Source organism: Rhinoderma darwinii, chromosome 4 (genome assembly GCF_050947455.1).
Source record: "Rhinoderma darwinii isolate aRhiDar2 chromosome 4, aRhiDar2.hap1, whole genome shotgun sequence".
NCBI classification, from domain to species: domain Eukaryota; kingdom Metazoa; phylum Chordata; class Amphibia; order Anura; family Rhinodermatidae; genus Rhinoderma; species Rhinoderma darwinii.
This window is the reverse complement of record NC_134690.1, coordinates 270,580,042-270,652,130: the sequence shown is the minus strand read 5'-3', so window position 1 is coordinate 270,652,130 and position 72,089 is coordinate 270,580,042. Positions and strand designations below refer to the sequence as shown.

The window sequence follows — 72,089 nt, the reverse complement described above, 5'->3', positions numbered from 1 at the left end:
TGTCACGGCTGTGGGGACCCACTAGGCCGCTCCGCCGTAGCGGAATTGCAGCTGGCCAAACAAGAGTCAATGAAAGTCTTTAAGACAAGAGTACCTGGATAGAAGATTTGGCAGACACTTGGCATAGCAAACACTTGGCGTGACAAACACTTGGCATGGCAGGCACTTAGCGTGGAAAACACTTGGCATGGCAGATACTTCGCACAGAGGATGATATCCAGATTTTTAAGAGTCTGAAGAATTGCCTTCATAGTTGGAGTCTCCAACAAGGGGCCATAACATTCGCCCTCTCCATGCGCACACTCTGACTCCTACCCTGCCATAATACAATGTTCTTCCAGAATACACTGTTTCCCTCTAGAAGTCACAGGGGCAGGGAAGGATAGGAACTTATATATCCTAGAAGGTGCAGCTTTGCCTCCAGAGCCCCCACTGTATCTTTTGCTTGCTGGAACATTATTCTTGTCATGTTTCTTTGGCGGCATATCCGTACCAAATCAAATAAACAGATCGAACAGACCACTTTCTAATGAGTACTAAGCACAGACAACAAAAAAAAGTCCAGTTTGAGGAGAGATAATCAGCAGTACTAGCAACTGTAAAATAAAAAAATACAAAAAGAAAACAGCAGAAAGCAAGAAGCAGACAGGCAGTCAACCGTTTCTAAATCAACTATAGCATATATCAGCTCTTAAAAATATAATGCACAGATAAACTCTGATATGATCTCACCCCTCCTGGTCCTAAGCACTGTATTAACCTGCACAATAAATGTAAATAAAAAAACGAGTAAATAAATAAAAACTGCAGCAGAAATGAACTTTTTGCAAAGTAAATATTAATATAAATTAAACGCTAAAGTAGTGCTGAACAGCATTTTTCCTTATAAAAAAAGGAAATCAATATTTAAAAAAAGTATTTTGTGTTTACTTGGGTTATCTTTGTCTAATATTAACCCCTTCCCTCTTTGGCCGCTTTTGACCTTCCTGACAGAGCCTCATTTTTCAAATCCGACATGTTTCACTTTATGTGGTAATAACTCCGGAATGCTTTTACCTATCCAAGTGATTCTGAGATTGTTTTCTCGTGACACATTGGACTTTATGTTACTGGCAAAATTTGCCCGATACATTCAGTATTTAATTGTGAAAAACACCAAAATTTAGCGAAAAATTGCAAAAATTTGCATTTTTCTCAATTTAAATGTATCTGCTTGTAAGACAGGCAGTTATACCACACAAAAATGTTGCTAACTAACATCCCCCATATGTATACTTTAGATTCGCATCGTTTTTTGAACATCATTTTATTTTTCTAGGACGTTACAAGTCTTAGAACTTTAGCAGCAATTTCTCCCATTTTCAAGAAAATTTCAAAATGCTATTTTTACAGGGGCCAGTTCAGTTGTGAAGTGGCTTTGAGGTCCTTAGATATTAGAAACCACCAATAAGTCACCCCATTTTAAAAACTGCACCCCTCAAAGTATTCAAAACAGCATTTAGAAAGTTTCTTAACCCTTTAGACATTGCGCAGGAATTAAGGCAAAGTAGAGGTGAAATTTACAAAGTTCATTATTTTTTTCCAGAAATTCATTTTGAATCCATTTTTTTTGTACCACAGAATGTTTTACCCAAGAAATGCAACTCAATATTTATTGCCCAGGTTCTGCAGTTTTAGGAAATATCCCACATGTGGCTCTAGTGTGCTACTGGACCGGCCTCAGAAGCAAAGGAGCACCTGGTGGATTTTGGGTCTCCTTTTTATTAGAATATATTTTAGGCACCATGTCAGCTTTGAACAGGTTTTGTGGAACTAAAACAGTGGAAACCCCCCAAAAGTGACCCCATTTGGGAAACTACACCCCACGAGGAATTTATCTAGGGGTGTAGCAAGCATTTTGACCGGCCAGTTTTTTTGCAAAAATTTTTGGAACTAGGCCATGAAAATGAAAATCTACATTTTTTCAAATAAAATGTAGGTTTAGCTAGTTTTTTTTCATTTCCAAAAGAGCTAAAGTAGAAAAAGCACCACAACATTTGTAGAGCAATTTCTCCCGAGTAAAACAATACCCCACATGTGGTAATAAACGGTTATTTGGACGCACAGCAGGGCTTAGAATGGAAAGAGCGCCATTTGGCTCTTGGAGCTCAAATTTAGCAGGAATGGTTTGCGGAGGCCATGTCGCATTTGCAAAGCCCCCTAGGGAACAAAACAGTGGAAACCCCCAACAAGTGACCCCATTTTGGAAAGTATACCCCTCGAGGAATTTATCTAGGTGTGTAGCAAGCATTTTGACCAGCCAGTTTTTTTGCAAAAATTTTTGGAACTAGGCCATGAAAATGAAAATCTACATTTTTTCAAATAAAATGTAGGTTTAGCTAATTTTTTTTCATTTCCACAAGGACTAAAGGAGAAAAAGCACCATAAAATTTGTAAAGAAATTTCTTCCGAGTAAAACAATACCCCACATGTGGTAATAAACGGTTGTTTGGACACACGGCAGGGCTTAGAAGGGAAAGAGCGCCATTTGGCTCTTGGAGCTCAAATTTAGCAGGAATGGTTTGCGGAGGCCATGTCACATTTGCAAAGCTCCTAAGGGGACAAAACAGTGGAAACCCCCAACAAGTGACCCCATTTTGGAAACTATACCCCCTGAGGAAATTATCTAGGGGTATAGTGAGCATTTTGACCCCAGAGGTTTTTTGCAGAAATTTTTGGAATTAGGCTGTGAAAATGAAAATCTACATTTTTTTCAAATAAAATGTAGGTTTAGCTAATTTTTTTTCATTTCCACAAGGAGTAAATTAGAAAAAGCACCATAAAATTTGTAAAGAAATTTCTCCCGAGTAAAACAATACCCCACATGTAGTAATAAACGGCTGTTTGGAGACACGGCGAGGCTGAGAAGGGAAAGAGCGCCATTTGGCTTTTGGAACTCAAATTTAGCAGGAAAGGTTTGCGGAGGCCATGTCGCATTTGCAAAGCTCCTGAGGGGACAAAACAGTGGAAACCCCCAACAAGTGACCCCATTTTGGAAACTACACCCCATTAAGAAATTATCTAGGAGTACAGTGAGCAGTCTGACCCCACAGGTGTTTTACAGAACTTATTGGAAGTAGGCCGTAAAAATGAAAATCTACATTTTTTCAAATAAAATGTAGGTTTAGGTATTTTTTTATCATTTCCACAAGGACTGAAGGAGAAAAAGCACCATAAAATTAGTAAAGCAACTTCTCCCGAGTAAAACAATACCCCACATGTGGTCATAAACGGCTGTTTGGACACACGGTAGGGCTCAGAATGGAACTAGCACCATTTGGATTTTGGATAGTGTCTGGGCGCCATGTCACATTTGCTGAGCCCCTGTAGTACTAGTACAGTGGAAACACACCAAAATTGACTACATTTGTAAAACTGCACCCCCTGAGGAATCATCTAGGGGTATAGTGAAAATTTTGATCCCAAAGGTTTTTTGCTGAATTAATTAGAATTAAGCTATGAAAATGAAAAATAATTTTTTTTTCCAACAAGATGTAGTTTTAGATCAACATTTTTCATTTTTACAAGGAATAGAGAAGAAAAAGCACCCCAACATTTGTAAAGTAATTTCTCCCGAGTACGGTAACACCCCATATGTGGTTATAATAGGCTGTTTACGTATATGGGAGCATTCAGAAGAAAAGGAGCGGTATTTATCTTTTGGAGCGTAGATTTTTCTGGAATGGTTTGCGGACGCCATGTTGCATTTGCAAAACCCCTGATGTACCAAACAAAAGTGACCCCGTTTTAGAAACTACACCCCTAAAGGCATTTATCAAGGGGTGTAGTGAGAATTTAGACTCCACAGGTGTTTTTCAGAAATGAATACGCAGTGGATGGTGCAAAGTGAAAATTGCAATTTTTCCACTGATCTGCCCATTCACCGCACAAGATGTTGTGCCCCTAGAGAATCTTACCCCATAAATTGTTAAGCGGGTTCTACCTGGTATGGTAATGCCTTACTTGTGGCCATAAATTGCTGTTTGGGCACGCTGTAGGGCTAAGAAGGAATAGACCTCCATTTTGAGCATGGATTTTGCTTGGTAGTTTTGTTTGAGTTTTGCTGGTATTTCCGTTTATAATGTGGTGGCATATGTAATCTGTGCGGAGTATATCAGGGGTATATGTAATCTGTGCGGAGTATATCAGGGCATAATAAGAGGGTATAATAATTGGGTAAATAATACAATTCTCCATAGATGTGTGTTACGATATGAAGCAATCCGTTATGCACAGGCCGGTGTCACACTGATAAACGGTTTTCTTTCTTATCCCCCTTCTGTAACGCTCTGCACCTTTTGGGGACATTTTCTCCTTCGTAGTTTGGGAAATATTGCTGGGAAAGTTTTGCGCTGGTATAATACGGGCGCCCTCGCTTCCAGGGGTTGTGATATGTCCCTTCCATTTCCTAGTTCCTAAATACTAGGGCCCTGAAACTGAAGGAATGTTCCCCTCCGGCCTGCGCATTGACATGTTTTTCATCACCGCATTACTAGTGCCATAACTTTTTTGTTTTTCAGTTGATTGAGCGGTGTGCGGGCTTGTTTTTTGCGAGACGGGCTGTAGATTTTATTGGTACCATTTTAGAACACATACGACTTTTTGATCGCTTTTTATTTCATTTTTTGGTAAAGGAAATTACCAAAAACAAGCAATTCTGGAATCGTTTTTTATTGGTTTTTTTATCGGCATCCACAGTGCGCCCTAAATTACATGTTAGCTTTATTCTGCGGGTCGATACGATTACGGCGATACCAAATTTATATAGTTTTTTTTATGTATTGCGGCTTTTGCACAATAAAATCACTTTTTTTATAAAATCATTTGTTTTCTGTGTCGCCATATTCTAAGGCCCATAACTTTTTTATTTTTGCGTGCACAAAGCGGTGTCAGGGATTATTTTTTGCGGGACGGATTGTCGTTTTTATTAGTACTATTTTGGAGTAAATGTGACTTTTTGATCACTTTTTATAGCATTTTTTGGAAGGAAATGTGACCTAAAAACAAAGATTCTGGCGTTGTTTTTCATGTTTTTTTTTTACGGCGTTCACCGTGCGGGATAAATGACATAATAGTTTTGTAGTTTGGGTCGTTACGGACGCGGCGATACCAATTATGTATAGTTTTTTTAATTTTTACGGTTTTTCCCATAATAAAAGACTTACTATGGGAAAAAAGTCAGTTTAGCTTTATTTTAATTTGAAATGTGTGTGTTTTTATTGTTTTACCACATTTTTATTATCTTTTTTTTACTTTTCTGACTTGTCCCACTAGGGGACATGAGGGCCTGATGCCCCGATCGCTACTCTAATACACTGCACTACATACGTAGTGCAGTGTATTAGCGCTGTCAGTTATTCACTGACAGCAAGCCTATGAGGACACGCCGCAGGCGGGTCCTCATCGGCTCCCGTACAAGGCAGGCAGACTACAAGGCAGACTCGGACGCCATTTTCTGGCATCATTGGGTTGCCATATTGAGCGCAGCATCTGAGGGGTTAATCTGCCGGATCGGAGAATAGCTCCGGTCCTGGCAGTTACAGGAGGGTGCCAGCTGTATGGAGGGTGTATGGAGGGTATGGAGGGTGCCAGCTGTTACAGGAGGGTGCCAGCTCTGCTTCTGAGCCCGCACAATCACTGCGCCGTACATGTACGGCGCTTTGCGGGAAGCACCTCCCGACAGCGCCGTACATGTACGGCGCATGTCGGGAAGGGGTTAAAAATTGTTTAACCCCTTCAAGATAGTTGCAGTTGTCGCGTATATAAACGTTGGCAGCCTGGAATAGGGTTTAATGAATGCAGTGCTGCTTCATTGCAAGCAGTGCTGTACTCTCATGTCTGCCGGGGCTTTAAGAACCCTGGAATACTCCCCCCCTATAGAGAGCGCCACACACAACCCCCCTGTAGATAGCACAAAACCACCTGTAGATAGCGCCACCTAAGCTCCCTCGAGAAGCAGAATCCCCGGCCAGAGCGCTCTGGCCGGGTATTCCCCTTCTAGAGGGAGCCCCCTGATGTCTGTACACACCCCCTGTAGATAGCACAAAACCCCCTGTAGATAGCGCCACCTAAGCTCCCTTTTGAAGCAGAATCCTCGGCCAGAGCGCTCTGGCCGGGTATTCCCCTTCTAGAGGGAGCCCCCGATATCTGTACACACCCCCTGTAGATAGCACCATCCCCCCTGTAGATAGTGCCACTTCCTGCATATAGCGTCACCCCCTGTAGATAGCTTCACCCATCCGTAGATAGCACCCCTCTGTAGATAGCATCAGCCCTCCCCTCCTGTAGCATCAGCCCTCCCCTCCTAAGCTCTCTCTAAGAGCAGAAACCCCAGATCGATCTGGCCAGGGATTCCGCTCCTAGAGAGCGGGTGCGGTATACAGAAGGTGTGGCACTATCTACATGGGCACTGTTACACTATATGGGCACTACCTACAGAAGACACTGGCGCTATCTACATGGGCACTGTGCGTGGCACTATGTGAGCACTGTCTACAGTGGGATCTGTGGCACTATGTGGGCACTGTAGTACTATCTATAGTGGGCACTATCTATGTGGGCACTGGCACTATCTACAGTGGGAAATGTATCACTATCTACAGGGGTATTGCAGCACTATCTACATGGGCACTGTGGTGTTTTCAGGTAGCTGGCACACAAAAAAAAACTAACAAATAAAATTCATCCATTTTTTTAACGCCCAAGAAAAACGAATGGCAAATGGCAGTTAAAAATGGTCAGACGGCCAGGAAATGGATTCAAATTTTGAGACACACTGATGCAAAACAGCCATGAAAATCTGACAGTTGATCCGCAGTAAATTGCCCTTTTTTCATGTCGTGTGAATTTAGCCTTATAGCCCTCTTCACTCTCTTTTCACAGCGATCCAGGCTGACGAAGAGAGAAAAGAAGACTAATTGTTACAGAGCTGCAACAATGTGTGTATACATATATATATATACTGTATATATATATATATATATATATATATATATATATATATATATATATATATACTGTATATGCCAAAATATGCCATATTTTTTGGACTATAAGACACAGTTTATATCTTAGAATCTGTGCTGTAATCTTCTACTGCGTCTTATCTCCTGAAGGCAAACAGATGCCAGGAGCAGGAGACTGAGCAGTGCAGTGTAATGGGAGCTGCATGTCCTGTGCTGTGTGTAATCTCTGTGTTATCTGCTCACTGAACAGTCACATCTTAGGGTATGTTCACACAGAGTGTTTTCGGCCATTTTTCGGGCCGTAAACACCCGAAAAACGACCGAAAAATCGGAAGCAGAACGCCTCCAAACATCTGCTCATTGATCTCAATGGGAAAAACGGCGTTCTTTTTCGATGGGCCGTTTTTTTACGCGGCCGTTTTGAAAAACAACCACGTAAAAAAACAGCCGCGAAAAAGAAGTGCAGGACACTTCTTGGGACGATTTTGGAGTTGTTTTTCATTGACTCTATTGAAAAAAGCTCCAAAAACGGCCGTAAAAAACGCTGCGAAAAACGCTGCGAAAATCTCGAGTGGCTTCAAAAATGTCTGAAAATCAGGAGCTGTTGTCCCTTGAAAACAGCTCCGTATTTTCAGAAGTTTTTGGGTTTGTGTGTGAACATACCCTTACACACAGAATTCTGTCATCTCATTGTTCAGTGAGCAGATAACACAGAAATTAAGGCCTTATTTACACGAACGTGTACATTTTGCGCGCGTAAAAAACGCAGCGTTTTTTGCACGTTGCAGTTCCGTGTGCCATGAGTGTTTGGTGCGTGGCTGCGTGATTCTCGCGCATATGCCATCCTTATGACACACGGTTTTGAGGTTTAGAAAAAGAAATGAAGGAGGTGGTTTTATTTTCCCCTTCATTTCTTGATCTACTGTTGTGCTAATCACGCGCAGCACACGGAAGTGCGTCTGTGTGCTGCGCGTGATTTTCACGCACCCATTGACTTCATTGGGTGCGTGATGCGCAAAAAAACGCTCATGTATAGGACATGTCGTGAGTTTCATGCAGCAGACACACACTGCGTGAAAAACACGGAATGTCTGAATGTCCCCATTGCCTTACGTTCGTGTAAATAAGGCCTAATACACACAGCACAGTAAATCTGTGCAGGTACTGATCTGCAAGGACCTTCTAGCCCCGCCCCCTCCTATGTACAGAGCAAGAGGAGATTCAACACCATTAACCCATGCCTCTCCACACCTCTGATGTCTGCTGAGTTCAGGGAAGGGTGAGAGCACTATAGCTGCCAATATCTTGTATTTCTGTGTCTGACATTGTTATGGGGCACTGTGGCTGGCATTGTATTGGGGCACTGTGGTACCCTATTGTCTCAATATTACCCAGGAAATGTACAGTTGAAGGCAAAACCTTTTTTTCTCCTCTTTTATGCTACAATTATACAATACATCGGTGCATCTTATGGTCCAGTGCGTCCTATAGTCCGTAAAATATAAAATACAATAAAAAGTGGTTTTTTCACATTTTTAGTGATTTGTCTGCTCATAATAAAAATTTTAAACATGGAATTCATTAAACTAATCTAGAGAATGAAACCTCATAAGTCTTGTAAAAAAAACAAAGTAAAAACAGTTGTGATATTCAAAGCGGTTGCAAGTAGTGCGTATCAGAAATTAAAAATTTGATCTGGACACAGGGGCATCAATGACCCTTGTTCATGAAAGGGTTAATGATCTAAAACATTCAAGTGTGACAAATATGCAAAAATAGAAAAAATTAGGAAGGGGGCAAAAACTTATTCACAGCACTGTATATACATACATACATACATACATACATACATACATACATACATACATACATACATACCCACATAAAGATTTGTACCAGATTTAGAAAAGCAGAAAAGAAACTAAACCCCATAATTATATACCGATCAGCCATAACTTTAAAAACCACTGACAGGTAAAGTAACTAACATACATTTTCTTGTTAGAATGGCACCTGTTAAGGGGTTGGATATATCAGGCAGCAAGTGAACAGTCAGTTCTTGAAGGTGATGTATTAGAAGCAGGAAAAATGGGCAAATGTAAGAATCTGAGCAACTTTGACAAATTGTGACGGCTAGACGACAGGGGTCAGAGCATCTCTAAAATGGCAAGTCTTGTGGCATGTTCCCAGTATGCAGTGGTTAGTATCTTCCAAAAGTGATTCAAGAAGGGAAAACTGGTTAATCTCTTAAAAGGTCATGGATGCCCGAGGCTCATTCATGTGCGTGGGGAATAAAGGCTAGCCTGTCTGGTTCAATCCCACAGAAGAGCTACTGCAGCACAGATTGCTGAAAGGTTTACTGCTGGCCATTATAGAAAGGTGTCAGAGTGCCCATGTTGACTTCTGTCCATTGCCGAAAGTGTCTACAATTGACATGTGAGCATCATAACTGGACAATGGCGCAATGGAAGGAGCAGGCCTGGTGTGATAAATCACATTGAAGCATGTCATATGGACGGTTGGTTGCGTGTGCGTTGCTTACCTAGGGAAGAGATGACACTTTGACACGCACCAACTACCTAACCGTGTTGTGACCAAGTACACCTGCTCATGGCAACAGCATTTCTAATAACAGTAGTCTCTTAGCTGGATGATCTGCCCTCGGACATTGCAAAAATTGTTCAGGAATGATTTAAGGAACATGACAAAGAATTCAATGTCTTAAATTCCCCAGATCTCAATCCGATCAAGTATCTGTAAGATGTGATGTAAAAACAAGTACGATCCATGAAGATCCCACCTCGCAACTTACAGGACTTAAAGGGAACCTGTCAGTAGGTTTGGAGCTACTAAACAACCAGCATGGATTTAGTATTCCAAACCTGCCTACCTCAGAAACGGATGGTTTACTAGTAAAAGTAAATTACAACTTACTGAAAGAAGTCCGGGTAAGGATTTAGGCGGCAAGGATTTCTGCACACCTCGCTTTACTGCGCATGCGCATTGTACCATCGCTGGCTTCATGTGCACAATGCCATGTGCCAAATGCCACACCCGGTCTTTATTTCGGTAAGTTGTAATTTGCTTTTACTAACTATTCCCTAATCATCAGTTTTTGAGTTAGGCAGGTTTGGAACACTAAGGCTGGGTTCACACGACCTATTTTCAGACGTAAACGAGGCGTATTATGCCTCGTTTTACGTCTGAAAATAGGGCTACAATACGTCGGCAAACATCTGCCCATTCATTTGAATGGGTTTGCCGACGTACTGTGCAGACGACCTGTAATTTACGCGTCGTCGTTTGACAGCTGTCAAACGACGACGCGTAAATGGACTGCCTCGGCAAGGAAGTGCAGGACACTTCTTTGCCACGTAATTTGAGCTGTTCTTCATTGAACTCAATGAAGCACAGCTCAAGATTTACGAGCGTCTCAGACGGCTCGGAGGAGCATTTACTTGTGAAACGAGGCAGCTGTTAACAGTCTGTCTTTTCACACGTAAATGCCTCTCATCGTGTGAACATACCCTCAGCCCCAGCTGCATTAGGGCATGCTAATGGTTTAGTGACTCCAAACCTACTAACAGGTTCCCTTTAAAGGATGTGCTGCTAAAGTCTTGGTTCCAGATACCACAGGACACCTACAGAGGTCTTGTGAAGTCCATGTCTTGAGGGGTCAGAGCTGTTTTGGTGGCACTAGGGGGACCTACACAATATTAGGCTAGTAGTTTAAATGGTACGGCTGATTGGTGTAAGTTACAAGTGTTATATAGCACGGCATAATATTTGTATATAATGTTGCTTACAGGTTGAGTAGCACGACGCTTACGTTTAGTTACCTTTTATGGGGCAGTGCACATGTAGCAGAAATGCTGCAGATTTGCGAACACATTTTTCTGTCGCGTGTGCACTTATTTTAACTGTAGGTAAATACTGGGGTAAAATTTGCAGTGAAACCTGCAGCAAAATCCACATGGTGGATTTGCGGCAGATTTTTCCTCCACGTGAGCACTTACTCTGACTAAGCTCTAACTACAAGTCAGGTGCTTTCAGTTACTGACAGTGCCTATGCAGCTGATACCTCATGCTTTACCGTAGATGACCTAATAATGAAAAAAAAATACATGGCATAATAACTGTTAAAGTGTAAATATGAGCCGGTGATTTACATGCATGACATTTATAATGTCTATGACTATATCTATACTTCTTATTATGACTATGTCATTATTATTGTCATTTTGCCATTTCTGCATGTACATAATATGCATTATTGTGTTGCTGTCTCTAAGAATGGGCAAAAAACCAACATAATCCTTATCAATTCTGGTCCCGCTCACAGTTCATTGAGTTTTATAGCTTCCTAGTGAAGAGTGGGAGCGGCCAGAAAGAGGAGGGGAGGGTGACTTTTTATTGCAGGATACCATGGCTTTATGCAGGTATAACACCTGCTGCATGAAATCTGTGTTATAAGTTAATTCACTTTTTAGCTTAGAAGAGTAAGTAACCCTTTACTTTTTTACTTACTTTTGTGAGCTTATGTAAACCTTTCAAGTCATTATGTAAGCAAACTATATTGCACCTGGAGCTTTCCAAATGGGTCAAATGTATCCATAGCCTCCCATTTACCCGACGGAGGTCAAAAAAGTGTCCTTTGGTCTCTGTCGGGCCACAATACTTTGTGGATACAGTTTTTTGCTGTATGGAATAGTGAAGCAGACTGCACTATTCCATACAGAAGCATCCAGTAATAAAAACATGTACCGTGCAGTATATATTTTTTTTAAGATGGGAGCCTATATATGATAGATGCCATCTGGCAGATGTATACGTTAAAGGTTTCCGTCGGGAGAATTTTCTATAAACATTCTATAATTGGCATCCAAAAATCTTTCTGCTGAAAATGTACAACTGATGTCTATGAACCAACGGAAATCAGTGTCGGTCACAAACCTCTGACAAATCAAAATGGGAAAAACGTATCCTCCAGAAAAATTGTTCCCCTGACTGGAATCGTTTGTCAGCCCCCTCCCCAGACATTAGATAGAGCATTCCATATTAATATATATATTTCTTCATATTGCCTGTGTACACTAATAGATAACATTTTACCAAAGTAAAGTGTTTACAGATTAGTATTACATGATGCAGTAATAGAGTAGGTTTTGCTCATCATCACGGTTCATGCATGACGTTATTCTTCAAGACTTCAAGGCTTGTCATAGACAATTGTACACTGGTTGTTCTCCCTGTATTATGACCCGTTAACACATAACAATTATTGTGTCAATTCTCCTAAGGATACCCCAGTTATAGTGGAAAACTACACTTTTTAAAAAATAAAAAAAAATTATAAAATGTAAATGTCCCCAGGGCTTTTATGACCTCATAGGGGACATATTATATAACAAAAATATACATACATAAATAAAAAAAATATACAAATAAAAGAAAAATAAACACCCTCCCCTTACAAACCCAAACCGTTGCCATATTATGTGTCAAAATGACCAAAACAAAATAGGGAACCTATTTAACCCCTTCAGGACTAAGCCTGTTTTGGCCTTCAGGACAAAGCCGATTTTTCAAATGTGTCACTTTATGTGGTAATAACTCTGGAATGTTTTTACCTATCCAAGTGATTCTGAGATTTTTTCTCGTGACATATTGTACATAAATGTTAGGGAAAAAATTTAGAGAAAATTAGCAAAAATTTGCATTTTTCTAAATTTAAATGTATCTACTTGTAAAACAGATAGTAATACCACACAAAATACTTACTAGTTTATATTTCACATATGTCTACTTTATGTTTGCTTCGTTTTTTGAACATTCTTTTATTTTTCTAGGATGTTACAAGGCTTAGAACTTTAGCAGCAATTTCTCATATTTTCAAGAAAATGTCAAAAGCCTATATTTTCAGGGACCAGTTCTGTTCTGAAGTTTTTGAGGGCCTTATATATTAGAAAGTCCCCATAAATCAACCCATTTTGAAAACTGCACCCCTCAAAGTATTCATAAAAGCACTCAGAAAGTGTTTTAACCCATTAGGCATTTCACAGGAATAAAAGCAAAGTAGAGGTCAAATTTACAAATTATTATTTTTTTGCCAAAATTCATTTGTAATACATTTTTTTCTGTACCACAGAAGGTTTTACCTGAGAAATGCACTCAATATTTATTGCCCAGATTCTGCAGTTTTTAGAAATATCCCACATGTGGTCCCAGTGCGATAATGTACTGAAACACAGGCCTCAGAACAAAGGTGCACCTAGTGGATTTTGGGGCTTCCTTTTCTTAGAATATATTTTAGGCACCATGTCAGGTATGAATAGGTCTTGTGGTACCAAAACAGTAAAGACCCCCCAAAAGTGACCCCATTTTGGAAACTACACCCCTCAAGGAATTTATCTAGGGGTATAGTTAGCATTTCGAACTCACAGTTTTTTTGCTAAATTTATTTAAATTAGTATGTGAAGAAACGTAGACATTTTTAATTTTTACAAGGAATAAAGTAAAAAAAACACCCCAACATATGTAAAGCAATTTCTTCCGATTATAGCAATACCCCATATGTGGTAATAAACTGCTGTTTGGACCCACAACAGGGCTCAGAAGAGAAGGAGCACCATTTGGAATTTGGATTTTGCTGGAATAGTTTTCAGTGCCGTGTCGCATTTGCAATGCACTGGGGGGATGAAAACAGTGGAAACCCCCCAAAATTTACCCCAGTTTGGAAACTATACCCCTCAAGGAATTTTTGTTGGGGTAAAGTTAGCATTTTGACCCCACAGTTGTTTTGCTGAATTCATTGGAATTAGTCTGTAAAGGTAAAAATCTACTCTTTTCTGTAAAAACGTAGACATTTTTAATTTTTACAAGGAATAAAGGAGAAAAAGCACCCCAACATTTGTCAAACAATTTCTCCCGATTACGTAAATACGCCATATGTGGTAATAAACTGCTGTTTGGACCCACACCGGGGCTTAGAAGGGAAGGAGCGCTATTTGGCTTTTGGAGCTCAAATTTAGATGGAATAGTTTTTGGGTGTCATGTCGAATTTGCAAAGCCGCCGAGGGACCAAAACAGTGGAAGCCCCCCAAAAGTAACCCCATTTTGTAAACTACACCACTTAAGGAACCTATATAGGGACCCCACACGTCTTTTGCAGAATTTATTAGAATTAGGCCGTGAAAATTAATATCAACATTATTTCCACTAAAAAGTTGAATTTTTTCAATTTCACAAAGGATAAAGGAGGAAAAAGCACCCCAACATTTGTGGAGCAATTTCTCCCGAGTACGGCTATACTCCAAATGTGGTCATAAATGTTTTTTCATTAGAAAGTAATTAACCCTTTCCGAATTGATCCATGTTTTGCTTTTTCTTTTTTCCTCCCCGCTTTCCGAGAGCCACAACTTTTTATTTTTCCGTCAATAGAGTGGAGTGGCTTATTTTTTGCGGGACGAGCTGTAGTTTTTATTGGTACCATTTTTTGGTACATATGACTTTTTGAGCACTTTTTATTACATTTTTTGGTACAGCCAAGGTGACCAAAAAACAGAGATTTTGCAGTTTAAAATTCTTTATTTTTCACAGCGTTCACCGTGCGAGTTCAATAATGGTATATTGTAATAGTTTGGACTTTTATTGACGCAGCGATAACAATTTTGTGCATTTTTTGACACTACTTTAGAGAAAAAATGTGAAAAGGGTTTCTTTTTGGACTTTAAATATTTCTTTATATTTATATATACTTTAACCAGCAATCATTAGATCACTGGTAGAATACACTGAAATATTAATGTATTGCAGTACACTTTGATTTTTACAGGCTCCTGTAACAGCGCGATCCCTGTTCCTGTCCGCTAGTCCCGGGTATCAGCTGTAATACACAGCTGACACCCGCAGCGTATGGCGCGGGCTCAGCGCGTGAGACGCTCCATATATCACCCCCACACTACGACATGCTATTAACTCATGGTGCACGAAGGGTTTAATGCGCAGCGGATGGTGCTTAGTGAAAATGTAAATTTTCCACTGATGTGCCATTTTAGTGCACTATATGTTGTGCCCAGTTTGTGCCACAAATACCTCATAAAATATTAACCGGGTTCTCCCGGGTATGGCGATGTCATGTCTGTGTTCATAAAACTGCTGTTTGGGCATGCTGTAGGGCTCAGAAGGGAGGGAGCGGCATTTGGCTTTAGGGAGTGCAGATTTTGCTTGGTAGTAGCTCTGGCGATTTGCTGGTATTTCAGTTTATAATGTGGGGGCATATGTAGGCTAGGCAGAGTACATCAGGGGCATAATAAGAGGGTATAATAATGGAGTAAATAAATAATAATTCGCACAAATGTGGCCGTTGTCGCACTGATAAATGGCGCCCGATCTTATCCGCTTTTGGAACACTGCACATTTTGCATCGCCATATTCTGGGAGCCGGAACTTTTTTTATTTTTTTCACCACCGGAGCCATGTGAGGGCTTATTTGTTGCGGGACAATCTGTAGTTTTCATTGGTACCCTTTTGGGGTACATGCGATTTTTTTTATCACTTTTTATTCAATTTTTCGGCAAGCAAGGTGACCAAAAACCATCAATTCTGACAAAGATTTTTATTTATTTTTTATGGCGTTCATCCTGGGCTATAAATGACCATTATATTTTTTTCTGCGGGTCGATATGATTACGGTGATACCATATGTATTTTGTTTTTTTTTACATTTTGCAGTGTTTGCGCAATAAAATAACTTATTTAAAAAATAAATATTTTTTTGTGTCACCATATTCTGATAACCATAACTTTTTTATTTTTCAGTCAAAGAAGCTGTGTAAGGGCTTGTTTTTTTGGTACTATTTTGGCGTACAGGCGACTATTTGATCACTTTTTATTGTATATTTTGGGAGGGGTGGTGACCAAAAAGTAGGCATTGTTTTTCGTTTATTTTATTTGCGGTGTTCACCGTGCGGAAAAAATAATATTATAGTTTTATAGTTGGGGTTGTTACGAACACGGTGATACCAAATATGTGTACTTTTTTTTTACGTGTTCATTTTTTTTCTATAATAAAGGACTTATTATAGGAAAAAAAGCAGTTCTTGTTTATATCACTTATAACTTTTATTTTTACACTTTTTTTTAAATATTTTTATTCTTTTTTTTACTTGTCCAACTAGGGGACACTTAGACTTGCAGCTCTGATGAGGGCAATCTATTACTAATCTGATGATAGAACCGATAAAAACAAGGGGACATATACGAAAACACAGAAAAAGGCCATACTTACAAATGGACACAGCCAGGTCAGAAACGCTGATGAAGGAGTGAGCAGGTGCTTTAAATAATAATAGCCACTCCCACTGGTCTTGAGGGGAGTGGTGTGTGGTGCATGGGATGTGTAGTAAGAAATAATAAATGAATAGTGTGTGTGCAAGTGTAATACTATAAGTGAAATATAGGGGGCAGTAATGAGTGAAGTGCCTCAATAGAAATAAATGGATAATGGGGTGCAAGTGTGTGAAACATGGAGGGATAGTGTGTACGTCATGAGGCACAACGTGTATAGCCAGGTAGAAGCCTATTTGTGACGCCTTGATAGTTCATAGAGCGGGCTACCCTGCTTGCTATGCCAAACAACAACACACCATGCTCTCCCAGCATCAAAGACCCGGCTGTGTCCAAGAGAAGCGAATATATGTAGTAATGAAAAATACCTGGGGTATTAGTAATCATTTTGGCCAAAAGGACGCAAGCTCGCAATCCACGACAAGGATCCCCAGACTTGCGAGTCCCTAACTCCTTAAATGGAACAGAATGTTCCTGATCCACAAACAGAACCGATAAAAACAAGGGGACATATACGAAAACACAGAAAAAGGCCATACTTACAAATGGACACAGCCAGGTCAGAAACGCTGATGAAGGAGTGAGCAGGTGCTTTAAATAATAATAGCCACTCCCACTGGTCTTGAGGGGAGTGGTGTGTGGTGCATGGGATGTGTAGTAAGAAATAATAAATGAATAGTGTGTGTGCAAGTGTAATACTATAAGTGAAATATAGGGGGCAGTAATGAGTGAAGTGCCTCAATAGAAATAAATGGATAATGGGGTGCAAGTGTGTGAAACATGGAGGGATAGTGTGTACGTCATGAGGCACAACGTGTATAGCCAGGTAGAAGCCTATTTGTGACGCCTTGATAGTTCATAGAGCGGGCTACCCTGCTTGCTATGCCAAACAACAACACACCATGCTCTCCCAGCATCAAAGACCCGGCTGTGTCCAAGAGAAGCGAATATATGTAGTAATGAAAAATACCTGGGGTATTAGTAATCATTTTGGCCAAAAGGACGCAAGCTCGCAATCCACGACAAGGATCCCCAGACTTGCGAGTCCCTAACTCCTTAAATGGAACAGAATGTTCCTGATGCACAAACAGAACCGATAAAAACAAGGGGACATATACGAAAACACAGAAAAAGGCCATACTTACAAATGGACACAGCCAGGTCAGAAACGCTGATGAAGGAGTGAGCAGGTGCTTTAAATAATAATAGCCACTCCCACTGGTCTTGAGGTTGTGGACGTGTAGTGGACTTGTTGCGGACTCATTGCAGAATTTCTCCATTGACTTCAATGGAGAGTCAAAATTCCGCAATGAAGTCCGCAGATGTTATGTGTGCTCCGGAGCATAGTGGTTTTACTAACATGATAGTTCTTCATTCTGGCTGGACCTATGTATTTCCAGGTCTACAGCCAGACTGAGGAAGTCAATGGGGCTCCCGTAATTACGGGTGACTACGTGTGTGTTACGGGAGCGTTGCTAGGCGACGTCAGTAAATAGTCACTGTCCAGGGTGCTGAAAGAGTTAAACGATCGGCAGTAAATAGAAGTTCCTACTTACCAAGAACTCCCTGCTTCTTCCTCCAGTCCGGCCTCCCGGGATGACGTTTAAGTCCAAGTGACGGCTGCAGCCAATCACAGGCTGCAGCGGTCACATGGACTGCCTTGTCATCCAGGGAGGTCGGGCTGGATGGAGAAAGAGGGACACGTCACCAAGACACCGGCCGGGTAAGTATGAATTTCTTGTACTTTTACCAGGGAAAGGGCTGCCCCTTCTCTCTATCCTGCACTCATAGAGAGAAGGGAAGCCCTCTTCCCCTCAATACGCAATGGCTAGTCCGCATCAATTTAATCCCCATTTTAGGCAAAGCCGCAACAGAATCTGCAACGCAGATTCTCTGCGGCATTGATGTGGACAGTGTATGCAGAACTCTGCCACGTCTGGTCATACCCTCAGTGTATGCTGCGGACACCAAATTCCGCACCGCAGCCTATGCTCCGCAGCGGAATTGTCCGCAACGTGTAAACGAACCCAACTAAAAAGCTGTGGAAAGCAATGGAGAAACGTGTACGCTGCGGACTGTCCGCAGCGGAATTCCAGAGCAATTCCGCCACGTCTGGTCATGCCCTTAAGGTCCAGCCTATTTTGGGCTTTCAGAACCAAGTGTTTTTTCATCGCCACATTCCTAGAGCGCTAACTTTTTTATAAGCTGTTTAGCACGCACTATAAATAACATGAGTTTTCACATTTTGCAGGAGGGCAGGGGGGGGTTAATATAATAAACTAACAGGTATTCATGGTTTCAAATGCCCCCCACTTCAGTGCTGACACCCTTGTTCGCCGCTGCTCCGGTTTGCTGCGGTCACATGCCGCTCCTTGGTCGGCTTGAGCGGCGGTGAACTGGGGTATCAGCACTGGAGCAGGGGGCATTGGTAAAGATAAGTAAAAGCGATGTAAGTAAAAACCATGTGTATGTACATATATGTAAATGTATACTAAATGTCTAAATGTGTGTTGAGTAGAACATAAGACACAAAAAAAAAGAGCTGCTTTTTTTTGTTTTTAAACACAATGTAATCCACAACTAATTTTTTTAGTTTAGCAGGAGAAAGTCCTTTCCCAGAATTGTTGCAATAGGACAACTGCATTTATGAGTTTTCAATTCGAAATGGCTGCATTTTTCTTAGAAAAAAAATATTCAAAGTCTTTACTTTAAAATAAAATAAATGCACGTCTGCATAGCTGATTGTGTCATTCTACGGAAAACATTTTTCATAACTGCTCCATAATTTAAAAAGACATCTGGCTATGCAAATAGAGGCTCCATTTTTATTCAAGTCATGCCTTCCATACAGGTTTTGGTAGGTGCACACAGATTCCATGCAGATTCCTACATTTGCATTGACTCTCCGCAATGAGTGATGTTTTTGTTTCCATCCAGAGCTCTTCCCATCACAATAAGCAGAGCTGTTTAATATATAGTGAACACAATGCAAATGTTCCCTAATGTGCAAATGTCATTGTGTACCTATAAAAGACCTGTACAATGAGGTGCGATTACAATGAAGCAGCATGGCAGACGTGTGTTTGTATATTTAGCCACAACTCCTAATTGTTATTATAATGAGGATTAAGAAAGACAAAGTTCTGAAGTGCAGCCAGTGTCAAACAAGTTCATGAAGGGTGTAAATCTGGAATACTTCGCAGTGAAGCCGGAAAAGTGATCGCAGACATAAAAATAATTCAGGATCAATAGTCTAGATGTTGCAAGAGTGAAATTGTGTAATGTATGAATTGATGAATGTGGTTATTATGAGAGCATTTCCTTACTTGTTTTACTTTCTGTTTCTTATTGACAAGCTACTGTAATAGATTACTATGAATGATACATATGATTGCATACAAAGTACACTATATGGACAAAGGTATTGGAACACCTACACAATATTCACATTACAGCTACAGGAGCTTTTTATGACATCCCATTATAAATCTATAGGCATTATTATGGAGCTGGTCCCCCGTTTGCAGCTAAAACAGATCTTACTCTTCAGGGAAGGATTTCCTCAAGACTTTGGAGTGTTCTTGCCCATGTGGGAGGTCAGACGCTGATGTTGGATGAGACGGCCTGGCTTGCAATCTCCGTACTACTTCATCCAGGTTTTTCGATACGGCCGAGGTCAGGACTCTGTGTGGGACAGTCCAATGCTTCCACACCAAACTTACCCAACCATGCCTATATGGGCCTTGGGGCACATGCTGGTACAGAAAAGGGCCTTTCCCAAACTGTTCCCAGCTAAAGCATTAAAGGGGTTTTCCACTACCAGACAACTGGTACATGTATATGATCGGTGCGGGTCAGATAAATCACTGAATGGTGCAAATGTTATATATTAACAAATATTTAGGAGCTGAGATAAACATTGTTTAACATGGGGAGCGTATAATAAATAAGCATTTATTTTTTATAGGAAAATCTGAAAAGGCAGCTTGTGCTAAATTTAGAATGTACCCCCAGCTTTCTGAAATGTACCAACCACCAACTTGAAATACTCATAGGGCTTATGCACACAACTTTGTCATGTAAATTGACCATGTATTGTGGCACAAGAAGTCTCCATTTTTCTGTATTAAGGACCATTAGGCATGATGCCTGCATGATATCCTGTATTCTTCCCTAGAAACAATGTTTCTAGAATATACTTGTAATACGGAATGTGATTGAACATGCTATTTTTTTTCCCTATGAATGTGTGAGAAAATCCGCTCTATGCTTCTGTATTTAATCAGATGTACAGTATGGGCCCATAGAAGTCTATGTGTGCCATATCACGGATCTCTACATTTCGGTTCTGCTATACTGCTGTGTGCATAAACCCTTAATCTGAGATTAGCCCAATCTCAGGTTTCTCCCTTACCCCTTAAATTTTACCTGCTCAGACTTTCCGCTCAGACTTTCTATTGAGCTCCACCTCTACATAAATTTCCAGAAAAAGCCGAACAGAAACAAAGCGCTGAGCGCTCACACGAGTGCTTCTGTCGCTTCGTTTTAGCGATTGGTGGGGGTCTCAGTGCTCGGACCCCCACCAATCAAAACTTCTGACATGTCACTATGACATATCAGAAGTTTGTTGAACGTTTATTTACACTTTAATGATTGTGTCACGGACTGCTCCTCTTACTTTCTGTACTGCCAGTTTTGCCTAGAATATTTATTTAAATGTAATGAGTCCTAGCCAAGGAAATGGATAACACTTGATAGCGCTAGATAAGTTTTATTTTATAGACTAGAAACAAAAGGAAAGAAAATCTGCCTTTTATGGCAATCTTGGAAAGATGTCTCACTATTTGCCATATACTTTATAAATATATTCCCCTTGTTCACTGTTGTACTGCAGCTTACATGTGATATGACATGGAATAACTCTGCTTTTCTAAGCCACTTCTATTTATTCGTTTTCACCTTATATAACATAAAAAACATATTTTTTAGTTAAACGGCAAAAAATACATATACTGACATGTTATACTACATTTTATACACTACATAAAGAAAGCAGGACCGAGTTTTGGAAATCCGCGTGCAAGTTTTTAGATCTTGATTAAAAAATAAAGAAATGGCAGACAATGTCGGTGAGAAAAATAAGTGAACTTTGCTGACCCACCTGCTACTTTTCAGAACAACTGAGTGGGGCATTTTGCATCAGTTTGTCATCTGTATTTAATCAGTATTGCATCAGTATTAGGCTGGGTTCACACGAGCACATTAACGTCCGTAATGGACAGACGTATTTCGGCCGGAAGTCCCAGACCGAACTCAGTGCAGGGAGCCGGGCTCCTAGCATCCTAGTTATATACGATGCTAGGAGTCCCTGCCTCTCTGCAGGACAACTGTCCCATAATGTAATCATGTTTTCAGTACGGGACAGTAGTTCCACGGAGAGGCAGGGACTCCTAGCGTCGTACATAACTATGATGCTAGGAGCCCGGCTCCCTGCACTGAGTTCGGTCCGCGACATCCGGCCGAAATACGTCCGTCCATTACGGACGTTAATGTGCTCGTGTGAACCCAGCCTTATAGATCCGTAATACTGATCGGCTTCCTTCCTAGGGAGGTGATTGAATTACATAAGACAGCCGCTTCGAATAACGGATGCAATACTGATGTAATACTAATGTAATACTAATGCAATACGGATAACATACAGACCAAATACGGATGTATCTATATTTACCACACTCTATACACTTTTGGACTTTTCCATCCACAAAATGGATGAAAGTAGTGCATGTTGCATTTTTAAAATACGCTCATATTTTTTACGCCCATGTAAGTAGCATCATAGATTAACATTAGCTCCATATTACGAACAGAAAAAAACAGATGTAATACTGATGAAAAATAGACCTGTGTCAAAGCAGCCTTAGGGCTAATTCATATTTCATATTACGGATCTGTATTAATAATGTCTTTTCATTGAAAAAGTTGCCATTTAAAAGGTTTTATTAACATTTCTTTTTTTACGCATAGTGTTTTTTTCAACACGCAGCATGTTCCATCGGTTCTATAAGGATACTGTTTTTAGTACATAGAATAGGTTGAATTTAAAAACGTTCTATTTTTGCATAGTTCACATGTACGGATTTCTTTAATTTTTTATGACCAATTCCTGCAACATTACAAAAACAGCAACAAAAATTATTAATCATTTTAAGAATTAAAAAAAGAACAAATATACATTCAAAATGGACAACTCAGAACACAATATGAAACAAAAAGGTATACAATATGGAAACAAAAACTGAACAAATCGTAAAAAAAGATCTGTATTTCGAATCCCTATTTCTTATTTTCATAAGAAAGTGTAAAAGAGCCCTTAGTCCTCATAGCACCATTAAAAAGAAGGAAAATATAAGAAATTGTGGTCTGAAACCTAAATAAATAATTAATTTACAAAATTAAAGGGGACTACCCACAATAAACATTAATCCACAGGATGCAGGATAAATGTTTAATCGCTGGAAGCCCCACTGCTGGGACCATCACCGATAACAAGTAGGGGCGTCCCGAGTCTTCCATTCCTTCTCATCCTCACAACTGTGCTGCTGCTTCATACAAACTGTATGGGAGTTATGGAAACAGCCGAGTGCTGGACTCACCTGTTTCTGTAACCTCCATAGAGCTTATATAGAGCAGGAGCATGCATGCTCAACAAACTTCACCTATCCCTCTTCGCACAAGTGAGGATTAACGGGAACTCAGGACCCCAGCAGTTGGTGGGGGTCCCAGCAATCAAAGAAAGGATGTGTGTTTTCTGGGGGGGGAAACCCAAAGATGGGCATGTGTCTTTTTTAAGCTGTACTAACTATGTCATGGAAGAGATATCTGCTGACATTAGGGAGGGACTGTATCTTCGAATATGTTAGAGAATTTTCGTGAGAAATACATTTATTAAAGGAACAGGTGTTTACAATAGTTGGCCACATCGGTTAACATCTGAAGAGAAATGAACAAACCAATGGCAATTATCTTAAAGGGATTTTCCCACCATAGAAATGAATGGCATATTGATAGAATACACTGCCGTAATGTCTGCTACTCCTCTACCATGCTCCTTTTGAAAGACAAAATTAAAATATGTCTCAGGAGGCATAAGCAGTCTAAAAAAAAGATCTCAGCTGTTTCTTCAGTTTTTGGTGAGCAACATATTAATACACAACATTATCCATTACGGAATCGGTGGGTTTCGTCTGGTATTTAATCTTTTTAGACTGTGGATGTGTTGCTTTGTATTGTTTTGTTGTCTAAATTTATGCAAAGTCGTGGCAAATAATACTGTGGTTATGTAAAGCGAAGGCAATTTCTGCCACGGCTGAAAACCTCTTTATTAAAGAGGCTCTGTCACCAGATTTTGCAGCCCCTATCTGCTAATGCAGCAGATCGGCGCTGCAATGTAGATTACAGTAACGTTTTTATTTTTTAAAAACGAGCATTTTTGGCCAAGTTATGACCATTTTCGTATTTATGCAAATGAGGCTTGCAAAAGTACAACTGGGCGTGTTGAAAAGTAAAAGTACAACTGGGCGTGTATTATGTGCGTACATCGGGGCGTGTTTACTACTTTTACTAGCTGGGCGTTGTGTATAGAAGTATCATCCACTTCTCTTCACAACGCCCAGCTTCTGGCAGTGCAGCACTGTGACGTCACTCACAGGTCCTGCATCGTGTCGGCACCAGAGGCTACAGATGATTCTGCAGCAGCATCGGCGTTTGCAGGTAAGTCGATGTAGCTACTTACCTGCAAATGCTGATGCTGCTGCAGAATCAAGTGTAGCCTCTGGTGCCGACACGATGCAGGACCTGTGAGTGACGTCACAGTGCTGCACTGCCAGAAGCTGGGCGTTGTGAAGAGAAGTGGATGACACTTCTATACACAACGCCCAGCTAGTAAAAGTAGTAAACACGCCCCGATGTACGCACATAATACACGCCCAGTTGTACTTTTACTTTTCAACACGCCCAGTTGTACTTTTGCAAGCCTCATTTGCATAAATACGAAAATGGTCATAACTTGGCCAAAAATGCTCGTTTTTTAAAAATAAAAACGTTACTGTAATCTACATTGCAGCGCCTATCTGCTGCAATAGCAGATAGGGGCTGCAAAATCTGGTGACAGAGCCTCTTTAAGGAATTCCAATACAAGTGCAAGCTAAAACACTTCTATTACCTGAGTACCTCCCATTTGTGAGGGTATAATATAAATCTGCTGTAATTTCCAATGTAACTTTGTGCTATAAGTATAATAATAATAACAACAATAAATCATATCTATTAGGCTTATTACAGCATATTCAATACAAGCAAGGACACTGGACACTGAATCGACCAGTCCTCACCAGTACAGACATGACAGCTTCCTATATGGAACAAAGGGGACTTTCATGGGGGACTTTACCATTTGGCAAATCAGCATAAATAATTCTAGGTCATTATTTAAAAATAATTATAGAAATAAAATGAAAATATAAAAATATGATTCAGCAGAGAAAAGGAGACACAATTTTATCTATCTATCTATCTATCTATCTATCTATCTATCTATCTATCTATCTATCTATCTATCTATCTATCTATCTATCTATCTATCTATCTATCTATCTATCTATCTATCTATCTATCTATCTATCTATCTATCTAATCTATCTATCTGTCGGTCTTTCGTAACAACCAGCAGGTTTGTGGACCCACTGATCTACTCCACCAGTTTGGCTTAGGGCCACCTCTAAGGGCATTGTCTATGCAGAGGTGGTCCCGGTGGATTAGCTGATGGCTAGACAAATGCAAAACAGGCATAGGTAGGCACCTTGATGGATGGAGGCATGACTGCAGATCACATATGACAGGTGGACATCCGACAGTGGAACACCGGCAGGTAGCTGGCAGCTGGACACAGGCAGATAGTGGATTACTAGATGCAGGCTGTTAACGTATTACTAGATGCCAGCTGGTAGCGTATTACTGGATGCCGGCTGGTAGTGTATTACCGGATGCAGGCTGGTAATGGATAGCTGGATACAGGCTGATAACTGATAGCATAGGCAGACAGGATCAGGTGCATACAGGAACCTTCGCAGGATAACACAAAGTATTTCCAATATTGCTCAGGCACCTGGGTAAAGGTGCCTTACATAGTCCTGGGGAGCAGCAGGCGTGATTATGTAATTTTTAAATTTGGTGCATGCTGGTCCTTTAAGGGACAGCCAGGGTGCGTGTGCGAAGGCAGAGGATGTCGGCGGCTCCTTGCTAGGAGAGGCCGCAGAGGAAGGCACAGGACCGGGCGGTAGGGACCGCAGGCAGGAGCGGGACCCAACGCCGGCATTACCATCTATCTATCTATCTGTCTATCGTCTATATTATATCTATCTTCTAAATCTATAGCTATCAATCATCTATTTCAGCAGAGAAAAGGAGACACAAGCTCATAAATCTCATAAAATATCTAATCTATATCTTCTATCTATCTCTCTCTCTCTCTCTCTATCTATCTATCTATCTATCTATCTATCTATCTATCTATCTATCTATCTATCTGTCATCTATCTACCATCACATCTATCTATCTATCTATCTATCTATCTATCTATCTATCTATCTATCTATCTATCTATCTATCTATCTATCTATCTATCTATCTATCTATCTATCTAATGATAGCACCTTTAGCCTCTAATCACACCTGTGTCTGGCTTCTGGTTTATAACGGAAACCACGACACAGTGCCAGAACTGTCGTACGGGGTCCATGGGATCCATCCGGTTCCATTGTGGTGTCTTTCTCATTGTCAGGAAGAGTAGTGATGCATGCAAACGCTAAATATTTTCATCAAATCTGACGGAATTTGCAATAAAGGCTCCGTGTCTCCAATGCAAATGTAATCAGAGCCTTAGAAATACATTTCTGGCACATTGCATTAATGGTTACTTTAATAATAGCAAATTGTTAATGTCCTGGCGAAAGAGTGCACCTCTGCCGCCACCACCATGTTTGAGTGTGTTCTCTTTTGTGGCATGATGTATTTGCTTTTATCTCACATGACATATTGCTACTTCACATGAATCCCATTTTTGTCAAGTCTCTTTCTTATTTTTGTAGTCATGAGTACAGAGACGCCTTCAGCTGTTTGAATGTTCTGGGATGTTTTGTGACTTCCGGGATGAGTCACAGGGTCTACGGAGTAATTTTGGCTGGCTGCCACCCTGGGTATGTTCACCATTGTTCAAGACTTTACTTTTTGGAAATGATGAGGGGGATTTACTAAACAAATTGCCCCAAGAATTCTGTCAAAAATATTTAAAAAAAGGTGCACATGGCATGTGCAAAATGTTTTGAGAAGAGGAGTTGTTAAAGCAGTAAATTTACTAAAGACATGCGTCATTTTCATAAATTGGGAGCAATTTGGTCCATATTTATTGACTTGTAAGTTTATGCATCCTATAAGGGCTTGTCCACATGTAACGGAATTGCTGCGTATTTTCCGTCTGGAATTGCGGACGTAAAATCTGCAGCGAAATACAGTAGCAGCAAAGTGGGTGAGTTTTAACAAATCTCATCCATACGCTGCGTAAAATTTCCAAGTAAAAAGTCGCCTGCGGTGCGTATTTTTCGCACCGCAGCAAGTCAATACCTGCTGCAGAAAGTGGAGAGAATTGCTGCATTTTTCATAGGAGATATCACCATCTCCCAACATTGGGAAAAAACGCAGTAAAATCCACACCATTGTTTGCAGTAAAAAAAAACACAGGAAATGGTGCGCTTTTTCCGCAGCTGAATTTTTGCTAGTTTCTGCGAATTACTGCAGAAATTTTCTGCAGCAATTCCGTTACCTGTGGACAAGCCCTTTCACTATTGATAATCAAGACATTGTTTAATATTATGAGAAAAAAGTGTTGTGACTCATAAAATGCACTAAAATGTTTAAAAAACTATTGTGTGTAGGCAGTTCCTTTTGTCTACTCTTCTGTTTTAAAAGAATAAAATCCATTAATTGGTATTAATACACAAAACTAGAGGACATCCAGAAGGGAGAAAAATAATTTCCATGCCTCCTGCTAAGCTGCATAAAACGGCAAAAAGTCCAAAATGATTGCGCAAATATGGCGTGCCATAACTTGTGACATTTTAACGCGAGAAAACTAGCGTAAAGTTGTTCCTAAATTACAACAATGGTGCCTCATTTGACACAGCTTAAATAGAAGGCGAAAACAGCTCCTGAATTTCAGACGTAATTGCATGTACTCGCGTTTTTCACGGCGTCTTTTACGGACGTAATTTAGAGCTGTTCTTCATTGGAGTCAATGAAAAACGGCTCCAATTACGTCCCAAGAAGTGACATGCACTTCTTTGAGGCGGGCGTCTTTTTAGGCGCCGTCTTTTGACAGCAGCGCGTAAAAAAAAAGCCTGTCTGCACAGAACACCGTAAGACCCATTGAATTCAATGGGCAGATGTTTGTAGACGTTTAGAGCCGTTTTTTCGGGCGTAATTCGAGGCGTAAAACGCCTGAATTACGTCCGTAAATAGGGCGTGTGAACATACCCTAATAGAAGTCTATATGGTAATATTCCAAATGTTGAGCCGCACCTCTTTCTTTTTAAAACAGAAAATCATTGAGGCTCATCGTTGCCCTGTTTACACTGGGCAATTATCTGGAACGAGCTGCTCGATAATTGGCCAGTGTAAAAGGGCCTTAAATTGCAAAAGTATTCACTACCCCCTTGGTGTTTTTCCATTTTTGTTGCATTACAACCTTGAAATAAAATAGATTTACATTTGATTTTATCTACTGGGTCTGATACAATAGTCCAAATTGTTACAGTGGAATTTAAAAAAAATACCTTGTTTAAAAAAGATAACAAACACGAAAAGTTGTGAATTCATCCTCTTTTCTATGAAACCTCTACATAAGTTTGGTCCAACCAATTAACTGAGGAAATTACGTAATTAGTTGTATAAGGTCTCGCTGTGTATAATCAAAGTGTCACATGATCTGTCACATGATGTCAGTACAAATAGACCTATTCTGAAAGACACCCGAATCTGCAACATCACTAAGCAAGCAACATGAAGACCAAGGAGCTCTCCAAACAGGTCAGAGATGAGGTTGTGGAGAACTATAGATCACGGTTGGGCTATAAAAAATATCTAACATTTTGAACATCCCACGGAGCACCATTAAATCCATTATAGCACAATTGAAAAAATATGGCACAACTAGAAACCTGACAAGAGAAGGTCGCCCACACAAAACTTACAAAACCGGTCAAGGAGGGAATTATTCTGAGGATTACAAAAAGACACAAACTATAACACTGAAGGAGCTCCAGAGATCCACAGCGGAGATAGAACTATCGGTCAATAGGACCACTATAAGATGTTCACACCAGAGTGGGGCTTTATGGAAGAGTGGCCAGAAACAAAAATTGCTAAAAGAGTGTTTTTGGGCTTTCCCCGCCTAATAATACAGATGACATCCGGCTCTTCCCGTTACTCCTGCTCACGGTGGGTACCGGGGTAAAAATGGGGGTTAGTTTTAGCCTCTGCATCGGCTAACACTAAGCCCCGCCTTAGTAATGGACGCTGTCAATCAGCCAGTAGCCATTATTAAGGCGGTAGTAATAAAGTTTAAAAAAAATACAGACATAGAAAAAATATTTTATTGAAATAAAAAAAACACCACCCTCGTTAACCATTTTATTGAAAATAAAAAAAGCTGTCATCGAAGTAGTCCTCGAATCCGATGTAGTCTGACATCCGAACCTGCAAAAAAAGCCCATTAGTGACATATGTAGTAGGCTTATACACAGGGCCCATCAGACAGGATCACACATGGGCCCTGTATCTAAGCCTACCATGCGGTAGGCTTAGATACAGGGTCCGGCAGACAGGATCACACATGTGAATTGCTGTCTAATTGGCCTGTACCTAAGCCTACCATATGGTAGGCTTAGATACAGGGCCCCAGCAGACAGTATTGTTATACTTACCCTCCTCTTCAGCTCCGGACGCAGCAAAGGTCCTGATGCCATCCAGCTTTGCGACGTTGTGCGCGGCGCACAGCGTCGTGATGTCAAAGTCGTCAGGACCACCGCAGCGCTCGGGAATGAGGAGGGTAAGTATACTGTTACTATAGTAGTAGTTTATTACATAGGCACCAGTTACTATAGTACCTTTTAACAGACGTAGCTTCGGGGCCTGGTCAAAACTGCGACAACTATAGCTACGCCACTCCTGGAGTGGTCTAAGGAGAAACATGTAAATGTCTTGGAATGGCCTTGTTAAAGCCCAGACCTCAATCTAATTGAGAATCTGTAGTATTACTTGAAGACTGATGCACACCAACACAACCCATCTAACTGGAAGGAGTTGGAGCAGTTTTTCCTGGAAGAATGGATGAAAATCCCATTGTCTGTATGTGCTAAGCTAATATAGCATAGTTGCCAACACTCCTGAATTTGCCGGGACTATCCCGAATTTACAGAGACAGTTCCGTCAAATTACTGTCCGGACCGTGTCCCGGCAACTGCCATATTCAATTGTATCTGCGTCCTCAGAACGCAGATACAATTTAATACTAAGACAGAGCAGGAAACTATCAGCTTTCTGCTCTGCCATTCACTCCTACTGGAGCAGAATCCCCAGCTAGAGCGTTGCCGACACACTGGTCGGGGAATCCGCTCATAGAGGAAGCCCCTGACCATATATGGACAGTGACATCAAGGGCTCCTTCTGGAGCGGAATCCTTGGTCAGAACTCTGCCGACGCTATATATGGACAGTGACGTCTGGGGCTCCTCCAGGAGAGAAATCCCCGGCCAGAGTGTCGGCAACGATCTGGCTGGGGATTCCACTCCGAGGGAGCCCTAATTGCGCTATCTCCAGGGATGTGGGGTGTGGCCCTATCTACAAGGGGGCGTGTGTGGCATGATCTACTAGGGGGAGTGTGTGGTACTATCTACAAGAGGACATGTGTGGCACTATCTACAGGGGGCATGTGTGGCACTATCTCCAAGGGTGCATGTGTCGCACTATCTACAGGGGGCATGTGTGGCACTATCTCCAAGGGTGCATGTGTCGCACAATCTACAAGAGGGCGTGTGTGGCACAATCTACAGGGGACTGTGTGGCATTATCTAGAGGGCACTGTGGCATTATGTACAGTGGGGTGTGTGGCAACATCTACAGAGGGCACTGTGGCACTATCTGCAGGGGGTGTGTGGCACTATCAGCGGGGGGTGTGGCACTATCTACAGAGGGCACTGTGGCACTATCTACAGAGGGCACTGTGGCATTATCTACATAGGGCACCGTGGCATTATCTACAGAGGGTACCGTGGCATTATCTACAGAGGGCACCGTGGCATTATCTACAGAGGCCACTGTGGCATTATCTACAGAAGGCATTGTGGCATTATCTACAGAGGGCACGGTGGCATCTACAGAGGGCCCTGTGGCCCCATCTACAGGGGGGCTCTGTGGCTCTATATACAGGGGGATGTGGCATTATCTACAGGGGGTCCGTGTGGCCCTATCTACAGGGAGCAGTGTGGAGCACCAACTACAAGGGGCACTGAGTGTGGCACTATAACGACCATGGTCGCTGACCACAAACTCCTTCCATCCAGTCGACGCCCTTCTCTCCAGAGATGTCTGCACATACGGCCCTCCTGTTCCACAGTGACCACCAGGGTGCGCTTGCGAGCTCAGTCCAGACTTAAGAAGTCAAAGCGCATGCAGGTGAGAGATTGAGCTGATTGTTCCCAGAGCACCCTGGGCTATAAGAAGGGCTGTGCCCCTTCCTCCCATGCCTGAGTGTTGTTGTTGTTGTACCCAAAGTTTGTCTATGCAAATGGTCTCCTAGTGGTTTCCAGTTCCCAGTGTTCCCCGTACCTGTATCCTGGGCAAGTGCTGTGCTGAGCTGTAGTCGTGCTGTATACCACGCCTGTCCTGCTACTCCACGCCTGACGTCTACCTGCTGCCTAGTCCCAGCCGAGCCTGCCTTGCTACTGTCCAAGTTCCCACAGGTACACTATACGAACTATAGACTGTGACTGCGCCCTGTTGGCCAGCTGCCATACCGTCAAGGCGGTACGGCCCCGTGGGTCCACGAACCGAACGTGCCAGTCACTATCTACGCTGGTTTTTACGCTACCAGTAGTGGTCAGCACAGATTACCTATCCCTAGTGATAAAGTGAGACATTACCTGCCAGTATACAACCAGATCACCAGAGAGAGATTCTGGCCACCATAGTAGTTGTCATCCAAACCAGTGCAGAAATTTTTGTTTGTTTATTTGCAGAAATTCTGGGAAGAAAGCCACGCTCGTTAGCCACACCCACACTATAAGCCATGCCCCCATATGCCACACCCACCAAAGAAGCCACACCTTAAGTGTACCTGGGAAAAAAATTAAATGTTGGCAACTATGATAGAGACGTACCCCAAGAGACTTGTATCTGTAATTACAGCAAAAGATGGCTGCACACAGTATTGAATTTCAGGGGGTGAATACTTACGCTCATTAAAGCTTTGCCCTCCGTGTGCCAGGAAGTCAAGTCTACTCCAGCTATAAGCTGGAGTCAATGTACGTTATATAATTTACACCAATTTCTGGTGTAAATTGTAGCAAATGTGTAAGGCCATGTCCCTTCTGCTAAGTCCTATCCGCGTTTAGTAAAGTGCCGTGAGCGGCCGAAATGCCTCAGAAATCTAAAATAAAATTGTGCAAATTGTGACTTTTAAGGTATTTGCGACTGTTCTACGCCAAACTATTCTGGTCGTAGACAAATAATAGATTCCTCCCAAAGTGTTTTAGAAATGTGAAAAACGTTTTACTAGAATTTTCCCTATTCATCAGGGATTCCTGCATTTTTGGGGACAGGAATAAGGCTTTGTTCACATTGGCGTCGGAGGCTCTGGTCGGAAGCTCAATTGCAGATTCTGACATATTTGACTAAAAAAATAGTGCCGCATGCGATGCTATTTTTACCGTCAAAGGTCGGACGGACACCACGACGTTGGGCGCCTGTGGTCTATATCATCACTCTCCAGGTATATACTTGCTGTCCAGAATACCATCATTTCCATGGAGACTTGAGTGATACCGTTATGAGCCATTGGGATTCTGTCAGGATGTATTGGGGGACCTTTGAAATTGGATTTATCATAGTCGTCATGGCTCCGTTATGAATGGAAGTGTAAATGCATCCTAAAAATAATCATCTTTATTTAAAAAAAAGCTCATTACCGTTTCCTAATTCACGGATATGAGTGGTTTTCAGCCAATCATTTTGGCAGGACAGTCACTTTTGTCACTAGGAGAGCTCTTTATTGGTGTGGTGTCTGTGACCAACTTTAGATACTAAAATGAATATATATGCGACATTGCCTGAAAGGCTGGTATGATCCGGACTGCAGGATGTGTGTGGTGTCACCTGCTGTCGTACATTGGCACTGAACACCGAAGGAGGCTTCGTGCAGACATCTCCTGAGGTAAAGTTGTCTTTCAGAGGACTACGAGTATGCGGCGCTCTTCTGTACTTATATTCGGAAATGTTTTACACGAGTCTCCACATTAATGAATAGGGACCACTTGTCACAAGTGACAGGACATGGGTTATAGCGTGACATTGTACTTGGTGTTATTTACTCTATACAGCGCCCACCTCTCAGAGCGGGGTTTATGCCTGAAAAGGCGCCTATACTTTGGCGCTACCCCCGCCTCTCCTCCCCGCTACTACCCTGCTACCCCTGAAGCAAAGGCGCCTGCGCAGGGCGCCAGATTTGGCGGGAGGGGGCGTGCCGAGTGCGCTTTTGTTTGAGGGAATCTCTGTTTTCTTTAGCCGTCTTTCATGTGAGGCTGTGCCCTCCCCCCGGCTACGCCCCGCCCTCTCCCCTCCTCTGTTACGCCTCCTGAGAAACTTTCATACAGCTCTACCCACTTGCAAGAAGTACATTCACCTTCTTGCTCACCCTCCCCTGACCTTGTTGTAAGGATGGCGAGGAGACCAAGGCACAGGTAAAATATATGAGAGAACCGCTCGTGTGGACTTATCCGCTGGCTGGACCTGACCTACTATAATACACTGATAATTCTTTCATTAAAAGTTGCTGAGAGGAAGCCTGCGAGAATGGAAATGCTAACAATGATATTGTCACGTAATGGACTGGTTCAGCGCTGTAGCGGGATGGCTGGCTGTGTCTATGGGTGACACTGACGTTTTATCTATGTGCTGTCACAGCCTGGTGGTGTAGGTGACTGTCATTCATAGTGTGTGCGGGGTATGTGTCAGACCCCATGCAGTATATGTCTATAATGACATTGTATGTAGCAGCTCAGGCAGGTCCATAGGACGTACATGTGATAGTGGATGTGGCGGCAGGTGCACGGGAGATGCCCAGCTCCACATGTCCTACGCGTGGGCTCTTATCTGCTCTGTCCCGGGAACACGTGGATACTGCAGGATGGATGCTTTTCGTTTCATTTCGGGCATCTGGCAGACTTTCCTGGATTGTATTAATACTGATCTGTGCCCGGGACGCAGGGTGATCGCCCCTGACAGGCAGCAGGGAGTGATGAATGGTGCTGATGTTCTGTTACAGTCGCGTTTCTTGGTAGTAGAGTGATCGGCAGTACCAGCAGAGGATCGCAGTGTCCCTGTGGTCCGGCGGTTCATGTGTAATAGACGCTAAATGCCTGTGACGCTTGTGTGTGTGTGTATATAGGGCTGTGTGCAGGATACAACATCCAGGAGGCATATTTAATACTGATCTATGCAGCACATGTCTGGGAAAGTAAATACGAAGTGATCTGACGTTGTTTCCCAGGATCATCTCTCAGATTAATAAAGTAGAAAATTGTTTCTAGACCGGGATCTGCTAAAATCTCACAACTCGTGGGTGAAGTGAGAAGAGTCTTAGAGAAGTGTCTATTCACCTAAACTTTATTTATACAGCACTAACTAATAATATTATTGATATAGTGATCATATAGTTAATCTGTTCACTGCTACTTATTTCTTTTAGTCTACAGTGGGTTTCCATCACACTTTACTGGCAGTCTCTTGCTTTTTAGGTTCTTGTCCTGCACATTCGCTGTTGTGGTTAAAGGCTGTTATCTGCCAGATACATGTGTGTTGGGGATTGATAGACACTTGGCATCATTTTTTACTTTATAATAGTAAATGTGCACTGTAATAGTGTATGACCATCTATATTTTTCCAATCTAAAGTACGTTGTTATATTGATCGTACATCATACAAGGACTTAAATACCCCGCAGGAGCTTTGTAGACTATCCACTTAGTAGGTTTTGTCTTGGCCTATTTGTAAAAGCGGCAAAAAAAAAAACAGCCCCCACCCATCTGCCCATATATCTTCCCCTTCACCTCCTTTAGACCATTGCATAACTGAGTTCCTTCCAAAGTTATAACTTACTGCTTACCTTACTCTAACCACACAGTGTGATGAAACTGGTCATTTTTATTAACCCACTACCTTCACCTTATGTTGGATGTCATGTAGAAACTGATCAAACAAGTCCAACTATCTGCAAGCTGTATCTCCACAAATGTCAGCTCTTCATCAATGTGCTCTATCAAGGCAGATGATCATCTCTCGCTCTCATCAGGCAGTTTCATTTGACATCATCTCTTTCCATCTGGTGTAAAACACTCAATCTATGCTACACGAGGGCACATTTGAAAGACAAAGTTTACTCTTTGAGACTGTCTGTTGTACCAGCATCTTCTAGTCACTTAAAGCCAGGCTGTTTTATGTTCTTATATTTGCAGCATCTTTATAAGAGAATACATAGCCAGTGATTGTGAGAACATGAGCATTCTCCTTTCCCTATGGGGAAATCCCTTAGTCACAAACTATGCTGCATGGTAATTCTACAGTAGAAGGTCTTGTGTTGGAGAGGGGCTGAAATAGATCTGGTCACTGCTTTAGAAGTCTAGATGAACCTTGGTGTGTCAGATGCAGAATGCGCGATTGACTTTTAACTTGGTTGCTCAGCAGTGCTCTTGTAAAACTGTCTTTGTCTTCCTTGGCCATGAACTGCAGGCGTGTTGGGTATTGTGTTTGTATACAAAACAATATGACGGCTGAGGCTCGATCAGAAAGTGTGTAGATTACTATTTTTCCCTGTTTACGTAAGAATGTCAGTAGATAAATATTTTATTGTTTTGACCTGTCCATATTTGTATTTTTGTGTTTATAAAACTTTTGATACTATATACTTTATGGCATTTCTCTTAAAGGGGTTTTACCATCAGGATATGAAATAAATGTCAGATAGATGTGTGTCCCACACCTATCTCTAGAACGGGGGGCCCCATAAACCCCATTCTTCCTTCCTGTGTTCCCGCTGCCACATGTGATTTCCAGCCATGTAAGTAGCAAACAGTGTAGCTCGGTAGAACAGGGTTTAGGGGGCCCCATTCTAGAGATGGGTGTGGGTCCCAGAGGTGGAACCCGCATCTATATGACATTTATGGCATATCCTATGGATATGCTATAAATGTCCCTAATGGGAAAACCCCTTTAAGGGGGCAATTGCATTTTCAAAAGCTTTACAATTGTTTTCCTGGCATAATGTATTACCAAGCTGACATATTTTCCCCAACAGAAGGTCAAACAAAAGCTTCTTCCTTCATTCTAGGGTTTTTAGTGAAAGTGAAGACAACGGTTTGGGCTGCTTCCAGACAGGCATAAATGTTTGAGTATTTCATAAAGCAGATAAAGAATCTTAGGACCTGCTTGTGTAAATGACACGTAATATCAGACTCTTTTACTATCCTTAGACGTTCAGGTTTATTTTGACTTTATTGGTGTAAAGGTTGCCAAATGTGCAATTTGCCACTTATCTGACAGCAGAAGCAGGTCTGAACATGTAGAGCATTGAACAGTCTGCCAGGCCTTATTCTTGTATCTGTGGATACCAAAAACAGTAGAACCTGTTCATAGTATCAGTGCACTGGAATAGCGTGCAAAATCTACTTGATGGACATCCTTGTCCTTTTCTATGTTATTGTGATTTTGTAATGTGAGAGAGATTGACTTTTTTTCTTATGTCTTAATTTTTTTTACAGTGTATACAGCTCAGACGAAGAAGAGGATGACCTTGAAATGTATGAGCATGATTATGACGGCCTGCTCACCAAAGGAAAACGCCACTTGGGTAAAACACGATGGACTCGTGAAGAGGTACAACTGAACCGGAATAGCTGCAACACTCTTTTAACAGATTTACTAAGCAAAAAGGGGGCTTGGCTAAGAGTAGTCTTAAAATATGCCTATATTTGGCGCAAAATATTCCAAAAGGTGGCTTAAAGAGGCTCTGTCACCAGATTTTCAAACCCCTATCTCGTATTGCAGCAGATCGGCGCTGCAATGTAGATAGCAGTAACGTGTTTTTTTTTTCAAAAACAAGCATTTTTGGCCAAGTTATGAGCATTTTTATATTTATGCAAATGAGCCTTTCTTAAGTACAACTGGGCGTGTTTAAAGTTAAGTCCAACTGGGCGTGTATTGTGTGTGTACATCTGGGTGTGTTTACTTGTTTTACTAGCTGGGCGTTGTGAATAGAAGTGTATGATGCTGACGAATCAGCATCATCCACTTCTCTTCGTTAACACCCAGCTTCTGGCAGTGCACAGACACACAGCGGTGTTCTAGCGAGATCACGCTGTGACGTCACTTCCTGCCCCAGGTCCTGCATCGTGTCGGACGAGCGAGGACACATCGGCACCAGGCGACAGAGGCTACAGTTGATTCTGCAGCAGCATCGGCGTTTGCAGGTAAGTCGATGTAGCCTCTGTCGCCTGGTGCCGATGTGTCCTCGCTCGTCCGACACGATGCAGATGTACACACACAATTTTAAACACGCCCAGTTGTACTTAAAGGAACAGTGTCATGGCAAATAATTTTTTTATATGTTAAAGATGTTAGTGCTGTAATAAAAACGTTTATATTCATTTGTGTGTTTGTGTTTTACTGTTTCTTATTTTTACACTTTTTCTTCCCTATGGGGGCTGCCATTTTTTGTTCCATTTCTGTGTGTGTCGATTAACGACACACACAGACATGGAGTACGGCAGCCACAGTCCCATAGGGACTGTGAACGGCTCCCGTCCCATTCACGTCCGTGTACGGCGTCTGTGTGGGAACTGCGCATGCGCCGCTCCCACACAGTCCTATTCGAAATTGGCGCCGTCCGGCGCCATTTTCCTGTGGACCGGAAGTCGCGGCCGGACTGTAATATTACTACTTCCGGTCGCGGCTTCCGGACTTGTGCACATGGAACAGCGGCAGCAAAGGGAGCGGACGGGCCGGAGGGAGCCGCGGCGGCAGGAGCAGGTAAGCGATTTCAATGTATGTTAGTGTTTGTGTGTGTTTACTACTGTATGTAAACCTACTACACTGTGGGTTACCTCAAAAAATGGCGACACACAGTGTAGGAGGTTAAACCTTTCAAACCCCTCGTTTATCCCGGCACTAGCCAGGATAAAGGAGGGGGGGATGCTGAGAGCTCGCGAGAGCTTTTAACCCAATGTTGCAATGCTGCAATTTTGGGAACTAGCTCCATCTAGTGACCAAAAATGGGTAGTATTATAAATTTGAAAAAATTTATAATATTTCCTGACTCGCGAAAAAAATAAAAAAAATTTGAACAATGTTTAATCACCCACACACTAAATGTTTAAATTTTAAAAAAAAAACATGTTTTTCGGGCGACACCATGCCTTTAAGAAAGGCTCATTTGCATAAATATAAAAATGGTCATAACTTGGCCAAAAATGCTCGTTTTTGAAAAAAAAAACACGTTACTGCTATCTACATTGCAGCGCCGATCTGCTGCAATACGAGATAGGGGTTTGAAAATCTGGTGACAGAGCCTCTTTAAGGAAGAGAAAAGTGTCTAACATATCTAGTGAGACGTGCCATATTTATCACACAGTGGGGAATTATATTAAGACTGGCGTGGCAAACGTTAGTCTTAGACTAATATACGTTGGTGGCAAATATATGAAAAGGTGCACACCTTTTAATATATTTGGCGGTCCCTGCAACAAAAATGCAAATCTACGCCTGCTATGAGCAGGTAGAGATTTGCGCCATAACTTACACCAGTTTCTGGCTTAATTTATGATAAATCTATTATTTCGGTGGAGGCCCCGCCCCTTTTTCCTCACCACGTTTGGAAAGTGGTATGAAAAGTAAACTGTTGTAAATATTAGCACAACTATGGCGTGCACCAAAATTTGTGTAAATCTGTTGATATATTTCCCCCAGTGTGCTCCACTGTAATAAATTTGGTGCAGTTTCTGCTTGTCTTGTCTAGTTTTATACTGTCTAAGTTTAAGACTATATTCATAAATCTCCCCCATTGTTTCCTACGTGATATCTTTAGTACAGAGTGATTTCTTTCGGAAATATAACTCATTGAGTATCAATCTGGCATCCAGGTTCTAGTTTTGTTGTAATGTGGTTGCTTAGAGAGTGAAAGGGAGTGACCTGTTTCTTCATGTCAACTGGCAACTAATCAATTATTCTGTAAGCTTATTTCATGTAATGATATCTTAAGATATGTAAGATTTAAATCCTTGTCAATTATTAGAAGCTGGGTTTAACCCATGCCGCACTTGTGCACATTGTTAGCCATGTTTCCTCATAGACCTAATCATTTATTCTTTAAAGGGATTCTGTCACCAGCAAATTGCCCTATAAAAGGAGCAGCATAGTAAGATGGCGGTAGCCTCACCTGAATATAATGCTGTTTTCCTTTTTCAGATGCGTGGCTCCGTTGCAGAAATATAAGTTTATTCATAATATGCAAATTAGCATTTTGGCGCATTGAGGGTGTCATCCGTTGCTCAATACAGCGCTACGTTCTCTCCCCAGTCCGTCCCTCCCTCCCTTCCTTCTCCGATTGACAGGGCCACTGAAGTTTCATGGGTCGACTCGGCTCTTGCGCCGATTACGTCACACTAATGTGACGTAATCGGTGCATGCGCAGTAGAACTGTCTTGACCCGTAAAACCTCAGTGGCCCTGTCAATCAGAGAAGGAAGGGAGGGACGGACTGGGGAGAGAACGTAGAGCTGTATGGAGCAACGGTGACGACCTCATTGCTCATTTGCATATTACAGATAAACGTATATTTCTGCAACAGAGCCACACATCTGAAAAAGGAAAACAGCATTATATTCAGGTGAGGCTACCGCCATCTTACTATGCTGCTACTTTTATAGGGCAGTTTCTGGTGACAGAATCCCTTTAAATTGTATAAGTACAACATAAGTACTAAAGTCTTACAATATTTTATTCAAAGTGTGCAAATGAAATGTTTGTACCAGTTACTTACATTTTCCTTATTTTTTCAGGATGAGAAGCTCAAGAAACTAGTGGAACAGAATGGAACAGAGGACTGGAAAGTTATAGCTAGTTTTCTTCCTGTAAGTCCTATTATTTTTCTGTTTGTGTTCTATTTTTCTGTGTCCTGTATGAGTTATGTATGAGTTATATACGGGTGGTTTTAGTGATCAGACAACTATTATCTGTAAGCATTAACGCCAAATTCACACAGGGTATCTTTTGGTTAAATATTTACTACGCTAGATGAAAAATTTAAAGTGGGAAAACATTATAAACTACTTTGTAAAAATAAATATTGTAAAATTGAAATCTTTTTTTTATTTTCTTTAAAAAATAAAAATAAAGAACCGGACAGATGTTCAATGCCAACATAGATGGCAGAAAGTATTAAATCCTGAACTTATTAAAGGACCATGGACTAAGGAAGAAGATCAAAGAGTAAGTCTTTAGCCTATTCTAGCCTTCTGTATTGTGTCCATCACACCAATCCTTTCCTTTTTATGTTGGTTTCAATATTTTCTAGTTAAAATATGCACTATTATGAAATATAACATCATATTAAGTAGAAGTAATGTTTTAAAAATTAATACCTAATAAAGCTTTTAAAAAATCTGTTCTGGGCCTAGATACTAGGTAACTTTATTATGCACAAAATGTTTGTGTGGTATGGTGCATTTCTAGAGCTTTTTATAAGGCATTTCTTATTAGTTGAAGTGTAACCTTGCGGGTGATCAGATTATTTTTTTTTTTTTTTAAGGTTATTGAACTCGTACAAAAGTATGGCCCCAAACGCTGGTCCATCATAGCAAAGCACTTGAAAGGAAGAATTGGCAAGCAGTGCAGAGAGAGGTGGCACAATCATCTTAATCCTGAAGTGAAGAAGACCTCTTGGACAGAAGAAGAGGACAGAATAATATATGACGCTCACAAACGTCTGGGAAATAGATGGGCTGAAATCGCAAAGCTTCTGCCTGGGAGGTAATGTAACATACACTTCTGTAAGCATTAAAAATCAATTAGTAGATGTTTTCCAGACTGCCCAGATTGAAAAAAAGTAGAATTGCCTGACAAATTGGGGTCAGTTTAAATAAACCATGAGCCCTGAACAAAAACATTACTAAAAAGAGTCATTGTTGCCGGAACCAAACTTTTTTTAAAATTTTTTGGACAGATTTGGAAATGAAAGTAGCGATATGATTGGTTGTTGTGATCAACAACTTTTTTTTTTTTCGATCTGTTTATATACATGAGGCCCACAGTCACTAACATTGTCGTTTGGTGCTGGTAGTTTGGGATGCCAAAACAATATTGCCCTCCACTTCTCACCAATTTTTATTCTAATGCATTCAGTAATATGCCTATTTCTTTATAGAAATTATTTTTAGGTGTCTCTTAATTATTAAAGGGAACCTGTCACCAGCACTTCACTTATTGAACTCGACTCACCCCTCACAGGACATTACTGTCAAAAGTTCAATCCTAAACTCCTTCTCCGACCGTAAATAACAGTCTGCAAACGTTTTGCGGCTTTTATGGTAATAATCCGGCAGTCTCGTTCGTTCCTCTTTTTATGCCCGTCCACCGCCGATAACTTGCCCGCCCTTAATGTCAAAATCTCGTCTGAGATAGCGCGCATGCAGCCGTCATATATGGTCCGATACCCTTCCCTGCTTCGTTCGGGCCTCAAATCTAGTTACTGCGAATACGCCGCTATGGTGTCCGATTGTGTGCACGCATTAGAACAGGACATCGATGAACAATCGTAGAATTTTGTGTGTGCTGGGGGAGGCGAGGTGCTGGCAATCAAAAGTAAGGAGGCGGGGTTAACTCTGAAAGGCTTGAGGAATGAAAATATGACTCTTTTCAAACCAAGATATTACTTTTTTTTTAATGCTCATTAGCATACGGCACAGCAACTCTAAAAAACTGAAAACTAAACGTACACAGAGCCTACTTTGAAGATATTTATAGGCTACATAAAAATGATTTTTCACCCACTTCCACCAGGTATTGCTGGTTTAATAGGTGAAAAGCTGGTTACAGGTTCCCTTTTAAGGTGTAAACACAGTCACTGCAATTCAATACAATGTCTGATTACTTTTAAGAATGTTGAATTTCCTAAAGCTAAGCTCACTCTTAAAGAGACTCTGTCACCAGATTATAAGTGCCCTATCTCCTAGATAATGTGATTGGCGCTGTAATGTAGATAACAGCGGTTTTAATTTTGAAAAACAATCATTTTTGAGCAAGTTATGAGCAATTTTAGAATTATTCTAATTAGTTTCTTAATGCCCAACTGGGCGTTTTTTAAAATTTGACCAAGATGGCGTTGTAAAGAGAAGTGTATGACGCTGACCAATCAGCGTCATACGCTTCTCTCCATTCATGTTGATTTGTACTCAGCACAGCATGATTCGCTGTTCTGTCACATACACCCACAGTAACTTTACTGAAGTGTCTTGAGAGTGAATAGACATCGCCTCCGGCCAGGACACGATTTCTATTCACACACCCGACACTTCGGTAAAGTTTGTGTCGGAATTAATCACAGCACAGCATGATCTCTGGGCGTTAAGAAACTAATTAGAATAAATCTAAATTTGCTCATAACTTGCTCAAAAATGATCGTTTTTCAAAATTAAAACTGCTGTTCTCTACATTCCAGCGCCGATCAGATTATGTAGGAGATAGGGCACTTATAATCTGGTGACAGAGCCTCTTTAATATTGTCTAGAAGTAACCTGTTCAACTTTTAGTTTGGTCCTCATGTACACTATTATGACTTTAGCTTTTATACACGTAATTTTTTTGTGTAGAACGGATAATGCTATAAAGAACCACTGGAATTCTACTATGCGACGCAAGGTCGAACAGGAAGGTTATCTGCAGGAATCAGCCAAAGCCAACCTGTCTTCTGCAGCTACAAACTTCTCAAAAACCAACCACTTGTTAGGCTTCACCACTCACAACCCACCTTCGCACATCTCTCAAAGCAGCAATGCTCCAGTGAACAACTTCTACTACCATTTGACTGAGCCACAGAATGTAAGTATCTTTTGTGTAGGAATAGCTGTATAAAGCAACTCTTTATAGAGTGAATGTGGGTATAGCCATCCCTATTTAAAAGAGGATATAATGTTGAGTGATGGATTACAGTATTGTTATATACCTTCTTTTTACTATGTATATTTGTTGACTTATGCTAACTGTTGACTTTTATTTCTTCAAAATTCAATTAAAAAAAATTTAAACTTTAAGGCAAAACAATTTATATATTTCAAGTTTTTAATAAAGTGTCTTCAGAATACAATTTCTGCTACCAAAATATTTTTTTTCTAGCAAAATTTGACATTCGAATGTATACAGAAGCTATTTTTCCACATTAAACTTCAATAAGGACAGGCAATGAAAATCCAGCTCAGAGTAAGGCTGGGTTCACACGACCTATTTTCAGGCGTAAACGAGGCGTATTATGCCTCGTTTTAGGTCTGAAAATAGGGCTACAATACGTCGGCAAACATCTGCCCATTCATTTGAATGGGTTTGCCGACGTATTGTGCAGACGACCTGTCATTTACGCGTAGTCGTTTGACAGCTGTCAAACGACGACGCGTAAAATGACTGCCTCGGCAAAGAAGTGCAGGACACTTCTTTGCAACGTAATTTGAGCCGTTCTTCATTGAAGTCAATGAAGAGCAGCTCAAAATATACGAGCGTCAAAGACGCCTCGCATAATGCGAGGCGGAGCTTTTACGTCTGAAACGAGGCAGCTGTTTTCTCCTGAAAACAGTCTGTCTTTTCAGACGTAAAAGCCACTTCTCGTGTGCACATACCCTAATAGTTACGTTGACCGCACCTCTCCATCAGAATAATAAAGGCTCTTTCAAGATTCTGGGGCATAATCCCAACTACTTTAAATATTTAAAATGCATAATGCAAACAATTATGCAAACCATTCATTTTAACATATAGTCAAGCCTTTATCTTTCGATTAACATATACTTTACGGAAAGAACATAAACTGCATAATAGCAATGGCATTTATTTTCTATCCCCCCCCCCCCCCCCCCTATAAAAATTTTATACACTGGACAAGACCTAAATTAAAAAGACCGATAACAATCCAAAAGAAATGATGAAATTACTTATACAAACCAGAGTAAAAATATGTGTGAAAGTCCTAAATACATTTTCATTGTATTGATTTGCAGGCACCTTATCCTGTTGCATTACATGTTAATATAGTCAATGTCCCTCAACAAGCGACTGCAGTTGTTCAGGTATTTATTTATTTTTATTGTTTTCTATCCGTATAACAATTTGATAATTTTATGTATTTCATAAATGCATAAATTTATAATTAAAAGAAGTTACTTCGTCTGCATATATTTTTAAATGCGATCAAGAATGGGGCTTATGGAATAGATCAGGCTGTATTATGTCTCTGCTTAGGAACTCCTTACAAGAGTTAATTTATGGTGCAGAGAAAGTCAGGAAAAGAGGAAGCAATGACTAGGCAAGAATGGTGGACTCAGTACTATTAGAAGTGTTTTAGCACAATTTTCAGATCTGGATAAAATATTTTGTTATAAAAGTCATTATGTTTGTTGATTGAACACCTAACTAGTGGTTATTTGTTATACAGCTGAATCAGTATAACATTTTCCTGACTTGTACTCGAATCGTTCCCTTATTTTAGAGACACTATAATGATGAGGATCCAGAAAAAGAAAAGAGGATAAAAGAGCTAGAACTATTACTGATGTCAACTGAGCATGAACTAAAGGGACATCATTCGATACCGGTAAGACAAATGTTATTAAATGACTTGTAAACTTTCATTTGTTTAGATCATCTTACTAAAATGACTACTTTGTTCTCTACTCGCTTCAGAGTGCAAGGTTTTCTTTTACCACTAACCATTTAAACCCTATATTTGAATAGACATGTCCGTGGCTTACATATTGATACTAAAGTAAGGATTGGCTGAATTCAATATTTGAGGCATAACTTTATAGCATTATTTCATTATAAATGTTATTCGTTTTTGAATTGTTTAAGCTTTAAATGCTTGTTATTTTTTACACATAATCTTTCCACTTCAATAAAGTTGCAATATAAAATAGTAATTGCAAGATGACACAACATATAGCAACATGTCAGGCACAGCACTACATTGATGAAAGGAAACATCTTGACAACTGTTTCAGAAGTGTTCGTTCTTTGAATGATGCAACTGCTTTTATCGGGACTCTAGCTGTGTGTTAGACACCTTGAGCAATTTCATTTTAAGTTCCTTATTTTTGCTATATTTTTCAATTTTCAAACTTTTTTTTTTTACAAAACAGAATCATCCAGAAGAATATCCTGTATGGCACAGTACAACTATTGCTGACAACTCTAGGCCTCATGGGGATAGCGCTCCTGTGTCTTGCCTCGGTGAGCCGCATAACTGTACACCTTCCCCTCCAATGGACCATGGTTGCCTTCCTGAAGAAAGTGCTTCCCCGGCCAGATGCTTTGGTGTTAATTTGTTAATACAGATGAAAAACTTGCCTGAATACACAGAAACTCTTCAGCTAATTGATTCTGTAAGTAGCACACGAGGCTTTACCTATGTGGTGTGATATAACAGCTTGAGCATGCTTTAGTGTCTACACTGAAAGGCATTACCTCATAGCATTAGTGACATAAACAGATTTTGCCCCAATACATTGGTTTACTATCAGTTTTCATTTTAAAAAGCATGAGTGATTTTAGACACAAATTATCAATTAATATACACTTTTCCATAAAATGACATGTACACTGTGCACAGCGCATCCAATTACAAACTGTAGATACTAATAGTATAGGATCAGAATAGATATTTGTACTGCAGGAAGACAACCCTGTACAAATAATTGCAGAACTCATTCAAAGTAATCCCCATAAAGTGGGTATTGTTCATGCCTGATATAACAAGGGACTTTTAGTCTATTGCACCATAACCCACATTTACGAATATGTGGGGTATGGTGCGATATAGTTTTCTTAGGTATTTACCGTATTTTTCGGACTATAAGACGCCGTTTTTAGCTAGAATAAATCTTGCTAAAAAGCCCCTGCATCTCATAGTCGGCAGTCAGGGGACCCAGCAGTGCTGGGCCCCCTGACCGCTCCTTACTTAACCCCTTCCCGACCCATCATGGGGAGGGGATGATGTATGGAGCGGGCTCACGTTCTGAGCCCGCTCCATACACTGCAGGTGTCCGCTTCTGACACGCTGCACTAACTGCTAGGAACAGCGATGGCGCTGTTTGTTATTGGCCGTTTAACTAGTTAAATGCCGCGGTCAATAGCGACCGCGGCATTTATATAGGTTTTCCCATAAATGTCAGATAGATGCGTGTCCCACCTCTGGGACCCGCATAAATCTCTAGAACGGGGCCCCCTAGACCCCATTCTACCTTACCCGGCTCCGCTGTCTTCTGGCCACTTGCTGCTTACATGGTCGATTTATGGAAACAGCGTAACTCGCTAAGCTATGCAGTTTCTGTAACTCCCATAGAACTGAATAGTACTTACGGAAACAGCGTAGCATGCTACACTGCTTCTGTAACTGCCATTCACTACTATGGGAGTTACGGAAACAGTGTAGCTCAGCGAGTTACGCTGTTTCAGTAACTCATCCATGTATTGTACCAGCTATATAATGGTCGCTGGTTCAAGTCCCCTAGGGGAACTAATAAAATGGGTAAAAAAAAAAAAGTTAGATACATTTTTATGAGTGTAAAAAAAAATATAAACGTTAAAAAAATAAAAAAACCTTTTCCCATTTCCCCCAAGCACAATAAAAATAAAAAATTGGTATCGCTGCATCTGTAAAAGTCTGAAACTATTACAATATAGCATTATTTGACTCACACAGTAAACGGTGTAAAAAAAATTAAAACCCCTGAATCGTTGTCTTTTGGTCAGCATAGCGCTAAAAAGAATTAAATAAAAAGTGATAAAAAAATAAGCCCTCACACCACTCAAATGATGGAAAAATAGAAGTTATGGCTCTCAGAATGTGGTGAAACTGAACAAATTATTTTTTTAAACCAATAGTTTTTTCTTTGTAAAAGAAGTAAAATATGACATTTTTTCCTATTTTCTGTTGTCTAAAACCTGGGTGCGTCCTATAGTCCGAAAAATACGGTACTTTTCTTTAAATTCTGTAAATTGGTATGTCTTGACATGCTACTATATGTGTACTTGGCATATTTTATACTGTTTTATCAATTAAAATGCTTGTCTGTCTTTTTCAAGCTTAACAAGTCTGCATGTGCTTCTTTGGTTTCAAAGTGTATTAAGCCTTATATTCTGTGGCACCACACACAGTTCCTCTTTCCATTACAGTGAGGTATCGCAACCATAAAGATTCTAAAAATGTGATTATGGTACTGAAAGTATACCCAGTCCTTCTACTGAAAGAGAGGTCATCTGTTTGTTATGTACCCACCTCTTTACAGATTGGGAAGTCGTGATAAATAGAACTGTACCTAAAATGTTTTTGGACTGTTTGAGGTGGCACCATACAGAATGTTAAACATTTCGTGCCTCCTACATTGTTTTCAGGATTCTTCATCATGGGATGAAGCCAACAGTTTTGAAACCAATGAGCAAGGAGATTCCTCACCCAGCAAATCTCCCTCATCTCAAGACTCAGAGCCTTCAGAGGGCATGGGCAGCCTGTGCAGCCCAAGGAATGCACCTGATACAAACTTAAGCAAAAGTATGTTGTATCCGGGTTCGCTCATATCTCCCAACTCCCCAAATTCCCTAAAAAGTACCTCATCTCCGCTGATCGTCTTGTGCAAAAAGAAAGGGCGTCTGAACTGCTTAGCCAGTGGAGACAGAAGTCCCTTAAACCTGGCTGACATCCTCAGTTCTACACCAAAGCTGTCCCCTATCAAAAGCCTGCCCTTCTCTCCCTCTCAGGTAGATTAAGACTTCTGAAAAGTTCTCACTAATTCTAAACAGTTACCACGGAGAATTAACAATATAGAAACTAATTGTTTGGAAACAATGACTAATTCCTCTCACCCTCGTTGATTTCACATAATGGTCAAAACTTTACCAGCATCTCTTTAACTGGCATTTAGTTTTTCACTTGGGAGGGGGGTCAATTTGTGGCAATGGTGTTGGTGCTTTTAGTCTTTGCTTCTGCCTTTGATTTATTTGGTGATGGTATTCTATAACATTTTTGTTAACTGCTTGATTTCTTTCTCTTTTTTTTTTAACACTGTAACCCTCTTGCTGATGTCTTATTGCTTGTTTGTGTGAACATATATTCATTTTCTCTATACCTTTTATTTAACCTGTATGAAAGATTAACCAGTTTGCCTCTTATTTCCAGTTTTTAAACACTGCAGCAGCACATGACCATTTGGGTATGGAGCACCCAAGCCTGACCTCTACTCCAATTTGTGCCTCTCATAAAGCTACTATATTAACACCTTTTCATCGGGACCACATGCCACGTGTTCAAAAAGAAAATACCATGTAAGTTATTCCTGCTTCGTTGATTCATATTCTATACCTTTTTAACGTACTGTATTATCTTTTGTAAGCCCTGATCTGGTTAGAGCTATGGACAACTTTGCATCCTTTTTTTTTTTTTTTAATTGCATCTATTATGTGATTTAAAAAACAAAACAACACAGTTCTTTAATTAGTTTTAATGAAAAATTCGCAACCGTTTTGCTTCTGCAGCTTGCATATATTTTAATACATTGTAAGCTGCTGGGTGCCGTTCACTATCAATTTTGTCCGATAAGCTCACTCTTGGCTCATTGGCTCAGTCCACCCGTTCCCGTCTTCTCCTGAACTCTCATCCAAGCAGAATTCTAATCAGATATACTTTGATTTGATCAGAATTCAGCTTAAATGAGCCTTCGGAAGATTGCTGGCGCTGGAGACCAAGCCGACAGGGAGATCGTCTGACGGAAGTGATGGTGAACGGCACTCAGCAGCTTGCAGTGTGTTGTATGTACATACAAGCTGCAAAAACAAGACGATTGAGAACTTTTTATTAAAACCAATTACAGAAATGTTTTTTATCACACAATAGATTGAATGTAATTAGAAAAATAAATGCAAATGTGTCCCTAGCCTTTTGAGCATGTTTAATCAAATATTAATATAACTTCCATCTCCGATTGTATGTGTGTATATATATATATATAGAAACAAACCAACCAAAGTGTGTATATATGTGTGTGTGTGTGTGTGTGTGTGTGTGTGTGTGTATATATATATATATGTGTGTGTATATATATATCATACTTTGGTTGTTTGTTTGTCTGTTTGTACTTCTATCAGTTTGGTTAATTCATTCAAATTGCATTTATTTCTTGTTTTTTAAAGCCTTAGAACTCCAGCTATAAAAAGGTCAATTTTGGACAGCTCCCCGAGAACTCCTACACCTTTTAAAAATGCATTAGCAGCTCAAGAATTCAAGTATGGACCGCTTAAACTTTCGGTATGTTGATATGTAAGTTTTGGCTAATTTAAGGAAGTAGGCAGGAAGGGGCATATTTTTTTGGTGTAATTGCATTGTTTTAGCAAACCCCCCTGCCACTTCTCTGAAAAAAACATTTTATGTGTTGGAAACAAAGAGGGTGACAAAAGCTCTGACACTTTTTTTTTTTATGCAATAAACGTAAATCTGCACCAATGTGTTTAATAATCTAACATTTTTGACCTTGTATTTTTAGCATCACACCCCTTCACATCTAGCAGACGACCTGCAGGAAGTAATCAAGCAGGAGGCTGATGAGTCTGGCATTGTACCCGAGTTCCAAGAAATGGAAGAACCTCTGTTAAAGAAAATTAAGCAAGAGGTAAGCAAACACGAAGCTTCTGAGGTATTTTATTTTGCATGGGAGCACTGAACTCACTAAAATGAAAAAATAAGGATGATGAACATCGCTGTGATATCTTGTGTTACAAATTATACAACATGTCAATTTGTACTGACGATATGTGATTTAAGTAATAAACTAACAGCAGTAATCAGACTTGGAACACACGGATAGAAATCTGACATTGTTCCGTCTGCCACAGAAGTTCTTTTTTGGAAGAAAGCACTGTGCTTATGAGAGTGATGAGAGAAGTTTTTTTTTTTCATGTGTGACCAACAGAAGCTGTATGTTTATCATGTATAAAATGTTATAGATTTTAAAGAATATATTTTTGTAACAAATGAACAAAAGCTCTGCATCTAATGATAAACCCTAGTAATCCCTAGTGTTTGAAGAGTGTCCCTATTTATCTTATGTGACAATGTACTACTACATGCAGTTTTTGCTATAGTCACTGCTTGAAAATGTTCCTAGTACTTACAGATTATAGGAAGTTCTGTTAAATAAAACAACAAAAAACAGCAGCATGCTTCGAAAACCATGTAGGCTAAGGCTGGGTTCACACGACCATGTTACGTCCGTAATGTACGGAACGTATTTTGGCCGGAAGACCCGGACCGAACACAGTGCAGGGAGCCGGGCTCCTAGCATCATAGTGATGTACGACGCTAGGAGTCACTGCCTCTGCGTGGAACTACTGTCCCGTACTGTAATCATGATTACAGTACGGGACAGTTGTCCTGCAGAGAGGCAGGGACTCCTAGCATCGTACATCACTATGATGCAAGGAGCCCGGCTCCCTGCACTGTGTTCGGTCCGGGTCTTCCGGCCCAAATACGTTCCGTACATTACGGACGTAACATGGTCGTGTGAACCCAGCCTTAGACCACATTGCCATCGGTGTTCTGTAAACAAAGTAAAGATGGTGGGTGAGCAGCAGGCCGTGGTGGTCAATGCAGGCAGTATATTAATGGCTAGTATATTACAAACAATTTTATTTTCCTATTGCCAGTAAAGTTAAGGTATTTATCAATAGACTTGCAAAACTCATTTAATTTCCACAACATGCCCTAATATGTGTGGATTTTTTCAGGTGCATGTGAATGGGGTGAGAGAAGCCCCATTCACTTGCATTGTGTGTACTTTTTATGTACAGAAAATTCCACACCACCACAATGACTATGTACTTTATTGGAACAATTTATTTTGTTTAGATTATATAACCTTGTTATTCAAGACTAAAATAGAATTCCAAAACATACATTTTATGAATTAAAGCTGTGTTCACATCAGCGTTGTCTTTCCGTTGAGGGGTTCCGTTGGAGCTTTCAGTCGGGGGGACCCCTCAACGGAAAGGCAAACTGAAACCATAGCTTCCGTTTGCATCACCATTGATCCCAATGGTGACGGATACTTTGCTAATAGTTTCCGTTTGTCACTGTTGTGAAAAAGTTACGTTTTTTTACGGAATCAATTGCGCATTCGACTGCACTATTGATTCCATAAAAAACACGGGGGAACCCCTCAACGGAAATTCAAACGCTGATGTGAACAGGCCCTTACAAATACATTGTTATGAATTACTGAGTTTACCATAATAGCATTTCAGCTGTTTACAACTTTTTAGTTTATTTCTTTTTTGCTGTTGACAGGTGGAGTCACCATCACCAACTCATAAGACTAGCCAGTTGTTCTCCAGTCTGTGGGAACAAGAGCACCTGACAGCCCAGTTGTTCACACAGCAGAATGTTCTGGAAGATATACCAGTAAGTATTTAACATGATACTATACAATAAAGTGGTAATCATTACATATCTTACTACTAAGCATGAACTTTGTCTATGAATTAACAAATACAGATTTCTAATCAGATGCAGTTTTTTGTAGTCTCTATTTCGTACATAGTATTGTACTTCTCTGCTGCTCTTATAAAATGTCTGATTGAGAAGCAAAAGACTGTGAAAGTCGTAAAGTTTTCTGCTGGTACAGGAACAGGTTTCTGTACTGTATATTTCTCATTAGTTACAGAAATTATATTCAAACGCTTTAGCTGTGACGCCTTTTTAAAAATGTATAATATGGAAAATCCTGTCAATGCTACATTCACGATTAGTAAATTCTTAATTGCCTTTGTTTCAGAATCTTCTTACTAGTTCATCGTTAATAAAACCTATGTCTGATAAAGAAGACCATAGGGTGAAATATTTTACAGTACCTAGGAATAGATCATTGACAAGCCCATTACAGGTAATTGATTCCTATCATCTTTAGTTAGTATTACTGTTAGGGTATGTTCACACGAGGGCGTCCGTTACGGCTGAAATTACGGGGATGTTTCAGCCTGAAAACATCCCCGTAATTTCAGCCGTACCGGCATGTGCAGGCGCTTGAACGCCGCGTCAATTACGGCCGTAATTAGCGCTGCTATTCATTGGAGTCAATGAATAACGGCTCCAATTACGGCCAAAGAAGTGACAGGTCACTTCTTTGACGCGGGCGTCTATTTACGCGCCGTCATTTGACAGCGGCGCGTAAATATACGCCTCGTGTGAACAGACAAACGTCTGCCCATTGCTTTCAATGGGCAGATGTTTGTCAGCGCTATTGAGGCGCTATTTTCAGACGTAATTCGGGGCAAAAACGCCCGAATTACGTCCGTAAATAGGCCGTGTGAACATACCCTTATCTGGTAGTTCTTCACGTGGCTGTATCATAACAGACTCTATCCGCATTCTATACGTAGAATATGAGCTGCTGTAAGGCCATGTTCAGACGTGGCGGAATTTTTCCGCTGCAAATGTTGGTGCAGATTCGGGGCAATTACGCAACGAATCTGCAGCAACATTTGCATATTTGACAGGTAATTCAGACGTTGCAGATATCACAGCGGACTTGCCACAGATTCCAGTTTTTGCATTGCAAAGGCTGAAATGTGAAATCCGCAGTGAAATTACTCTTCTTCTTTGCAACATAATGAGCCTGCTGCGGAGGGAAAATTCTGCACCGCAGCCTAAATTCTGCACAGTTATTTTCCGCAACGTCTGAACTAAGTTTCCTAAAAATGTATAGAAACAAATGTAAAAAACGGCTGCTGCAGAATTCCACTGCGGACTGTCCGCAGTGGAATTCAACAGCAATTCCGCCACATCTGAATGTGCCCTAAATGTCACCTGTACTCTGCTAACAGCAGCTGCTGGGTTATCATTGGGATTACCCTGCTTGTAATAGAAGCAATTCCAATAATATCATTATATTATGGAATTGTTGATAATTAATATGTTATTCATGTCTTTCTTAAATGTAGATCTATAGGCATTTTGTTAATTTGCTTGTTGCAATCACACAAAGCCCGGCACTTTAATTGAAGTGTTTGTTTTTTAATAAAGAAATCATTAATTTTCAGAAAAAAGTGAACAAAGCTTTAAACAGATTTTATAAATTGTCTAACCACAAATATAATAAGTAACATACTCACATTTATGATTAAAAACAAAAATTTTCTCAGGGAGTTAGTTTTTCTACACTTACTATGTCAATTGAATAAATCATAAGGGGGATATTTACACTTGATTATCTGTTACATGGCAGAACAAGATGCATTCACATTTTCTTGTTACACACTGTTAAAGTGGTTCATTTAATGATCATATGAAGGACTATAATAGTTGAAACATACAGTCTGTAAATCATTAAGTGGTGGAATACATGTACATATAGTTTAAAGAGGATTAATCGGAATGTGGTTGTTTCTGCAGCAGACACGTGGATTTCTGCAAGTTCCATTCCATTAATTTGAATGGAACTGATTTTCAGTCGCAGAAATTTCTGAAGCAAAATTTGCCGCGTGTGAATACACCCTAAAGGTTTTGCTCAACTTTCTCTAAAGAAAGATCTTAAAGTGAATGTCACACATATAAAGGGAACCTGTCACATTGAACTCTCTGTCCCCAGCGGCATGCCAGGTGGAGCTGAGCAGGTGTGTGTGTGTGTGTGTGTGTGTGTGTGTGTGTGTGTTTGTATGTGTGTGTATATATATATATATATATATATATATATGCGGAGGAATCTTCCAGCTCACCGGTTTCAGCGTTCGATCCTAGGTTGCGCACGGTTCTTAATTGTGGCTTACGGACAAAGAGAAAACTCTTGATCCAGCGCTTGGATCAAAAGTTTTCTTTGTCAGATGTATATAAAGTTTTGTGCCAAAAGATTCAGGATAACCTTTTAATTTGTTGATTTAAATCACTACTCCCTGTGAACTAATGGGTCCAGTGGGTGGTCTCAACCATTGATTGTCAGCCTTTCTTGTATAAGTGTGCACACAGAAACCGGTTCCAATCACTGAGTAGGACCACCTACTGGACTCCTAAAGGGGTTTTCCCATAATCCTCTTATCGCTTATCCACAGAATAGGTTATAAATGTCTGATCTGTAGGGGTCCGACTCCTGGGACCCCCACCGATCCCAAGAATGGGTGGTCCCGAGTGCCCTGTATGCGCAGGCACCACTCCATTTACTTTCTTTGGGGCTGCCATAGGTGTGCATCAGTGGTAAATGATGATTATGGGAAAAACCCTTTAACGCCACAGGGATTATGGATTTAAATCCATAAATTGAAGATAATCATAAATATTTTGGCACAAAACTGTATATCAATCTGCTCCACTCCTCTTGCTCTGTAACATGCTGCTGGCAGATCAGAATGCATGTTCAGCGTGGCCGGTTCCCTTTAACTTCATGTTGTTTTTAGATCGAACAATGTGTGCTGATTAGTTTCTTTATATATCTTTATTGGGGTCAGTTTTCCACTTTCCTGATACAGAGCTCCAAATCCCCTGCAAAAAACATTGAGTTCAATTATAAAATTCAGTCTTCCTGCACCCACCACTAGGGGGAGCTTATACTCTTACTGCATACTGTTTATACATTCAACTCAATAATAAAACAATAAGCCCCTAAGGTTTTTGCAGATATGAGATGTACACAGTGACCTAATATAAAATAATTTTCTTTTAAACTGCAAAGAAAATAATGCTGTAATGTAGCTTATTTATTCATAATTAGATTGTGATCACAACAATAGATCCACATCAGTGAACAGGAATAAATATGAATTGTAAATGACCACAATGTTATTCTATCCTCGTAGTAAATATATATATTTTCTCTCAACAGCAATTCAGCAATGCATGGGAAGCAATGTCTTGTGGCAAAACAGAGGAGCAGAAGATGTATTCAGAAATGTATCAGAAATGCATGAAAAACGTATCTACACTTGTCATGTGATGACAATGGGGTCTGAACAAGCATTATCATAGAAACACTTCATATTAAATTGGGATTTTGTTGGGAAATTCCTCTACATGAAGCTTTGGGAATGTTATTTGGGAGATTTTTGTTGTGGTACAACAGTTGGGAGAAGCACCAAGTGCATTTTGTTCTAGTCACTGAGCAAATTGTTGGATTTTCATTATGCCAACAAAGAATGTTGGAGGATGCATATTTCCACATACATAAAGTGACATTTCTGCCTAAATAATTTAGGTATTGCGCTGTTATTTAGTGTATTTTACACAATATTTGAACATGTTTAGAAGAACAAACTTAATACCAGTATTGTTTATAGATGACATTTTCTGGCATATTATAAAGAGGAACTCTACAAGTTTCTATCTGATTACCACTGGACAAAGTCTACTGATACAGAAGAGTAGCAAGCATTACTACAATTATCAATATTTATCACACATGCAAAAGGGAGTAATTATTGTTAACGTCCATAACTGTACATATTTTTTTTATCAACAATTTGTAAAAATATATTTGTCTGCTTTTTTTTTTAATTTTTTTTTAATGTTTTTTAATATATACACACTTAGCTTGCTTTAAATGGCTACTGACTGGAAATATTTTTTTTAAATATAAAAGCAAACTATATTTTTATTTACTAATTTAATTTTTTATCAATTGCCAAGATTCTCTGTGTGTGTGTGTGTGTGTGTGTGTGTGTGTGTGTGTGTGAGAGAGAGTATGTGTGTATATGTATGTGTATATATATATATATATATATATATATATATATATAATATTTTACCCCTTACCCTGCTGCTATGACTGTAGCATGTAGGCATGCTAGCCTTGTGGGAAAATTATTGGAATATGTAAAAAACACAGTGCTCTAACGTCTGCTCTATTATGCACTAGCATTTCATAAAATTTTGTGTGTCTTAGAAACCATTTTGTACTTTTGCTAGGTTTAAAAAAAAAAAAAAAAAAGTACTGGGAGATTGTTTTGAAAATTGCACCTTCAGTTATTTGGGAGAAGACTGCATTTTATGTGTTGTTTTTTTTTAATTATCCTTTCATCTGTCTGTTTTTTTTTATAAATTCTGTTATATAGACTTTTATTTCCCACCATGTTCTATTGTTCTGTACAGTAACTGCCTTTTATCTGGACTTGTTCAGGAAAGCACCGTATTGTTAGTTTTTTATTGTTTGTAAACTTTTAAATCTGCTGCCTTAAATGATGTGGTGCAGCATACCTGCACTTATTTTGTACTGCCTTTGTAAAAAAAAAATAAAAAACTAGTGTTTTCTATCTTGCATACCCATGTCTTTTATTATGTATAAAACATGGGCAGGGTTGTTTACCTCTGGAGAATGCATCAAATCTGGGGCTTTCATTTAGGCAAATACAAGTAAAATGTTAGCTAAATCATCAAAGGTCAACATTAAGATAAAAGCGACATGCGCAATGGACTCTACTAACCAAACACAGAACGGTACCAATTTACCCCTTCGCCTATGACACTACCCCTGGAGAAACATTCGCTGGACAGGAAGCCTGATATAAAAATGTACGCACCTCTCCACATAACCAGTCAGGTTTCCTGTCTTCCGGATGGGATTGTCCTGTTGGAAAGACACTTCTCTCCGGTTTGCAGACCCCCATAGTAGGTTCTTACCTATTCTCCCCAGGGGTGCTCTGAAAGTCGAAGTCTCCTCGGGAGCAACCTCTGGGGGCAGTTACTCCCTCCTTTTCCAGCCACCACTTCCCTCTTTGGAGATCTCCTCTGGAGGGAGAGCGGTTCTCTACAGTGTCTGAGCCGTAGGGCCTCCCCAGCCAATCCAGTTCCTATTTAGGCTTAAAGAACGTGGAGCTACTTCCTCTGCTGCTTCCTTCCGTGATGGAAACACCAGGAGAAGCAGCAGGATTCGTTGACCGCTCGGATGCCATGAGATCTTCCAGTCCGGTACTTGAAAGTGGATAAGACAATGAACGTTGAGCCCTTTTCTTGTACACTATGTTTAGGCCAGAATGGGCCCCAGGAAGAAATTGGATAAAACCCGCAATAAAGAATGTGCTGTTTGTAAGTTAGTAAGTAGCTTCCTACAATAAAAGACTGTCAGAATGGTTTTGATAAAATTATCACTGAATAATCTACAAGACTGAGATCCAGCATAAAATATATCACAAGGGCTGAAGTTAGGAATTCCCTTAAGTCCCCAAGAAAAAAAGAGAGATTTACCTTCTACCTCTTCTGGTCAGATGAAAGCAACAATGAATATTGATGGCCCCCAAAGAACCCCGTTCTGTCCAGGACATAATGTTTGAGGGTTTAGGGCCTAGAAAGCATTCCTAAAAGTGTAGCATTAAACAGGAATGGAAGAACCCCCGACAGAAAGATTGGTATTCCCAAGTTTCAAAAGAGGAAATATCCTTTTGAGGAGCAGGTCTGTAAAGATTGGGATAGTACCCCTAGACCTGATGCTCCAGTTGCCAAAATTTCAAGAAAGAATGCTTTAGCTTTTGAGGATCTAGGTTCCCTTTCTGACTCCATGGATAAGTAGGCATATTATTATCTAAAAAATAATTGGGAAGCTTTTAAGCCAGGTATTGCAGCAGCTTGTGTGATGAGATCTTTAATAATCCGGATCGCACAATTAGAGCTTCATATCAGAGATAAAACCTCCAGATAGCAGATCCTTTCCTACCTCCCAGTTCTATCATATGCTGCAGATTTCTTGGCTGATGCCTCAGTGAATTATGTTCGCCTCTCTGCTAGGTCAGCAGCCCTTTCAAATTCAGCTAGGGAGGCTATATGGTTGAAGACTTGGAAGGGGAACGCAGGCTCAAAAGGGAGGCTGTGCCCCATTCCCTGTTTTGGGGATTTTTTGTTTGGGCCCCGCTAGACTATTTATTTGAAAAGGCCTCTGATAGGAAAAAAGTGTTCCCTACTCAAGGAAAACAAACTGAATCCTTTCGTCCCAGAAGGTTCAATAAAAAACCTAATCCATAGGGATGAGGTTTCAAGGCCTCAAAGTTTCCTAGAAAGAACAGAGGCTTCCTTTTCAGGCCTCCGAATTACCCAAAAAAACAAGTATCACCAACAATAACGCCAGAAGAAGCGGGGTGTGGGGTCATCTATCCCTGTTTTATTAAAATTGGGAAAAAGATCTCTGCGAATCAGTGGATTCTGGGGATTATAAAATCGGGATATGTTTTAGAATTCAAGTCCCTTCCCCCAGACAGGTTCCTTGCTACAAAGGTTTAAAGAGACCTAGAAAAGCAAATAGCCATAGAGTCAGAAATGTTTATCCATATAAAAAAGGGGGTTCTGGTTCCAGTTCCAAGTCTAGAGATAGGCAAAGGCTTCTATTCCCCTCTATTTTTAGTAAGAAAACCAGAAGGCAAATACAGGGTCATCATAAATCTAAAAAACGAAATACATCCCTAGTATATAAAAAAAAAAATCACATGGAGAGCATTCCATCGACTGTAAATCTTTTCTTCAAGGACTGTGTGATGTCATCATTAGATCTGGAGTTAGCATATTATGCCAATCTACAAGTTTTACCAAAAATATCTCAACAACTCCCTAATCCATCTTCAATACAGAGCCCTCCCCTTCAACATTTCACAGGCTCAAAGAGTTTTCACCAAGTTAATTGCAGCGATGACTTCATAAATCAGGACAAGAGACATCCATTTGATTCATTATCTGGACGATTTTTTAATAGTAGCTTAGACTCTGACACTGCAGACAGAAATAGTTCATTCTATTCTAATGAAGTTGGGGTTAAACATAAATTTAAAAAAGTAAAATCTGGTTCCCTCAAACAAATGTATTTTTTTAGGGATTCTTCTAGATTCCTCCAGGCAGATATCCTTTCTTCCACATAGGAAGAACCAACCTCTGCTGGACAGGGTCTCAGAACTTTATTTGAGCCATACAACATCTGGAGAAAATCAAGAAAGGAGAAAACCTCCAGCTCATCGGTTCTGCGTCTCAAGATGAACACCTCGCTCGGATCCCTGCGACGGCCCACGGTGAATAATGCAGGAAAGAAGGAAAAAGTGATCCAGCGCTGTGTAAGCTTTAAAAGGGAAAGTCTGTTCCCACTTTTATTGGTAGAAAAATATTTAAAATTAGAACAGAGACGCAGTCTCAAGGTCACAAATGATGCGGGTTAGTGCCCGAGCCTACGCGTTTCGAACACGTGCTTTTAGATATCACTCCAGGCAGGGCTGAATAAAAACTTCAAGCTAAGCACCTTAAAGGTCCAGATCTCTGCCGTGAGTTCCTTTTTTGACTTTAGGTTGGTTGAACACCCCTGGGTCAGGAGATTCCTGATAGCCTCCTCTAGACTCTAGGCTTTAGTTCCTCTGCGGGATTTAAATACTATTCTCACCGTATAGCTCAATGCTATCCTTCTGCTGACTCCCATTGCTTTCGGCAGTGCGGATCTGAAGGCACACTATTGTATATTTTATGGGAATGCCCAATAGTTGATCGTTTTTGGAGACCGGTATACCAGCTCATTCGAAATGTTATTCAAGTTGAACCTCCTAGTAATGTTGTCACGGCCCTGCTATGTAGTCCCATTCCATCAGTTGGACCATACACACGTACACTACTGTTCAAAAGTTTAGGGTCACTTAGAAATTTCCTTATTTTTGCAAGAACAGCACAGTTTTTTTCAATGAAGATAACATTAAATTAATCAGAAATACACTCTATGCATTGTTAATGTGCTAAATGACTATTCTAGCTGCAAACATCTGGTTTTTAATGCAATATCTACATAGGTGTATAGAGGCCCATTTCCAGCAACCATCACTCCAGTGTTCTAATGGTACATTGTGTTTGCTAACTGTATTAGAAGGCTAATGGATGATTAGAAAACACTTGAAAACCCATGTGCAATTATGTTAGCACCGCTGTAAACAGTTTTGCTGTTTAGAGGAGCTATAAAACTGACCTTCCTTTGAGCTAGATGAGAATCTGGAGCATTACATTTGTGGGTTCGATTAAACTCTCAAAATGGCTAGAAAAAGAGAGCTTTCATGTGAAACTCGACAGTCTATTCTTGTTCTTAGAAATGAAGGCTATTCCATGCGAGAAATTGAAAAGAAACTGAAGATTTCCTACAACGGTGTGTACTACTCCCTTCAGAGGACAGCACAAACAGGCTCTAGCCAGAGTAGAAAGAGAAGTGGGAGGCCCCGCTGCACAACTGAGCAACAAGAGAAGTACATTAGAGTCTCTAGTTTGAGAAATAGACGCCTCACAGGTCCTCAACTGGCAGCTTCATTAAATAGTACCCGCAAAATGCCAGTGTCAACGTCTACAGTGAAGAGGCGACTCCGGGATGCTGGCCTTCAGGGCAGAATGGCAAAGAAAAAGCCATATCTGAGACTGGCTAATAAAAGGAAAAGATTAATATGGGCAAAAGCACACAGACATTGGACAGAGGAAGATTGGAAAAAGTGTTATGGACAGACGAATCGAAGTTTGAGGTGTTTGGATCACACAGAAGAACATTTGTGAGACGCAGAACAACTGAAAAGATGCTGGAAGAGTGCCTGATGCCATCTGTCAAGCATGGTGGAGGTAATGTGATGGTCTGGGGTTGCTTTGGTGCTGGTAAAGTGGGAGATTTGTACAAGGTAAAAGGGATTTTGAATAAGGAAGGATATCACTCCATTTTGCAACGCCATTCCATACCCTGTGGACAGCGCTTGATTGGAGCCAATTTCATCCTACAACAGGACAATGACCCAAAGCACACCTCCAAATTATGCAAGAACTATTTAGGGAAGAAGCAGGCAGCTGGTATTCTATCTGTAATGGAGTGGCCAGCGCAGTCACCAGATCTCAACCCCATAGAGCTGTTGTGGGAGCAGCTTGACCGTATGGTACGCAAGAAGTGCCCATCAAGCCAATCCAACTTGTGGGAGGGACTTCTGGAAGCATGGGGTGAAATTTCTCCAGATTAACTCAGCAAATTAACAGCTAGAATGCCAAAGGTCTGCAATGCTGTAATTGCTGCAAATGGAGCATACTTTGACGAAAGCAAAGTTTGAAGGAGCAAATTATTATTTGAAATAAAAATCATTATTTCTAACCTTGTCAATGTCTTGACTATATTTTCTAGTCATTTTGCAACTCATTTGATAAATATAAGTGTGAGTTTTCATGCAAAACACAAAATTGTCTGGGTGACCCCAAACTTTTGAACGGTAGTGTACATGCACGTGGGAATGCGCTAACCAGCCGAATTCCCCAACGTGCATGTACGTGAAAATGCGGGAAGGGGTTAGTCAAAACTGACGTGTCAATTTATGTGGTAATAACTTTGGAATGCTTTCAGCTATCCAAGCGATTCTGAGATTGTTTTCTCGTGACACATTGGACTTTAAGTTAGTGGTAAAATTTGGTCGATACATTCAGATTTTATTTGTGAAAAAGACCAAAATTGAGAGAAAATGTTTAAAAATTATAATTTTTCTAAATTTGTATGTATCTGCTTGTAAAACTGATAGTAATACCAGACAAAATAGTTACTAGTTCACATATTCTGTATGTCTACTTTATGTTGGCATCGTTTTTTGAACATTCTTTTAATTTTCTAGGATGTTACAAGGCTTAGAGCTTTAGCAGCAATTCCTCACATTTTCAAGAAAATTTCAAAAGGCTTTTTTCTTTAGGGACCAGTTCAGTTCTAAAGTGACTTTTAGGGCCTTATATATTAGAACCCCATTTTATAAACGGCACCCCTCAAAGTATTAAAAACAGCTTTTAGAAAGTTTATTAACCCTTTAGGTGCTTCACAGGAATTACAGCAAAGTGGAGGTGAAATGTACAAATGTACTTTTTTTTTTCCAGAAAACCAGTTTTAATCCATTTTTTTCTGTAACACAGAAGGTTTTACCAGAGAAATGCTACTCAATATTTATTTCTCAAGTTCTGCAGTTTTTAGAAATATCTCATGTGGCCTTAGAGTAGTAATGGACTGAAACACAGGGATCAGAAGCAAAGGAGCACTTAGTGGATTTTGGGGCCTCCTTTTTATTAGAATATATTTTAGGCACCATGTCAGGTTTGAAGAGGTCTTGTGGTGCCAAAACAGTGGAAACCCCCCCAAAAGTAAGCCTATTTTGGAAACTACACCCCTCAGGGAATTTATCTATGGATATAGTGATCATTTTGACCCCACAGGTTTTTTGCAGAAATTATTGGAATTAGGCCATGAAAATGTAATAAAATGTAGGTTTAGCTACATTTTCATTTCCACAATAACTAAAGGAGAAAAAGCACCCCAACAATTGTAGAGTAGTTTCTCCTGAGTAAAACAATATCCCATATGTGGTCATAAACGGCTGTTTGGACACACAGCAAGGCTTAGAAGGGAAAGAGCACCATTTGACTTTTGGAGCTCAAATTTAGCTAGAATAGTTTGCGGAAGCCATGTCACATTTGCAAAGCCCCATGTGGGGACAAAACAGTGGAAACCTCCCAAAAGTGACCCCATTTAGGAAACTGCACCCCTCAAGGAACTTATCTAATAGTATACATTTTTGTTCAATAAAATGTAGGTTTAACTAATTTTTTTCATTTCCACTAAAGGAGAAAAAGCACCACAAAATTTGTAGAACAGTTTCTCCTGAGTATAACAATTTCCCATATGTGGTCATAAACAGCTGTTTGGACACACGGCAGGGCTCAGAAGGGAAGAAGTGCTATTTGGCATTCAGATTTTGCTGGATTGGTTTGTGTAGGCCATGTCACGTTTGCAAAGCCCCTGAGGGACCAAGACAGTGGGAGCACCCAAAAGTGACTCCATTTAGGAAACTACACCCCTCAAGGAACTTATCTAAGGATATAGTTATTATTTTGACCCCACAGGTTTTTTGCAGAAATTTTTGGATTTAGGCCATGAAAATGAAAATCGACATTTTTTCCAATAAAATTTAGATATACCTACATTGTTTTCATTTCTACGAGGACTAAAGGAGAAAAGGCACCCCAACATTTATAAAGAAAATTCTCCTGAGCACAGCAATACCGCGTATGTGGTTATAAACGGCTATTTGTACACAAGGCAGGGCTTATAAGGGAAGGAGTGCTATTTGGCATTCTGATTTTGCTGGATTGGTTTGCGGCACCATGTCGCATTTGCAAAGCCCCTAAGGGACCAAAACAGTGGAAACACCCCAAAAGTGACCCCATTTAGAAAACTACACCACTCCAGGAGCTATCTAAGGGTATAATTAGCATTTTGACCCCACAGGTTTTTTGTCTGAATTTATTTAAATTAGACCGTATTTACTGGTATATCAATTTATAATGTGGGGGCATGTATAAATGGTGAAAGCAAATCAGAGTATAATAAAAGGGTACATAAATAATAAAATTAATAATTCATAGATGTTTGGTAAGCCTTGAAGAAATCCTTTATACACAGGCCAGGTTTTTCGGGGGAAGGTGTCGCACTAATAAGTGGTGACACTTCTTATGCCCCTTTTGCTACACACTCTGCACCTGTTTTGGGATATTCCCTTCTTTGCAGTTTGGGGAATGATGCCGGCAAACTGTTGCCTGGGTACAATACTGGCGCCCTGCTTTCAGCAGATGTGCTTGGGCCCTCCCCTGCCTGATTTTCAAACACAAACACCTTGATAATCTCCTCTTGAAAATGAAGGAATGACCCTGTCCGGTCTGCACATTTGGGTAGCACGTAAGCATTATACATTGCCATCTGTACCATGTGCACAGCCAGCTTTTTGTACCACACCCTTGTTTTTCTCATGGCACTATAGGGCTTCAGCACTTGATCTGAGAGATCAACCCCTCCCATGTAATTGTTATAGCCCACGATACAATCTGGCTTGTAGCTACAGGGACAGGGGTGCTGCCGTTCCCATGGATTGTGGTCAAGAGAAGGACATCCCCCTTTTGTCCTTATACTTGACGAATAACACGTTCTCGCTGCATAATGCCCTGCTCTTACCCCTTCTGACAAGCAGTGTTTTAGGGAGACTTCTCTGGTTTTAGCGTACCGTGCAGCATGCTGCAGTATTTCCGGTGGAGAGGCATTTAAATAGTGGGATGCTGGTGTAGAAGTTATCCACGTAAAGGTGATAATCCTGGTCCAGCAGTGGGTGCACCAAATTCCACACTATTTTCCCACTAACTCCCAGGACAGGGGGGCATTCTGGGGGTTCAATCCTGGAGTCTTTCCCTTCATAACCCCGATACCTGTAGGTATATCCTGAGCTACTCTCGCACAGTTTGTACATTTTTATCCCATAACTTTCCCTCTTACCGGGCAAGTATTTTAGCCTACCCTTAAAGCGTACAAGGGACTCGACTATTACAATGTTCTTTTGGGGGGTATACGCTTCTTGAAATTTGGTGCAGAAATGATTAATTACAGGCTTGATTTTGATTAGGCGTGTTAGGGGTGGGTACGTCTATTTATGTGCCCTGCCACACAGGGATACAGGCACTGCCTACAGGAGCTAGACTCCCGTTGGCGTTGAGGTAGTGGTGGCGGTGTCTTGGCAATGACGCTTGCAGCATCGTGGGTCATGACAATGGTGCTTCCCCCACAAAACAAACGGAACGAGGTTCCGTTGGACTGAGGAGGGTATTTGGAGGCAGAGCAACAGAGTAGTCGTGACGTCAAGGGGAGGAGTAGAAGGGAGCAGGGAAAAAAGGATGCGAAAACGGGAGAGAGGTAGGAGCAGAGATGCTGCTGTGGGGGCTGAGGGGAGACTGAGAGGAAAGGCTCCTGGATGAATAGGAGCTGGTCAGGACTGTACCAGAGACCCCAGCCTGGAGAGACAGGACCTGTAGAGGACTGAGGATCCACATCAGGAGGCCCACTGGAACAACTAAGTAGAGATAGGTGACATCCCCATCCTCCTTTGCTAGTTAGGCCATAATGGCATTGATGTGGAACTACTGAGATGTGTATAATGGCCAGAGACTGTTACCTCACTTGAGAATTGTAGCACCCTTTGAGACAGTGTCCACCCAGGGTTCTGGGCAATAAATTGCTGGGCATATAAATTGGTCTGGGCCACCATTAAATTCACTTAAATCCTCACTGAAAAAAAAACTTAACATTTTTTATTTCTGTGAGGCCTTCAGTCTCAAAATGAGTTCCTGAGCTGCCTATGAATTCAGGGATCTGAGGCTCAAAATTCTCGGGGGGTGGGTTCCACATGGGATCACTTATCTGGGGGGTTGCCTCAGCTGATGTCCTGGGTCGCCTTTGCGGGTGTTCCTCATCCGAATAATGAGGAGGACAAGATGTATGAGGCGAATTCCTCTTCTCCCTCACTGGCGGAATCAGTGTCAAGAGGCCAAGATGGCGTATGCCTCCTCTGCTGAATAGACCCTTTGGGATGATTGGGACATTTTTATTAGGGGGGCGTGTAGTGCTTGAACACGTGTAACACTAACTTTATTTTTACACAGGGGGTTGTGTGTGTGTTGTGCTTTTAAACGTGTATTTAAAGAAGAAGAAAAAAAATGAAGTATAAAAGATTTACTGAACAAACAAAAAATTATGTCAATATAAAACTGTAATGAATTTCCTGACTACCTGACACTAACTAAAATTTTGTGACGTTGAATCTGCTAAAAAAAAAAAATGTAGTATAAAAACGAATGCAGTAAATTTAGGCTAAAACTATAAAGCTATGCTATGTAAAATTTACTGAAGAACTTCAGTAAAAAAACTGAATGTCCATCACTAACTGACGCTAAATCTGTAACGCTATATATTAGTGCTAAAAAAACTGTAGTATAAAAATTATACGCAAGTAAATTTAGACTAAAACTATAAAGCTACAGTAACCACTGAAACTAAATGTAGCACTATTTTAGAAAAAACTGTAGTATAAGAAATATACTACAGTAAATTGACACTAAATTTAGAAAAATTGTATAGCTAAAACGACCTAAAATGTTATGTAATTTTTTTAATTATAAAACGGATGCTAACCTATACATCCGCTACCCTAACGCCTTACCTATGCAGGTACTAGCTACACCTAAACTACCACTACGCTAATGTACTACCTATTTAACTTTTATTTGAAAAAAAAATGAAAACTTTTTTACAGTTTTATATATAAAAAAAGGCCCAAAAAAACCTGCGTCAACAAATTACCACTGAGGCTGATTATAGACTCAGCACTCAGTGGCCGCATGACGCACACAAATAGATGGTGTAGCAAAAATAGGCCAAAAATTAAACCTGCGCCAAAAAAGGAGCACAGATGCCGATCAGTGGTGGTGGTCACTGATCAGCGCTCAAGGGCTGCAGGGTACACACACAGGGACGATGCTGGCAGAAAAATAGAAAAAAATAGACCCAAAAAAAACCTGCGCCAATAAATTACCACTGAGGCTCATTAAGGACTCAGTACTCAGTGGCCGCAGGGCGTACACAAGAAAACACAGGCCCGAAATAAAAAAACCATGTCCAAAATAAAAAAATAAGCACAAATGCCGATCAGTGATGGCGATCACTGATCAGCGCTCAGAGGCTGCAAGGCACACACACACGGAGATGGTGCTGGCAGAAAAATAACAAAACAAAACCTGCGTAAAAAAAAATGACCACAGATGCTAATCAGTGATGTCGGTCACTGATCCCACAAAGGAGAGAGCTTCCACAGCATCGGACCGCCAAAGGGGTGCACGCCTCTACAGGACCTGGTCCACGGTCCTCAATATCGGGCAAACAAGAATGGACAAGGAGGCAGCACTTCCAAAAATATCAAAGCTTTTAATCACCCATGCAACGTTTCAGTCCAACAGGACTAAAAGCTAACAGCTGTGATATTTTTGGAAGTGCTGCCTCCTTGTCCATTCTTGTTTGTCGGTCACTGATCAGCACTCAGTGGCCGTAGGGTGCACACACGGAGATGGTGCAAAACTGATAAAAATAAAAGTCCTGTGCCAAAAATTGTTGATCAGTGATGGCGGTCACTGATCAGCGGCCGCAGGACGTACACGAAGGAAAAGGGGGGATAGGTAGGGGTTGGGGGGGACTGGAACAGGGACTGGGAAAGGGAAATTTAGGAATCACTAGTGCTGCCAAACAAAATAAATAAGCAGCAGTACTGTTGATGATGATGATCATAGTGAGCGATCACACAGCAAGATGCAGAAGAGGACGATCACAGCACAGCATGGGTACGTATTCGGTTCACAGACTATCACACCAGCTCTGCTCACCATTCCTAGCCGGAATGAGGTGGGCAGAGCTGGTGCAGGGAGTTTGAAACGCCCGCCATGGCTACGAGTGGTCGGTCTATGCAGACTGACTAATGGTAGCGATGGGGGCGGTGGCACCATCACTACTGCCTTACAAGTACATGGCAGGGTTTGGTGCCGTACTAGACAGCGCCAATCCCCACCATATCACTGTGTCCTGTGGCAGCGTTAGGTTATAGCCGCAAAAAGGCGCGATTGGCCGGTCTGAACTGACCGACCAATCGCAGTGATCGCTGATGGGGGGGGGCACCCCCCTGGGCTACATGTAAAGATGGCCTGCTGTCAAGGACAGCAGCCATCTTTACTCTGTCTCCTTGTCTTTAGACACAGTGACCACTTAAAGAGGCTCTGTCACCAGATTATAAGTGCCCTATCTTGTACATAATTTGAACGGTGCTGTAATGTAGATTACAGCAGTGTTTTTTACTTAGAAAAATGATCATTTTTGACGGAGTTATGACCTATTTTAGCTTTATGCTAATGAGTTTCTCAATGGACAACTGGGCGTGTTTTACTTTTTGACCAAGTGGGCGTTGTGGAGAGAAGTGTATGACGCTGACCAATCAGTGACCAATCAGCGTCATACACTTCACCCCATTCATTTACACAGCAGATAGCGTTCTTATTACATCACTATGTGCAGCCACATAAACACACTATAACGTTACTGCAGTGACCTGTCAATGAATATACATTACCTCCAGCCAGTACGTGATGTGTATTCAGAATCCTGACACTTCTGTAGCGTTTCTGTGAGATTTACAGCAAGGCAAATGTAATCTCGCGAGATTACGATGTAACCTGTCATTTAAAACGAGATTACGTTTGTCTTGCTGTAAATCTCACAGAAACGCTACAGAAGTGTCAAAAACGTCTCAAAATACGGACCTGTTTTCAAAGGAAAACAGCCCCTGATTTTCAGACGTTTTTTGAACAACTCGCGTTTTTTGCGGCGTTTGCGTGGCGTTTTTTACGGCCGTTTTTGGAGCTGTTTTCAATAGAGTCTATGAGAAAACGGCTCCAAAAAACGTCCCAAGAAATGTCTTGCACTTTTTTTGACGAGCGGTCATTTTACGCGCCGTATTTTGACAGCGACGCTTAAAATTACTTCTCGTCTGCACAGAACATCGTAAGAGCCATTGCAAGCAATGGGCAGATGTTTGCCGACGTATTGGAGCCGTCTTTTCAGGCGTAATTCGAGGCATAAAACGCCTCCATTACGTCTGAAAAGAGGTCGTGTGCACATATCCTAAGGGTATGTTCACACGGGCTATTTTCAGACGTTTTTCAGGATGCCTACAAACATCTGCCCATTGGTTTCAATGGGAAATACGGCGTTATGTTCCGAGAAGGCTTTATTTTACCCCTCATTTTTAAAAACGGCGCTTAAAAAGACGCCCCGTAAAATTAAGTGCATGTCACTTCTTGAACCGTATTTGGAGCCGTTTTTCATTAACTCAATAGAAAAACAGGTAAAAAAACGGCCGTAAAAAACGCTGCAATAAAATGCTAGTTGCTTAAAAAATGGCTGAAAATCAGGAGCTGTTTTCCCTTGAAAACAGCTCCATATTTTCAGCCATTTTTTGTTAAGCGTGTGAACATACCCTAAGGGCTTATTCAGATGAACGTGATTTTCACGCGCGTCGCACAGACCTATGTTAGTCAATGGGGCCGTTCAGACTGTCAGTGATTTTCACGCAGCGTATGTCTGCTGCGTAAAACTCATGACATGTCCTATATTTGCCCATTTTTTGCGCATCACGCACCCATTGAAGTCAATGGGTGCGTGAAAACCACGCACGGCACACGGACGCACTTCCGTGTGCCGCGCGTGATGCGCACTATGGTAGTCAAAACTATGAATGAAAACAGAAAAGCACCACGTGCTTTTCTGTTTACAAACATAAAAACAGAGTGTCATAATGATGGCGGCTGCGCGAAAATCACGCAGCCACGCATCATATGCTGCTGACACACAAAGCTTTTATGGACCTTTTGCGCGCGCAAAACGCTGCGTTTTTTGCACGCGCATAATGCACACGCTCGTGTGAATCCGGCCTAAGGCAAACAGACACAAAAGAACCAGGCAGCTGTTTTTTTGGGTTTGTTTGTGCTTTTTTCCAAATTATGATAATTGCAAGTCTACGAGCTTCATGGACTTCCCATGAATTGACAGATGGTCAGCAAGCCCGAGATCAACTCTGCTAATATGCATTCTGGGTAGTAGGTCAAAAGTGACAACCAATATGCTGCACTTCAACCAATATGGCTTGCCACTTTTGGTAAAACGGCCTCCACAACAAAACCTTCACAACAAAATAATATCTCTGTGAGTGAAAAAACTTCATAACCAAACTGTAGCTGCTGCTTCAACTTCTAATCTAATAATATATGGTAGTCTTTTTAATTTTTTGTGGAATTCCGCTTAATCAAATGCAAAGTAGCGTTTGCAAATAGTGTTTTCTATTAACCCAGTAGTGACCACCCATTGGCCTTTTTACGACAGTCACTAATGGGCTTTATTCTGATGCATAGGCCTTTTTATGGCGCTGCATCAGAGTAAAGCAGCGCCAACGGGAGGAGAAAAAACTCGCTGCTCTCAGTACCGGAGGTAGCTGAGGACTTGGAGAAGTGACTGGGGACTGTTGATTGCGGTCCCAAACGACATGATCGCCGCTATTCAACTAATACCGGCGATCGCCGTTATAATACTGTAAAAAGTATGAATGTTTGGTGAGACGAGATTTAAAAAAACTTCATATTACGCCCCCCCAGCTACCGGTTACACCCCCCCCCTGTCCCCCACACCACCCCTCCAGGAAAAAACAAAATGTTGTCCGCATGCGCAGTAAATGCACAACAGAGTCTGCCTGTGCATAATAACGGATCAGAGATCATTATCATTAGTTCCTGATCATATGGCCACCGTGATATACCTATCACAGTGACCATAGTAACATATTTAGCACTTGACTTGTGCTGGTTCACTCTCTCCTCGCACTGTAGTTGTTTTGTGAGAAAAGAGAAAGATGCTGATGTTTTTTACTGTTTGACAGCACAAATCCGCATGTGTCCCCATATTACCCGTGATTCACGTGATCTTTATTTTCTTATTATGCTATTATAATAGCAGTTATTAGCTGCGGTTTCTCGTAGTATTTTTTGTTTTTTTGTCTTAAATTTAAAAAAAATAATTTTAAAAAATACAAAAAAATAATTAGTTTATTAGTTAGTATAGCGGACATGAATCAAAGAAATCGCAGAACGTTCACTACGGAGCAGGCGTACACCTTGCTGTGCTCCAGCAGTTCAGGCAGCAGTATGGAGACGGCGTCAAAGGCAGAACATAGTTCAGAAGGCGACACAAGTTCTGCTTCTGCCACTGGACCCCCAGCCCTATAGTGGTGGACACAATGTGGGATCCTGCTGTTTCTTTCTCCCCCCCAAATTTTGCCATTTACAGCGACTCCAGGCATCAACACAGATGTCGCAAATTTTACCCCCTATGATTTTTTTAAATTGTTCATATGAGATCATGTCCTGAAATTAATTGTCCAGCAGACAAATTTATATACCCGGCAATTTATGACAGAAAATTCCAAGTCTTGCTATGCCAGAGCATGGATCCCCACATCTGTCTCAGAAATACAATTTTTAGTATTAACATCTTCAATACAGTCCTACTGGGCTACCAGTGCTATCCACAGCACCAATGTTTTTGCAGCCATTATGGCCCGAACGCGGCCAAAATTATCTGTAGACGGATCTCTTATGAGTTTCAAGGGGCGTCTAGACTTTCGCCAATTCATCCCCTCCAAAAGAGCCCGATACAGTGTCAAACTGTATAAGGTGTGTGAGAGCACAACGGGCTACACCTGTATGCATCGACCGCCACCTTAATCCCCCAGGCTGTCTAGAGGATAATGGCATCAGTGGGAAAATTGTCTGGGAACTCATGGTTCCATTCCTACAGAAAGGGCACCTGTGTACACAAACAACTATTATACTAGTGTCCCCCTGTATAAGTCCCTCCATGCTGCAAGTACAGGGGCCTGTAAAAATAGAGCCGACTTCCCACAACAACTGGTGTCCAGGCGTTTAGAAAGGGTGCGTCACTCTCATTTGCAAGTGACTAGTTGCTTGCTGTCAAGTTGAGCGACAAAAAGGAGGTGTACATGCTAACCACCATGCGTGAGAACACCACAGTGGCAGTAAGAGAGAAAGCAGCTATCACTGATAAGAGGAAACCAGTCTGTGTAGTGGATTATAATAAATTCATGGTGGGGGGTATATCTATCTGACCAGGTCCTACAACCTTACTTAGAAAAATGACTGGGGCCTGGTATAAAAAGGTAGCGATCTACCTCATACAGATGGCTACTTATAACAGCTATGTGCTATACAAACCCAAGGAACGCTCAGTTTCCTACAATATCAGGAAAAAATTATTGAGCACTCCTGTTTGACTCCCCCGCACCCTGGGAATCCTTTGAGTCAGAGTCCAAAGGCAACTTCCTTCGCCCCATGTCATGCCCATGGCAGCGGGCCGTTAGACTCACTCACCTCCTGACGCCCGCAGCCATGGAACTGTGAGCACCGGTCCCCATGTCCTTCTCAGGAGACGCCAGCGCTCACTTCCGCTTCTCCCGGCCGGGTCCAGCACGCGCACCTGAAATTAGTACTAAAATAGCCCATGAGCACCCCAGCCCCTTCCTGCAATGCCTGAGCGTTGTTGTCGTTACCCTAGTCTGTCTATGCAAATGGTCTCCCAAGTGTTTCCCAGTGTTTCCTGTTCCTGCTACCTGTAACCTGTATGCCGTGTTATCCTGGTCAAGTGC

At 40.9% G+C, this 72,089-nt stretch overlaps 1 protein-coding gene across 2 annotated transcripts; it reads left to right on the top strand.

Moving 5' to 3' along the window:
- The first annotated feature begins 33,328 nt into the window (after positions 1–33,328).
- Positions 33,329–56,250, top strand: MYB (MYB proto-oncogene, transcription factor). Of its 2 annotated transcripts, XM_075864304.1 has the most exons (16): positions 33,384–33,421; positions 36,498–36,612; positions 39,791–39,862; positions 40,128–40,220; positions 40,540–40,760; positions 42,599–42,827; positions 43,994–44,062; positions 44,482–44,586; positions 45,131–45,373; positions 47,385–47,747; positions 48,166–48,311; positions 49,176–49,290; positions 49,526–49,651; positions 51,325–51,438; positions 51,812–51,919; positions 54,848–56,250. In XM_075864304.1, exons 1-16 carry the CDS (start codon positions 33,399–33,401, stop codon positions 54,956–54,958), a joined length of 2,253 nt encoding a protein of 750 aa, XP_075720419.1. In that variant the 5' UTR covers positions 33,384–33,398; the 3' UTR covers positions 54,959–56,250. The 2 variants fall into 2 exon arrangements, with proteins under 2 accessions (XP_075720417.1, XP_075720419.1); XM_075864302.1 differs by lacking the exon at positions 47,385–47,747 and having other exon boundaries at positions 33,329–33,421.
- Positions 56,251–72,089: the final 15,839 nt, after the last annotated feature.

Excerpts from the sequence above, each read along its gene's own strand:
- MYB (XM_075864304.1), top strand. The coding sequence starts at position 33,399 with ATGGCGAGGAGACCAAGGCACAG. Across the intron at positions 33,422-36,497 it reads GCGAGGAGACCAAGGCACAG|TGTATACAGCTCAGACGAAG; the intron begins GTAAAATATATG and ends TTTTTTTTACAG. Across the intron at positions 36,613-39,790 it reads CACGATGGACTCGTGAAGAG|GATGAGAAGCTCAAGAAACT; the intron begins GTACAACTGAAC and ends TTATTTTTTCAG.